This window comes from Hibiscus syriacus, unplaced genomic scaffold (assembly GCF_006381635.1).
Source record: "Hibiscus syriacus cultivar Baekdansim isolate YM2019G1 unplaced genomic scaffold, ASM638163v2 tig00017808_pilon, whole genome shotgun sequence".
Lineage (NCBI taxonomy): Eukaryota > Viridiplantae > Streptophyta > Magnoliopsida > Malvales > Malvaceae > Hibiscus > Hibiscus syriacus.
The window spans coordinates 1,196,229-1,268,317 of record NW_024062417.1 but is presented as its reverse complement, the minus strand read 5'-3'; the positions used below and the strand labels follow the sequence as shown (position 1 = coordinate 1,268,317).

At 34.9% G+C, this 72,089-nt stretch overlaps 1 long non-coding RNA gene and 1 pseudogene across 1 annotated transcript; both read right to left on the bottom strand.

The window, feature by feature from the left end:
* Positions 1-17,198: 17,198 nt before the first annotated feature.
* LOC120208930 lies at positions 17,199-36,173 on the bottom strand. The gene is made up of 3 exons (XR_005524363.1): positions 35,960-36,173; positions 29,467-29,468; positions 17,199-17,211 (listed from the first exon to the last, which is right to left on the bottom strand). It is a non-coding gene; the product is annotated as an uncharacterized LOC120208930 (long non-coding RNA).
* Positions 36,174-69,345: 33,172 nt separating this feature from the next.
* On the bottom strand, positions 69,346-71,717 carry LOC120208929 (annotated as a pseudogene).
* Between the last annotated feature and the right edge of the window lie 372 nt (positions 71,718-72,089).

Below are 72,089 nucleotides of genomic sequence, written 5' to 3'. Positions count from 1 at the left end.
ATTTTTTTTATTTTAGTCATTGGACTTTAGACTTCGTCACTTTTTCCATTTTGATCACTAACCAAATATTTGGGGTATTATAGTATCCACTGTGAATTTCTCAACCAACAGGCTTTAGACCCATCACCCTCATCGAATCTTGAAATAGTTTCCGGCTTAACCTTGTGGTTAGCATATCAACAAGGTTCCTTTCTAACTTCACATACTTTAAAGAGAGTACTACATTCTTTATTAAGTGTCTTACTAATTCATTTCTTATATAGATGTTTCTCTTCTTACCATTGTAAGCTTGATTATGTGCACACATATCGCAGCTTGTGAATCACACAATAAGGAAACTAGGGGAGTTGGTTTTCCAATAATGGAATTTATGCTAACAAATTCCTGAGCCATTCGACTTCTTTCCCAGTTAGGTCAAGAGCAATAAATTATAATTCCATTGTAGAACGAGTAATGCACATTTTCTTTGTAGATTTCCACAAGATCGCTACTCTACTTAGTGTGAAGATGTACCCACTCGTCGAGCTTACTTCTTCATCATTTGTAACCTAGTTAGCACCACAAAATCCCTCCATGACGGTAAGATATAAAAAAAACTCAAGTTTCTAATCCGTTGTACCTCTAAGATACTTTATTAAGCGTTTAAGTGTAATCCAATATTCATTACTAGGATTATGTGTATATCTACATAATCAACTAACAACATAGGTTATGTTTGGTCGAGTGTCGTTCATTAAGAACATAAGGCTACCAATTGTATTTGCATACTCTTTCTATGAAACACTAATTACTTTATTTGTATATCAAGTCTTTAACAACTTCAATTCTTATGCAATATCTATTAAAGTATAACTGGATCAATTTAGAATTACTTCCCTAAAACTAAAATCTCATTGCAGTAAATTCATCTTGCATATATCTAAAATCAGTAACAAAATTTACAGTAAAAACCGTAGTCTGATACCACTTGTTAGAATTTTAGGAGCAAAAAAAACCAAAGTGATATCAACATAAAATAACACATACACAAGATATAAGATTTAATGTAATTCAACCTTGCCTATCTCCATATGTGAGATGAATAATAATCCACTATAAACGTAGAGAAGATGAAGAGTACTAATACATGATACCACATGTATCTTAAAACTTGATATATCCCAAAACACTCTTCCAACATCCCTATAAATTATCTTTGCAACATAAACTTCAAAAGGTTGTAAAGATCCCAAAAAGGATTACATATCTCGAAAATAATCATGTCTCACATTATTCTACATGTTAAGACGTAATCTCTATTTATAGATCAAAATACTTGGTCACTAAGAATGATAAGAATTCTTGCCTAAAATAAATATTTATTTTATTAAATAAACCTAATTAGTAAGTAATATTTAACCACTAGGATTATAATAAAATCCAACTTAATTACCAATTATAATTGACATGATAATAAAATTATTCCCAACGTTTTCACAAATGATCATTTTACCCCTATCCTTTTTTTGAGCATTTTAGTCTCAACATTTTATTCTGGAGCAAAATATCCTAGGTGGATGGAAATCGTTAATTGACTAACGGTCAATGTTTTCTATTGATGTGGCAGGTACATGTGTAATGCCATGTATCAAAAATATTTTTGAACTGTTTTTATATATATTTTTATAAGTGTTTATGTAATTAATTTTAATTATAGTTTAATCTAAAAATATTTTTTTTACTGAAGTGGCATCACACAAGGACTTGCCATGTCTATATGAAATATTGACATTTAGTCAACTAACAATTTTCATCCAACCAACGAAAATTTTGCACCAAAATGAAACGGGTTGTAGGGAGGACCTACAATTGATTGTGGATCTAGGAAGGAAGCTAACGACCTACAAGTAAGTGAATGACTTCAAAGTAGAGTGGCTTGGATGATTGATGTAAGGTGATAAGGTGGGCTTGAAAATGATGAAATGAAGGGTTGTTTAGGGTGATAATGGTCGCGGGGATGGTTTATGAAATAATGGGGATATGATGATGATGATAGGATAATAGTATCTTGAAAAAAGCTCAAAGAAGAACATATACTAAGGAGTATAGACCCAACCTTTATATACTTCCTCAAGGGGTACTAAATAAGGACTTAGACCCACTAGATATAAGATCTAGAAACCAATAGTATCTATAGAAAAATAGAGGGGTTAACACTACAAGTATTGCTACCTAATAAGTCGATAAATTCACAAAAGGACTAAGGAAAAATAGAATACTCTCACACTTGTATATATGATCAAAGGATGATGTTTACCAATGACATAATTAATTAAAATACAAAGGAATGAAGAATGGTGTTGATTCGGCTAGGATGAGGGGTGGTGATTCTTGGTTAAATATTGATGAAGCCTTTTGAAGTTGGCGCTTAAATGAGAAGTCACATGCCTTGGCTGAATGGTTGCATTCCTTCATTTGAACTTGGCACCTAAGGTTATCATATGGTAAGCCCTTGTGTAGCCTTGCATAATCTCTCTCTTGTGTCATGTTCCTTTCACGCCTTAGGTACCATGCTAAGCTTGATGTATCATGTGCTCCACACCTAAAGAAGGTGTCATGCTTGAACATGGTGCTCACTTGATACTCAGGTGACTAGGTGAGTGTCAAGTAGGTAGCTAGGTGAGCGTGAGCTAGGATAACTCAAGCTTTCTAGCTAGTGACACTTCAAGCTACTCTCCATCTTCCTTTAGCTCTCATTCAACTCCTTTAGTTTGCTTTGAGCTAAGTTCTTATGTTCAAGATCGTTTCATCTAATTGTCCATGCTTTGAGCTAATTTTGAGCTACCATGATTATTGTTCAACTGCACTAAGAAGCCATATGATGTTTTACCACTCGAGGAAGTATCGATACCACGGAAAGGAGTACCAATACCCAAATAGGAGTATTGGTACAATCGTGATTGTTTAGGCTATAAGCCTAGTTGTGGTTAGAGAGATAAAACCAAAGGATTTGATGCAAGAAACCTTCTAATAAGCTTACAAGTAGAACACCTTAATGAATTGTATGATACCATAAGATATTAACGAGATAAGATTCTATAAGACTTATGCCTTGCTGGATACTTAGGAAACATTGAGGACACTTGAGCTACTTGTGTATGATATTGGTATAGTTGAGTTGAGGATTATTCGAATATATCTAATTAAGTGTTTTGCATTATAAATTCCAGTTGGGTGGGGTGTCGATGCTAAGTGACCCGACCATATCCTGAGTACTATAGAGGCATAGACTAGTCGAGTGAGTTTTTGATGCTATGTGATCTAGACTCGGTTCGAGGTTCAAGGGGATGCTAATGTTGTGTGACTCATGTCTCACCTAAGATTCTTTAGTAAGTAAAGAGGACTGTGAGTTTCGTGATACTAAGTGACCCCGAGCTACACCTTGATGCTTACACTTGTTGCTGTGATAATGTATGCACTGTTCATAAACATACTTGTAACATGCTTACTTGTTGGATGCATGTAGTATAGTAGGGCTATTTGTGTGGCATCGACCTTGTGAGCTAAACATATGAAATATGTTTCCACGCGTAACAAGTCCTTAGGTGCTAGTTTGAGGAGCACGTTGCTAGATTTAGGGTTTTTAGACTTATTCTTCTTGCATAGTACACCTCAAGTACTATAGTGGGCATTTATTGTCATAGATCCTAAATATTTAATATTTGAGTCGTAAATTCTATTTTTGTACTTACGTATTTCGAAGACTATTGTTGGGAGCTCCCCTATATTCTAAATCATTATATTGTAACTATATTATATTTTGGTTTTAAATTATGATTTGATGTTTAATTGGTCATGTGATTTAAAAAAATGGTTAGCCACTTAGGTGGTTACGTGTGACATTCTAATCATCCAGACTTTGGGACGGATCAAATTAGGGTGTAACACCTAGCACATTTAGCCATAGCATCCAAGTGCCATTTAAGAAAATGAATACCATAAAACTCATCCTTCAAAACCCAAATCACCTTCAATCTATCTAACTTAAGAATAACTCGACGAAAGCAACATCCCAAACATAAGATAAAGCGAAGAAAGTCCCCCACAGCTAAACATCAAGCACCGAGAAAATACCAATAAATTTAGCAAAGCCAAAGCACCAGTTGCCATTATTATTCAGAGCAACACCACCATACTTAGCAAAACAATTCTCCTCACACCTAGATCCATCTAAATTAATTTTAATACAATGATGCCTTGGAGGACAACAATGTCGAGTAACACAGCTGCCATCAATACCACGGGTGTGTTCAACCCCCTGCACCTCAGCGGCTCGAAGGGAAACGCCAACCAGATGGTTACTTCGATACCGAACAATATCCACCACTTGGATTATTAAAAGTAAAAGTATTCCTATCAAGCCACATATTCTACATAATTTAAGCGAACACAAAATCCCAACGTTCCACCTTACAACTAACTTGTTCCAAACCATTCAAATTGGTGATGATCAACGGATGTAAACCTATATTCAAGAACTCCCTAAAAAGGGTTGAATAATAGCAAACCATACCAGGGCAACCGACGGATTAAACTTGAAAATATGACCCATATCTTCCACATGTTTACCACAAACCTTACAACTACAATCCGAAGGGAAATGGCAGCGACTCCGTTTCCCATTAATCATTAGTTTTTTATGACAAACCAGCCAAAGAAAAGCTTTAACACGAGAAAGCCCTTAGAATTTATGCACGATAGACCACACCGAAATCAGGTTCGTACTCAAGTGATACATGCATTACAAGGCTCACATAAAAGGAAGAAGTAATAACTCTTCCAAATGATCCACTCGTCCAAGCCTTGGAAAAGAAGACCAGAACAGCAGCAAACTTGCGACGACTTTTTGAATAGGATCCCGATCTTATGTGGTCGACATGTCTCTGGATATATGACCATATGTCTCTAATCTTTCCAACGGTTCTTGAATTGCATCAATCCGATATCGGGAGTTCAAGATATGACCATTTAATATAGGATGATAAATTATCTTTTAGGATCAGATTTATTATTTTATTAGGAATTAAGGTTGGGTTAAAACAATATTTTTAGTTATTATTATTTTATTAGGAATTAGAGTTAAGACATGTTTAGTTTATTATTATTTTATTCTTTAGTTATTTAGGACCTTTAGAACTCAGCCCCTATATAAATGAGGCTTCATTCAACTTTGTAAACAAGATTTCTTTGATTAATAATACAACGAGAGTTCATTTTTGCAAGTGTTGATTGCCTTGTGCCTTCGAAGCTTCTTATCCTTGAGTTCTTTCAAGTTCTTGTGAGGGAGATTAATCTTCACACTCCAATTTGCCTTTTCATCGCGACTAGGAGGGTTGGTTAGAGCCATATTATCCTGTTTTCCTTTTCATTGAGACTAGGAGGGCTCGATAGGACACATATCCATCTATTTTCCATAAATCCATCCTCACCATCATCATCTTTACCGTTCACCTTCATAAGGGAGATCTTTTGACTTCTTGGTTATCATACTTTATTTTCAATTTCCTAATCTTTTGTTTATCTTGTTCTAATCTTGTTTCTGACCTTATTTTCAGCACTTAAAAGAAACTCTAAAAGACCCTAGCTACTGCCACCACATTCCCTTATTCATCCCCCTTTATTCTTCATCGAATCTAGAGCTTTCTAGGTTTGATTCTTCAACAAGAGCAGCGTTCATTAACCCTCCACCACTTCCCTATCAATTGGTATCGGAGTTGGGCCGACTCTTGGAAAAAAGGAAGCAATCTTGCTTGTTCTTGCATACAAAACCGTCAAGGTACCCCAACGGAGCTAGTTCACAAAAGATTCATCGTTTCAGGTTCTTTTTTTTAATTTTAATTTAGATTCAAATCCTTCTTGTTAGTTTGCTATTTTGTTTTAAAAAAAAACAAAAAAAGGCAAAAAACAAAAAAACAAAATAAAAGCCAAAATTTCAAAAAAATTGTAAACAAAGGTATTTAGGGATTATTTTCTCCGTATATCATATTCATCCTAAGAGTAATCTCCAGTTCAAAATTCACTCCAATCATAGTTCATTAGAACCTTCAAATACATCATTTAAGTTTTATCAGCAGATTCGGTCTAGAATCTTGTCGAATTTCTTGAAATTATAAAGCATGTATTTTGTGGTGAAAATTTCTAGATGGAAACTTCATACATTTAATATCATTCACACAAAAAATTAGAATTTTTGGATATCAAGAACACCTTCGAAAAAAGCGATCAAGCAAAACAGATTGTTTGAGGACTCACCGTTCAACAGAGTCTACTGGATACTATTGAAGATATTTGGTTATGAAATTTTACAGGCGGTGTCTTGACGCATTGAAAGACATTCAAGAAATTTTCCAAAATTTTTTGAACACCGGTAACCCCCTCAAAAACATTGCTCAAGTTGATCCAGCGTTTTCCAGGTTTATGGGTTGGTTCTTTTTTTCTTTGACTCTTAGTGCTTTAGGTTCTTTTGTTTTTTTCCTTTTTATTGTTCTTTTGCATTATCTAACACATTATAGTTCTTGTGTTAGTAGGACTAAAGAGTTTGCATACTTCTTCCTTCTTTGCATTCTCGTTCTCTTGGAGTCTAACCCTTGTTTGGCCTCTTAGAGCTTTTAGTTTTTTCTTATCGCCTTTTCTAGTAAGCAAACTCCGATACGAACTGTGGAAGACTATTTGGTAAAGTGAGTTTTAAAGAGTACAAGATCGGCTTACTTGCCTCTTGTTGTGTTACTTTCTTGGAGTGACTTGTGAGGTTTCTTGCTTTGTTGAATTTCTTTATTTTATTTTTATTTTACTTTAATATTTTCTTTCGAGTGTTATGATTTCAGGATGGGAGACAATAACAACAAGACACTTACGGCTATCTTAGCCGCACTTGCACGACTTATGACTCAAGTTGAAAGATTTGATGAACTTACCAATACTGTGAGAGGACGATAAGAACCACAACTAGATCTACCAAACCAGAATCCAAGACCAAACAATGCTGAACTTTTGCTACCCAGGCAAGAACAACCACGTTTCCAAGCACCCAAACTCTTTGCAAAACCAAAGTTCATGATCTCGTCTTTCAAAGGAGACAATGATTCGGACAGGTACATCGATTGGGAAGGAAAATTTGATCTCATGTTCTCATACCATGACTACCCCAAGTTAAACAAGTTCTCCTTATCACCACGCAATTCGAAGGATATGCTCGAACTTGGTGGATACAAACAAGGAAAAAGATCCAGAACTTCCAAATTCCAACGATCACTTCTTGGACCAACCTCAAACAAACCATGAGGAAGTGATTCCTATGACACATTATACACGAGAAGTTAAACTACGACTACACCGACTTCGACAAGGTAGAAGTTCAGTTGAAGACTACTACAAGGAGATGCAGTCCTTACTCAATAGGGCTAACATAACCGAAAAAGAAGAGGTCGCCGTGTCAAGATTCGTCTTCGACTTGAACTCAAACATCACTGATCTTCTTGACCTCCATGGGTACAAAAACCTTGAAGATACACTAAAGAAAGCAATGATAATTGAAGTTCAAATCCAAAGGAGATTCCAATTCAGAGAACATTACGAAGGTACTTCATCCTTTTACGAAGGTAATCCTTCAAAACCTTCCTCATCTTCTACTCCATCTTCTCTAAAAAGCCAAGAGATGACAAACCTGACAAGGAGAAAGAATGACTAACAAAGAATGACACACTTCCAACCCCTAAATATCAAATGATAATTTGTGAGGAGGTAGGGAAAGCAAAAAAAAGAAAAAGCTGAGAAAGAGGCAAAAGAAAAAGAGGTCACTAGTTACAAAAGCCAAAAAAATAATGACCCATGGGAGGTGAGTGAACCTAATTGTGAGAAGAAAAGAGTGACTCAAAATCTATGTGTGATCACAAAAGAATTGAGAGAGAACCTTCTTTACAAACAACCCTCTATCCTTGTTTGCTTTACGGAATCAATTGTTTCGATCTCTAACATTAACAAGGATTTGCCTAGTGTGTTTTCATCTTTGTTACAGGATTTTCAATAAATGTTAGGTGATCCACCTAACGAATTACCACCAAAAAGAGGAAAACAACACGAAACCAATCTAATTCAAGGTTCCATCATACCTCATCAAACATACAATCTCAAAGAAACCAAGGAGTTAGACTTGTTACAAAAAGGCTACATCCAGTAAAGCCTTAATCGTGATGCCATCTTAATGACGAAACATGATTTAAATAACTCCACAGGCTTTATAGTTCGTGCACAGGGAATCCATGTAAATGATGAGAAAGTAAAAGCAACATGAGACTGGCCCACACCATCTTCCATCGCCAAGAGTTGTCGAATAGTTCTAGGTGACCTTCTTGATGGGTTACCACCTGAAACACTTAATCACTATGTCATATCAATGAAAAGTCACAATTTACGAGAGTCTAAAGATCGAGGTAAGCAAAACATAGTAGACAATGCACTACCACAAAGGTATACTCTTAAGCATACTACTATTCTGAGAATTGAACATATCAAAGATGTATATCACGATAACTCGGAGATTTCTGATATTTCTACCCATACTTTTAAAAGTGCTTTTAATGAGCTTTATCTTGTATATGAGTTTCCTTGCCAACTAAACAGGTTCTACAATCCACAAATCCCCTGTCGAGAATTCTTAATTCATGAATCACACTTAGGAGATTTAAGGGATTACTTTAACAAACCATTTGACATGGTTTTTAAACACTCATTCTCGTCACGAACGAATAAAACCATGGATAAATTATCTAAAGCAATCATACAGAAAGCAAACAGTGGTCGGCGCCATGTTGAATTTCAACCTAAACATCAGATTACAAGACTTGTATGCAAAAGAGGATTTCAAGACTACAAGAAATCAGTTCCTACAAATAAGAAACCTTGACTAAAACGCATAAAGACACATCACATTGATCTTGGTAAATGTTTCACAAGTTTTCCTTTCAACTCAACTAATTCTCTTTCTCTTGGATTTTCAGATTCGAGGACGAATCCTTTTGAGGAGTCAGGGAATGATACATACACCGGAGTCCATAATACATGCTTCTTTGGAGTAATGTTTCTACTCGAACCTATTAGAAGAACAAAGACTCGAAGATTCAAAGCATATCTATTTGGTAAGCATAATGTGAATGAATTATTAAACGATTCTAATGTTGCCCCCTTTAATGTTTCAGATTCGAGGATGAATATTTTTGAAGAAAGGGAGGATTTTACATGCATCACAAGGCTCACATCAAAGGAAGAAGTAATAACTCTTCCAAATGATCCACTCGTCCAAGCCTTAGAAAAGAAGACCAGAACAGCAGCAGACTTGCGACGACTTTGTGAATGGGATCCTGATCTTATATGGTCGATATGTCTTTAGAGATATGATCGTCTATCTCTAATCTTTCCAACGGTTCTTGAATTGCATCAATCCGATATCGGGAACTCAAGATATGACCATTTTACTGAAGACGGTGTATGCAGGAAATCCTATACGGGATTAATACGTGATTTTGTAAATATTACGAATTTTCAATATTTATATTGATTATTTGTAATATAATTTAATATAGGATGATGGATTATCTTTTAGGATCAGATTTATTATTTTATTAGGAATTAAGGTTGGGTTAAGACAATATTTTTAGTTATTATTATTTTATTAGGAACTAAAGTTAAGACATGTTTAGTTTATTATTATTTTATTCTTTAGTTATTTGGGACCTTTAGAACTCAGCCCCTATATAAAGGAGGCTTCATTCAACTTTGTAAACAAGATTTCTTTGATTAATAATACAACGAGAGTTCGTTTTTGCAAGTGTTGATTGCCTTGTGCCTTCGAAGCTTCTTCTCCTTGAGTTCTTTCAAGTTCTTATGAGGGAGATTAATTTCACACTCCAATTTGTCTTTTCATCGCGACTAGGAGGGTTGGTTAGAGTCATATTATCGTGTTTGCCTTTTCATTGCGACTAGGAGGGCTCAATAGGACTCATATTCATCTATTTTCCACAAATCCATCCTCACCATCATCATCTTTACCGTTCACCTTCATAAGGGAGATCTTTTGATTTCTTGGTTATCATACTTTATTTTTAATTTCCTTATCTTTTGTTTATCTTGTTCTAATCTTATTTCTTACCTTATTTCCAGCACTTAAAAGAAACTCTAAAATACCCTAGTTGCTGCCACCACATTCCCTTATTCATCGCCTTTATTCTTCATCGAGTCTAGAGCTTTTTAGGTTTGATTCTTCAACAAGAACAACGTTCATTAACCCGCCACCGCTTCCCTATCATCAAGCCACCAACTTGTAACCTATAAGCTGACTTAATTGTGAAAGCTTTATCTCGGTTCCCACTCCAACCAATCAAATCTTTGGGGACTCGCGAATCTAGTCATTTAGTTGCGACAATCCTGAGCAATATATCTTGAGGAAGTAAATGCTATAAAACATTCTTGTGCCAGCCTCCATCATTATCATCCATAGTCAAGACAGAAATGGGAACAATCAGCGACATATAATCCTGGTGAACATAATCAATTAATGGACCAATATCATCAAGGCATACATCATGCCAAAAGTTAGTTTCATACCCACATTCTAGATAATACTTAGCCCCTTCCATAAGAGAGAACAATTCGAATTATGAATCATCAGTGGCACTTCATCCCCACATTTATACTTTGCTCGGATAAAACGAACCCAAAGGGAATCAGTACGCACAAGAATATGAAACGTAATTTTCATAAGGAAAACACCATTAAGAGTGTTAATATTTCAGAAACCCAAACCTCCCAACGGAATAGGTTTACACACCTATTCTTATTTAACCAGATGCACACCACCACGCTCCATACCCCAAACAAAATGACGAATCAATCGTTCAATTTCCCTACGGGTCTTGTTAGGTAGCACCGTCGTTTGTAACGTATAAGTAGGAATGACACCGAGCACTGTTTTAGCAATAAAGATTATGCCCACAAAGGAAAGACATTATGCTTTCAATGTGCTAAATTTCCATTCCACCATCTGAACTGAATAGTGATAGGAATTCTCAGTAATCCACCGATGGAGAAGTGGGACTCCGAGGTATTTACCAAGATTAGAAACTTCCTTAAAACCAAACCCATTGTTAATCAAAGCCCTTGTATCCTGTAGAACATTCATCGAATAGAAAATTATTATTTTAGAAACACTCACTTTGTGTCCAGAAGCGTTACAAAAATCACTCAATACCGACTAGATAATTTGTAATTGATCCATTGAGGCTTCAACAAACAAGATCATATCATCAGTCAAGAATAAATGCAATATCTTCGGACTACGTTTCAAAGTCCTAAAGGGCTTCCAGTTTCTCCCATCAATGGCTGCCCGAATAGCTTGAGAAAGTTGTTCCATACATAAAACGAATAGATATGGGGATAAAGGATTCTCTGTCTAATACCTCGAGTAGGCGTAAAGGATACTGTCATATAACGATTCCACAAAATACGATAGGATATTGCCAAAACACTTTGCATAATTAAGTTCCTCATCGAATCCGTAATACCAATATCAACAAGAGTATCCTGAATAAAATCTCATTTCAATCTATCGTAAGCTTTCTCAAGATCGATTTTCAAGGCCATCCACCTCTTTTTACCAGTCTTTCGGCACATGGAATGAATAATATCTTGAGTAATGAGGATATTATCCGTGATGGAACACCCTAGAATTAAGCTAATCTGATTATCTGACACCCACGAAAGCAAAAAAGGATTCAGGCGATTAACCAACAACTTAGAAATTGTCTTGTAGATAACAATACACAGACTGATTAGGGGAAACTAACACATCGACTCAGGCAAAGGCACATTAGGAATAAGAACAATTAGAGTCTGATTAATATGATCCGGGATTACTCTGGAAGTAAAAACATGTTTCACAAACTCACACACTGAGTCTTCCACAATCTGCCAATTCCATTAGAAAAAACTCGCATTCAGACCATCTACTCCTGGAGCCTTAGTATCTCTCATACTAAAGAAAGCCCGATTCATTACTAACCGCCAACGAAAGCTTGTTCCAAACATTTGCATCCAAATTCGAAAATCTCCCACTAATAGCAATAGATAACCGAGGTTCGCTTGAGTTGGTAAGCAGATCTTTAAAGAAATTAATCACTAGGGTGGATAACTCTTGAACATCAGTACACTAGCTTCCATCATTCATCTTGAGAGTAGTTATCCAATTAGCACATTAACTAGCAATCAAAGAGGTATATAAATACTTAGTATTACGATCTCCAAGCAAAACCCACTGTGAACAAGCCTTTTGACGCCAAAAAAGATTCTTCTTGCTCCAAAACTGACTCCAACTCAAGTTTAAGATGATTCGATAACTGGATCAGTGACTCAGACGACCGTGTGGCTAATGCATGATCAATTCTACGTAAAAGCGCCCATAATCGCCTCTTCTTCGTCCCTATATGACCAAAAACCTCCTTATTCCAGAGCTCCACCGAATCCCAAAACTTTCCAATGTTGTCCTCCCAAGAGTGATGAGCTTGCCACACTGATTCTAGAAACGATTGAAATTGTGGGTGGGTATTCCAATCCTCAATAAAGCAAAACGGACGAATATGAGGAGCACACTTTCCAATGTTGTCCTCCCAAGAGTGATGAGCTTGCCACACTGATTCTAGAAACGATTGAAATTGTGGGTGGGTATTCCAATCCTCAATAAAGCAAAACGGACGAATATGAGGAGCACACTGATCCTCCCTCAAGCCAATAAGCGGACAATGATCTGAACCCATCCTATCCAAGTGCAGAACATGAGAATCCATAAACGTAGCAGTCAATGTAGAATTAACAACACAAGGATCCAAACGTTTATACAGATTTCCTCTTGCCTAGGTGAACGGTGAACCACGAAAAACAAATCTGAAAGGCCTTGAGTAAACAAAAAGTTAGAGAAAAGCCTGCTTTCACAATTACAAACAAGGGCTCCCCTTTATCTCTCACTATCAGAAAGGACAACATTGAAATCTTCCCCAACTAACCAAGGAATGCCATCTCCAGGATTGAGTAAAGCCAATTGATTCCAGAGGTTCCTACGCCAAGGCTATTAGGACTAGCGTACACAATAATTAGCTAAAACTGGAATACCCTATCATTATCATGAAGCATAACATTTACGAACTGATTAGAAATTTGAAGAATATCAACTGTAACGTGGGTAGACCAAAAAAAAGCCAAATTCCACCGCTAAAACCACGTGCCTCAACCTGAAAAGAATGAGGAAAACCTAGTTTAAACACAACACCATCAACAATATGGCCACTGATTCTCGTTTCAAGCAACGCCAACATAGTTTGTCTATACTCACGAATAAAATAATTAAAATACGTACGAAAGGTTAGGCCAACAGCACCTTAACAATTCCAAAGCATAACCTTTATTAAGAAATGAAATTAAAAAGAAACGAACCTTAAAGTTCAGTCTCAACATCCCCACCCTTGGCGACACCAGTTGGAGCATCTGACGAATAATAATGCTCATCATCTGATGATTGAGACATGGGTGACCCATTCTGCAACCGATACTGCTCGCTACCTACTTCATCATGATCCAGAATATTAGAAATACGTTGAATCAATTTGGCGACTGTCATGTGGGATTTAACATGTACCCTATAAGACTTATGAGAGAATGAACCCCTTCATACTGATTTGCAATTGAGACCTTCCAGGTTTCACCATTCCTCGCTGACCTTCCCGACCATCTTTGGACATTCCAACCTCTCCTTGCTCCACTATGGTCACCACTTTATGCGAACCCGACTTGGCAGGAATAACATGCTAAACTATTTGGACATTCGAAGAATTTCCAAGAGAGACCGCCCGCAAAGTTACAAGTTTCTTCTTCTGGCTACCTTTTTTCCCCCAAGTTCGAAACCATGTAAGCATCATTTTTAAGGATCTCCCTTGGTGCTGAAATGGGTCTCTTTCTGAGAGGCGCAACCCTATCATCTTTCTTAACATTACCATCGCCCCCTCAAAAGAAGGAACATCATAACGAGAACTAGACCCATCTTTAACAGCAGGCTTATCGCCTGTCCAAGACACTCCCCCACATTATCACCCATTTGCCACAAGCATCCATGGTCCAAACAAGTTAGTCTCTGACAGATCTATAGAAACCACACTAGATGCTTCCACTTGTGGCGCAACCGCCTCCACTAGACTCTCATTGTCTACTTTATTCATCTCATAAGTATCCTTAGTATGCCCATAAACACCGCAAGCATAGCCAATATGTTGCAACCCTTCATATTCAATCTTCTGTAGCAAACCATCAATACGTTTGCACGAAAGTAACAATTTCGTAACGTCAACTATGATTGTCAAACGAGCAAACTTGGCCCTACCCCCAGCATCCGTATCGTAATCAATTTGGATCCTTTTACCAATAAAGCATGTTATATGCCAAAATAAAGCCTTCATATAATAACGGTATGGAAGACCCAATAATCAAACCCAAACAATCACCCGGGAAGGATGTTTCTCCAAAGTAGTGAAGCTCCTACTCCAAAGTTGAACTGTCAAATAGCTCCCATATATAGTCCACAGACCTTTTCATTAACACTTTTTTGTAGTCATTCACATCCGAAAAGCGAGCCAAAAAATAGTTATTATGAAGATCGATAATATGTAACTCCCCCACTGGCTTCCATAAAGCATGCACGTGATTTACTATAGCCTTGTATTCGATGGCCCGACCAATGAGTCTCTTGATGATCGCGTTATGCATGTTCGCATCTATCTGATCATGAACTCGGTCTGAGAATCGAATGTAAGGTATCACCCCGCAACGATCCATGATAATGTCCTCCGCGATAACCTTTACTTCATCATTTATAAAACTAGGTATCCGAGTACCGTCCCCATGCAATGAACCCGAACCAGTAACTTTACTTGCGTACGAAGCCTTCTCCTCTAAAGGTAATTGATGCACACCACAATCATCTTATTTTTAAAATTAAGATAAAAGTAAAATATATTTTTAATTAAAATAAAAATAAAATATACATTTTTAAATTAAAATAAAAATAAAATATCAATTTTTAAGTTAAGAGAATAATAAAATATGAAAAATAAATTATATTTAATAATTTAAGGTGAGAAAATAATGCGTTTAATAATTTTAGTTAAGAATATAACATATGTACAAAGTTAAAATAAAAATAAGATATATTTTTAAAAGTTAAGTTAGAAATAAATTATATTTTTTTAAATTAAGATAAGAATAAACTATATTTTTAAGTTAAAATAAAAATAAAATAAAATTTTAAGTTAAGATAAGAATAAAATATATTTAATAATTTAAGATAAAATTAAAATGCGTAAACTACACGGGTGACCACTAAACTATTACCCATTTTCATTTTGACCATCAGAGTCAATTAGACCATCTAACTATTTAAATGCTTCAATAAAACCAATGATGGTTAAATTTTAATGGAGGAAATGATATGGAATTTAAAAAATTGGCATAATTACTTATTTGGTCCCCAATATTTATATGTTCTATTAATTTAGTCATAATTTAATTTCAATTTAATATATTTAATCTCTCAATTAGATAGTGACATATGTCAACACATGATTCGGGGCTATTTTAGTTTATTTTATTTTCTACCCAATCAAATGGTGGCAGGTGTTACAACTTGAGTGTGTAGAAAACAAGTTAAAGAAGAGAAGAAGATGCTAAAGAGTTATAAAGTGATCTTAGAAAGGATTTAAACCCAACTTGAGAGAAGTAAAGTTAGCGCATTAGACCATTGGGCCAAGCACTCTACTTATTAATATTTTGAAACATTTTTTACTAAATCTAATTTAAAAATTATATGCATATAATTATGGTAAACTATACGGGTGACCATCTAACTATTGCTCATTTTCACTTTGATCACCGATGTTTCGATTTAATCAATCAGACCACTCAACTATTTAAATGCTTCAACCAAGCCATTGTTTGTTAACTTTTAACGGAGGAGGTGACATGCAAGTTAAAAAACTTGATATAATTGCATATTTGGTCCTCAATATTTATATATTTTATCAATTTTGACATAATTTAATTTAATTAAAATAAAATTTAATTTCCAATTAGATGGTGACACATGTCATTAACTAGTTGGAGGATATTTAATAATTATTTATTTATTTAATCTAATGATTTTTATTCAATAAGGCGATGATACATGTCACCACCCTATTAAAGAGAGAAAATAAAGGAATCGATGCACTTGGAAGGAATCAAACCTGCTATATCATTGGTATCAAACAACATTTAACCATTCTGCCTAGCCTCCAACTTAGAATTATATTACAACATGTTTTATATAACTTATTGTTGAATCAAGATTTTGATATAACAATAAATTACAAGATTTATTTTGGACTTAATTGAATTTATAAAAAAATTATAAAAAATAATTCAAAGTCCAAATTAACTTCAAAAATATATTTAAATGTTTTCCAACTTAGTCAAACCTTTCCAAAAACATACTCGATCATTTTCTCGCATTAAAGTCGAGTTTCCAAACATTTTTTGCTCAAAGGATTGATCCATTTGAAAAAGAAAGATTGATCCTTTGGATTCCAAAAACTTTTGGACCGATCCCTTGGATTCTAGAAACTTTTGGATCGATCATTTGTACAAAAGAATCAATCCCTCGATGAAAATGACCGATCTCTTTCTTGTACCAGTCAAATTATGAATGAACAAGATTGTTCCCTCGATGAAATGATCGATCCCTTTCTTGAAATGGTCAAATTATTTGAAAAAATCTATCTCTTTCACCAAAAGATCGATCCTTGTGCATTAAATGCTATTTTTAGTTGTAGGTAACAACTATAATGATCCCCAACGGCCAGAATTAATGGAGAATATATAAATTAAAGGTCATAACTTCCCAAGGTCAACAAGAATCATATTGAACCAACCTATCAACATCAAAGTATTATTTTGTGCTTAATTTGTCAAATTTTTTATTGTAAACACACTCGTGAGCTACATTATTTATTTTGCTCAAGTGTATATTGGGTGAGTGCTTATTTCAGTTGTTCATAAGAGTTAAAAATTGGTATCGTAGTAGGTCACAATCAATGGTTTAACAACCTTGTGAAGATCCTAGAAGTGTTCTTTTAATTCATGTCTCAATTGAGAAGATGACTTTGACTTTCGCTCATACTACCTCGAGGACTCTTACTCCATCTCGAAGCCTCCTTATTTTATTGGTGCCAACTACTCATATTGGAAGAATAGGATTAGTTTGTTCATTCAAGCTACCAATCTTGATGTTTAGGATGCAATCATCGATGGTTCTCCTAACCCTTCAAGAAACTAGTCGGAGTGGACCAATGAAGGTAAGAAGCTTGCCCAACTCAACGCTAAAGCCATGCATATTATCTTTTGTGCACTTGGCCTGGATGAATATAATAGAGTATCTTCATGCTATAATTCTAAGGAGATACGAGACAAGTTGGAACTAGCTAAGTCAAGAAGTCCAAGATTGACATTCTTACTCTTAACTACGAGAACTTCAAAATAAAGCCTAATGGAGACATAAAGACGATGTCTGATCGGTTCACTTCAATAATCAATGAGTTGAAGAACTTTGAGTAGGTCTATCCTAATGAATAAGTAGTGAGAAAGATGCTTGCCTCCTTGCCTACATCTTGGTAAGGAAAAGCAACTGCCATCGAAGAAGCCAATGATTTGGAGTTGTACACCCTCAATGAGCTCATCGATCATTACTCACTCATGAGGTGATACTCTAAAAGAAAAGGAAAGAAGAAGAGAAGATCAAGAAAAATAAGGAGGTAGGAATTGTATTCAAGTTCATCAGTAAGAGTAATCAAGGCTCAAGTGAAGAGATAGATGAAGATGAAGAGTTAGCCAAGCTCTTTAAGAGATTCAAGCGATTTATATCATCCAAAGAAAAAGAAATGAATCATGAATCAAAGAAGAAGAATGATCCTATCATATGCTATAATTGCCAAACACTAGGACATGTAAAGTATTATTGTCCCCAATTAAAGAATAAGGAATCAAGTAAGCCAAAGACGGCTTTTGTTGCTACTTAGAGTGATGAGGACATCATCAATGATGAAGAAGGTGAAGTAGTAAACCTTTGCCTTAAGGCCATCCAAGAAGATTCAAAGGTATCTTCTAACTTAAATGAATTAAATTCATATTCTTTTGATGAGTTACAAAATGATTATGATGAATTGATTTTGGAATTTTAGACCATGGATTCCAAATATAAAAAAAAATATAAATTTAAAAACAAAAATGATTCTCTTTTGAAAATTAAATTGGATTTTGAAAGAAAATATGAAATTTTGAAAAAGGATTTGAAGCATTCAAAATTGAAAAATGAAAATTTTGAAAAACAAAATTTTTAATTTAAAAATTAAGCTTAACAAAAAAAATATTTCTAATAATTCATCAAATTCAATAATTTCAGAATGTTCACATTGTCATTATCGTGGTTATAATTCTAATACTTGTCCTATATTGAAAAGAAAATTTTATAAAATAAGACAAGTATGGTTTCCTAAGGGAAATAGAGGTATTGAAACTAACAATCAAGGACCCAAAGCAATTGGGTACCAAAAATCAAGTAAGTGTCTCTTATAGATGTGTTGGAGCAATGAAGAACAATGTCAAGCTATTTGGAGGCTCTAAAACATACTAAGCAATGGAACTTGAAGAAAGGGAGGCCTAACAAATCAACCTTTATTCTAGTGGTAAAAAGTTTTTATTTTTCATGAAATTTTATGCTTTGTATGATTTAAAAATGTTTATATGCATAATTGTGTGTCCCCATATAATACTTAATTGTAATTAGTTAGGGGGAGTTATTATTGCATGAGTTGCAATTTTATGGCCTTATATGTTTATGATGATGATTTTGGCCTTAAATTTTGCAATATTTTAATGTTGTTGTGAAATCATGTTCTTCATGCTTTATATTGATCATATATGTTGATTTTGAGAATTGTATAATTAAATGTATCAAAAATTGAAAAATGCATGTTTAGGATCTTTAGAGCCATTGTATGTTTGTGTGACTTGATTTGTGCGAATTGTGGAATAAATTGACCAATAATAAAAATTTATATATTTTGATGATTCATGCACATTTAATATCCTCTAAGTCATTAAAACTAATTCTCTATCAATAATATGACTTAGGTTGCATTAAATTTGAGTCTTGTGTTATTCAATTTAGTCATCAAAATAAAAATACGATTTTCCAGGAAAATGATCGATCCATTTGAGAAAAGGATCCATCTCTTTGCAAAACAGACTGATCCATTTTTCAAAAGGATCGACCCCTTTATGTGAATGATCGATCCCTTCAAGCCAAATGGGTGGGAAAAGATTGTTTTAAGCTTGTTTATGCACATTTCAAGCCTTATTTGGATCCAAAATTACCCAAAACACTCCTAATCTCAAATTTCTTCAAAATCCTTCAACCCTAATCATTTTCAATTGGGTTTTATGTGAAAATCAATCCTCTTCAGTCCTTTCAATGAATCATTGCGTCAATTTGTAGGTATTATCACATTTGGGTATGAAGTTTTCAAAACCCTACTTTTCAATTTTTTTTAAATTCAAAAATTGGGTTGAATTACGTGGTAAAGAACAAATTTTAAATTGTTTATCACTTATTCTTTTGCATGGAGCATTACCCATAACCTAATTTTTTCAAAAATCTCAAATTTTATCCTACACCTAAAAAGTGTTCGATAAAAGTTCCCAACCAAAAATCACCTTCAAAACTATTTGGCCTTACACCATTTTCTATGAAAAATTTTAGTTTAAATTCTTCCTAAATCATTTTTGAGAATCTTTAAATATTCTTTTTGGTTTAAAAACACTTTCTCTTCAAAAAAAATCAAAAGGCCAAAAATAAAAACAATAAAAGGAACAATCCACAAGCAACACTCCAATTGATTCTTGGATTAACCAATGTTTTCAAAACTCCAAAGCTTGTGAGTGTTTTGAATCGTTCTTTGAGTATCGTCCTACTAAGAAAACTCGAAAATCAATTTAAATTTTTAGGAAAATTGGATTTTTCTTACGAACAAAACTTAAAAGATATGATACTTTTTAGGTTTATAAACCTTTATGGCCCTACTTGCCCTTTTTTTGGTTCAAGATCTTTACTTAAATGCTCATGTTTCATCCGCTTCTTGTTATGGCACCATCTATCTAACCATTGTCTTGTATCTTATGGGTTAGACCGTCACCATTATCGTTGACTTCATCGCCTAATCTTTTGACCTTTTTCTTACCGGGGATGACAATGAAAAAGGCCCATTTTCTTCCTATATGTGCCTTCTAAACATTAGAGCCACCATTTTCTCCCTTAACGATTGTTTGCTTCATCTTATTGTCTCTCATTGCATTTGTTCTCGTGGCACAAAATTTTCCACCGTCTGCGAGAGTGACTATTGGTGGATGTTTTGCATCCAACAAGGTCACAAGCTCCAACTCGCTAGCATGACCTTCAACGACATTGTGAGTATGATCAAGTCTAAAGCTCGACCACACCTAGTATATGGGATGTATCTTAATCACTTGTTTGAGCTTCTCGATGGCAAAACTTCACACGAGATTAGCATATTCCCTTTCGATGAGAGGATCATTAGTCTAGGAACGACGACAAGATCAGTTATATGGAGGACCTCGAGGGATCCATGTGTTAGGTTCATAGTCGCCATGGAGAGTATATGGATGATGATCCCGATGGAAAATATTATGTAGAGGAGGCTTATAAGAGAGTGACTCGTGTAGACCCGACACCTCCCGTGAATTTTTTTTCTCGAGGTTTTGAGGAGAGGATGCTTTATTCTTTTGATTATTTCTGAGCCCATGTCGACTCTCGATTTGATGTGATCGAGGTTCGTTAGGATGCTATTGAGGCTCGTATGATCGAGTAGGTTCGAGTGATCCAATGTAAGCTTGATGGATTTTCATTCCCTCATTCATCACCATCTTAGTTCATGCATGCATATCATATCATTTTCATTATTGGATTTTTAGACTTTGCTATATTTAGATATTTGACTTTGGGTGTTTGGTATTATGAACCTATGTTTATTTAATATTTGATGATTTTTGTGTTGGATATTTGAACTTATATGCATTTGATATTTTGGGATATTTATGCTTTTGGTACATTAATATACTTATCTTTGATTCTAGCTTGCTTTTAATTACTTTATCTCCTTGTTATATTGTAATAACATTGTGAATTATTTTTATATAACAAAAAAGGGGAAGAAGTAAGTGTAAAATTAAAAATAATTTTTCATATTAAAATTTCAAATTAAAATTGGAGCTAATTATTTTTATAAATTCATAAATCCTTTTATTATTTTTCAAAGAGTTTTGTCATATCAAAAAGGGGGAGATGTTGAACTAAGATTTTGATATAACGATAAATTGTAAAATTGATTTTGGACTTAATTGAATTTATCAAAAATCTATCAAAAATAATTCAAAGTCCAAATTAACTTGAAAAATATGTTTTAAATGTTTTCCAACTTAGTTAAACCTTTTCAAAAGCATACTCGATCATTTTCGCACTTTAAAGTCAAGTTTTCAAGCATTTCTGGCTCAAAGGATCAATCCCGTAGCAAAAGGATTAATTTCTTTGACCAAAGATTGATCCCCTTGAAAAAGGTTCGATCCCTTGGATTCTTGGAACTTTTGGATCGATCCCTTGTACCAAAATATCGATCCCTCGAGCAAAACAATCAACCCCTTGATGAAAATGATTGATCCCTTTATTGCAACGATCAAAATTATTTGAAAAAGAATCAGTCCCTCTCACAAAAGGATTGATCCTTGTGCATTAAATGTTATTTTCGGTTGTAGGTAACAACTATAATGATCCCAACAACTCCTAACGGCTAGAATTAATGGAGAATGTATAAATTGAAGGTCAAAACTTCCCAAGGTCAACAAGAATCATATTGAACTAACCTACTAACATCAAAGTATTGTTTTGTGCTTACTTTGTCAAATTCTTTGTTGTAAACACCCTTTTGAGCTTCATTGTTTATTTTTCTCAAGTGTGTATTGGGTGAGTGCTTAATTTGTGCAAACATATTTGCCTTCTGAGATTTTCTCTTTGTTTGCTCTATTTGTAAATCCTCTCGTGAAAAGAGTTTAAGCAAGACTTTAGGGTATAAACCTTATATGTCATTGTAAGATTACACCTTGTCCTCAAAGGTTAGCAAATCTAGTAGATTTGAGAAATCCTTAGCGTGGATGCTAAGGTAGTGGTCCTAGTGGATGTGGACTTTGGTTTAGAAAGTCGAACCACTCTAAATGGTTGTGCAAAAAAAATTATTTTTCGGTTGCTTCCATAAATTTCTTAAAAGGCTAATTCACCCCCTCTTGGCTTATTTCGGTTGTTCGTAAGAGCTAACACTTATCCTACTTAATGACATAAAAATGAAGTGAAAATGATAACAAAGGGATTTGAACGGAAGAATGTTAGAATGGATGAACCAACCATAACCATTAAGCCAAATCACATACTTAGAGAAAATATTTAGTATATTTTATATATTCACTTTTTTAATTTAATATTATATATATTTATTAATTATAATTTAATATTATATATTTATTAATTAGAAATAAATATTATTTCATATATATATAATAAATTATAATTTACTAAAATAATATAATTTAATAAAAGAAATAATTCTTAATTTTTAATATATAAATCATCAGTATAATCTAATAGAAAAAATAATTCTTAATAAATATATATAATATTAAATTATAATAATGGAATGGAATAATATAATTTAATAGAATAAATAATTCTTAATAAATATTAAATTATAATTAATAAATATATATAATCTTAAATTAACAAAAAAATGAATATACAAAACTTACTAAAAGTTTTATCAAAGTATGTGACCTGGCTTAATGGTTATGGTTGGTTCATCTATTTTTACATTCTTGGGTTTGAGTCCCTTTGTTATATCATTTCAATTCATTTTCTGTCGTTAATTGGGGTAAGATATAAAATGTTTTGTGGCCAGGTGGATCGATTCAAGTTTTACTTGGTAATTTGAATGTACTAGGTTCATCCCTTCCAGGTACAGACTTTCCTATTTATTTTCTCTCTTTAATAGGGTCACCTGTCACCACCTTATTGGATGAAAAATCATTAGATTAAATAAATAATTATGAAAATATTCTCCAACCAAATAATATCACGTGTCACCATTTAATTGGAAATTAAATTATGACCAAATTGATAAAATGCATAAATATTGAAGACCAAATAAGCAAATATATCCTAACAGTCACGTCACCTCATCTGTAGAAAATCAACAGAAAATGGCTCGATTGAAACATTTAAATAATTGACGGTCTGATTGATTAAATCAAAATATCGATGATCAAAGTGGAAAAGGGGAATAATTAGGTGGTGACCCATGTAGTTTACCCAAAAATTTATATTTTTAATGTTAAAATGTTAATTTAATTTAATATATGAATTGAAGTTATATAATTATTAAGAATTTAAGTTTAAACTAATATATATATATATATATATATATATATATATATATATATATATATATATATATATATATATATATATATATATATATATATATATATATATAGTCTACTTTCACTAGAAGGTGATACATGTCATCTTTTGATTAATAGAAATAAACCTTTAAATTAAAATAAATTTAATCCTTCAATCGAATGATGACATGTGTTATGATACTTAGTATTAGTAACACATGATATGATCTGATTTAAAGATTAAAATTTATTTTAATTATTAAAATTTGGACCAAATTGATAGAATATGTAAGTAAAAGTGATCAAATGTGTAATTATAAAAAGTTTTTAACTGTCATGTCATCTTTTCTATTAAATGTTAATGGCAAGTGGCTTGATTGAATACATTTAAATAGTTGAATGACCTGATTGACAAAATTTCAGAAATAATAAGGTGGTTAGTGATATAGTTTACTCTAATATCTAACAGAGAAGATGATGTGACAATTAATAAAAATGGTAAGATTACACATTAATTCTCAATACTTACAGATTCTATCAGTTTAGTCTCATTTTAATTTAATTCATTAAATCTAATCATCTAGTCATATGGTGATATGTGTCATGTACTCCCTTCGTCCGATAATTTGTCTTATATTGATTATGCACATAGTTTTAGAAGATATATTTGACCAAGGGAAATGATAAAATTGTCCTTAAAATGTGATTGCTATATTTGTTTTGATAGGTGTAAAAGAGTGAGACAAAAGGAGAAAAAAAGAAAATATAAGTATTGTTATTTGTTGTTTTTCTAATAGGACATTTTAAATTAGACATTTCGAAAAACAGAAGAAACATATTTAGAGAAACAGAAGGAATAATATTTCTCATCCAATCAAATGATAAAATTTATTTCATAAAATATTTTTCTTTCAACGTGATGACTTGTTATGAAGAAAAATATTATGAAAAAAAACAAGTTAGAATGAAATATAGGGGGAGAGGATCAAAACATTTGCATTGGGGGAATCTAAGCACACAAACCATTGAACCAAACCTTCATGTATAATTAAAATTTGGGTAAATTATATCATTGATCATTTAATTATTTAATCATTTTACTTTAATCATCAATCTTTCAATTTTGTTAATCAAATTATCTAACTATTTAATTGTTCTCAATCAAGTCATTAATCGTTAATCATTTTACTTTAATCATCAATCTTTCAATTTTGTTAATCAGATTATTAAACTATTTAATTGTTCTCAATCAAGTCATTAATTGTTAATTGTTGACGGAAATACTGAGTTGGAAGTTAAAAAATTGGCATAATTATACAATTAGTCCTTAATATCTATATATTCTATAAATTTTGTCTTAATTTAATAAATAATCATTCAATCAGGATTTAACATGTGTCAACATACCATACCATATGACATGTGTCGTTAGCTACATTAGCATCCGAGAAAAAACAATTTACAAAGAAAGTTAAATGAAAGTGTTTGGGTGGACTTGAACTTAGGCCACAAAGATGGATGACACAAACCCTAAGCAATAAGCAATTCTCACCATTTATATCAAATAATTTATATATATATATATATATATATATATATATATATTATACTTAATGCCACCTATTTTAAATTAAATTTAATATTTCTTTTTTACATTTATAATTTAATATTATATATATATATATATATATATATATATATATTTAACTTTTAATTTAATTAATAATTTTATATTTTATTAAATATAAAATGGATTGTTACACCCAAATTTCTAAGGTAAAATATATTTAATTTATTTAAAATATTTAATTTAATTAAGGGACCAAATTGGATAATTCTAACAAAATTTGGGCCAAGTTTGAATATCTTTGTAATTTTCCCATAACTCTCCTAACATTAAAAATAAAAAACTAGTGGATGAGGGGACTTAAACTTATAACCCTAGGGTCATGGGTGCTCATGCCCTAGCCACTATAATTCGGTTGGGTTAGAACCCATTTCCCTTAACCAAAACACCCCCCAATTCATGAAACAAGTTCCCAGAACCCCCCGATCAAGTTTTCTCGCCGCCGTCCTCCATCGACCAACCTTGCTTCTGCCGGTAGTGCAGGTCACCACCACCTCCAATCGAAGCACCAGGTCACCGCAACGAAACCCCAGCCAACCACCGACGCTAAACGATCATCATTTATCGTGGAAGGGCATTTAAAGCTCCATCAAAACCCCTCATCAGCCTCAGTTAAACATGTTTTTTGGCCGAATATGAAATTGTGGCACCTCACCACCACCACAGCCGAACTCTTCATCGTCGTGCACCCAAAACTTGATTGGGTTCGTCGTCCACCATCATTGTTCTCGTTATCTGTCGTGGGTAAGTTTCTAAACGCTTTTAATCAATTTTTGTGGTGGTTTTTGGTTGATTAGTGGCTTAAATGGTGTTGTAATGTTGATTGGAAGATCGTGGAGCAATCAGTTGATCACCCCGACCCCGTTACCGTAGCCACGTGCCACCACGTACGCGTTGGGCTCTCTTTCAGCCATGGAAGTCTTCTAGAAACGATCCATATGGACCAAACTGGCCCATCCCAGTCTAGACCGGGTTTGTTTGACCCAATCGTGTCAACCCAAATCAGTTTGACCCATTGACCTTGACCCGAACCGTTGACTTTGACCTTCCCGTTAACCTTGCCTTTGATCTACGACCTGCCCGTTGACTTTGACTTTATGAGTCTAAATTCGAAGTTAGTTTTGCCAAATTTGAACTCGGTAAGTTGTTTTTCGATATTTAATATTATGATTCAATACGAATATTCACCTTTAAGTTTTGTTTCTAATGTAATTGGTTTTGCCATGTATCCGAGACATTATGGAACGTGGAATTTAAGTTCGAGGATGATCAAATGGAGTTTAATTGGTTAACCGATGTGGCTCAAAAATTGATGTAATACATTACTACCTTAGGTATACTTTATGGAACATGTTGGTATTAGTTAATGCATGGATGAATATGTTTGGTTAAATGTCTGTAGTTAATATTTCTAAACTCGATCTGAATGCGATGTAAAGTAATTAAACTGAATAAGACTCAAATTACGAGTATAAGATACTAGAAACTGATAAGAAATAATTTCAGGTTCAGTGATTAACTGATAATGCAATCGACCTCAGAATATTTAAATTGTAATTATTCTCGTTAAAGGTTTTAATACCGAAATCACCTGGTTAAGAAATTACAAATTACCCCTATGAGGTAAAAATGGTCCGAACTGACCCTGATAGTGAAAGTACCATAAGAATTTGTATTTAATCCGATAAACTACTGATTCACCTGTTAAATTATTGATCTGTTTGAAAAGTCACTGACAATTATATCTTAACATCTGAGAAGGTACAAGACCTAAAATTAGTGATTTATCAACAAACACCTAAAGCATAAAAACATAAAAAAACTACTACTTATGTTTGAACTGTTTGGAGAAATTGAATTAAATAGAAAGACTAGACTGAAGGAAATGACATAAATACCCTTGAACCGTAAAATAACCAAAATACCCCTGAAGTGTAAAATAACCTAAAATACCTTCAAGCCCTGGAATGACTAAATACACTCAAGCTCTGAAATGAATAAATCAACCTCGATACCAAAATGACCTAAATACACTCATGACTTGGATTGAGCAAATGCCTTGGATAACTTCTAAAGATACCGGTGAAGCTTTAAATGCGGTAACACCCTTGAGGTTTATAAAGTATGACCTAAGTTGGTTGATCATCCCTAATATTGTTACAATATGAGAAGTAATTAAATACCGCTTAAACACCTGTTTGTATCCTCATGATCAACCTAAAGATGGTTTTGAAGGTGATCAGTTCAGTTCTACACTGCAGTCAATTTTAAGAAATAAACATTCGTGAAGTTTTCTCTACCTAAATACTTGATAAGTATTGCCTTTGCTGGGATTTATACAATGTGATTGGAATTGGAAATCTGTTAAGATGCTAGAAAAATGGAATTCTATAAATCGGTGCATAGCCTTATTAAACTGATTTATAAAATTTTTCAGGAATCAAATAACTAAAATGCCCTTATAATCCTGATTGAGAGAAGAACTTGAGGAATGTCTAAATCCTAAATAATTTTGATACAACAATTCCTAAATACCTTGTTGATATATCTTAATACCATGATCTTGATAAATCACTTCCTGAATGACTAATGAATATGCTAGCTATCAAGCCCCTTTTTATAAGGATTCATTTATAAAATTCAATCAGTTTGTAGAAATTTTGTGGCTCCCTACCTGATAAATACTAAGCACCTCCGGAAAATAACTAGATTCTCTAGTGTGTTCCTTATGTTCCATATAATTGTTATACATGTTTTAAAATGTAATTTTCTAAAAGTACGAATTTACTGATGTATTGATTTATTGTTTATGAACTATGGCTACATGATATGTATTCTTTGGTTACCTGTTTTCATTGGAAAATATAATCGTTCATGATTTATGGATCATGGAATCTACTGTTTACTATATAAACCATTATTGAGATACTGTATGAGTAGGATTTTGGAGTATGTAGGTTCAACTCTGATCAAGCTAGTAAAAACTCATGCAGGTTCAACACTGATCAAGCTAATAATTCTTTATGGACCTAAGGCAACCCTTGGGTGGGCTCCTGGGCCCAATGGTCTTAGTGGTAAGACCTTATGGACCCTAATGTACTCTCTTAGGGTGGCTCATTTGTTGTGTGGATTGGGTAAGTCCTTATGGGCCTGAGTGCACACCCCTCAGGTGGGCACCTACGTTTTGGCTAGGGTAAGACCTTATGGACCCAATGTCCTCCCTTAGGTTGGCACCTATGCCCAATGGGCCTAGTGTAAGTCCTTATGGATGCAGTTCTGGGAACTACATATTGATGTTCGGTTAAGGGTATTATTGTGGTTTTAAATTTTGTTTTAAACTACTAATGTTTTTAAAGTATTTGTGCACATTTCTCTGTTTTGTTGGAACACACTAGAGTCCCTAATTCAATCTTCTGAATCTATCTCTCTCTAAATACTTCCTTCAGACCATAAATTCCAGTTTGTGACTGAATACTTAGTTAATGGAATCTAAATTTACCGCTAGAATCTAATGATGATTGTCCTACTAAGGAATTTATGCTTTACCTTATACCCGATAGTCTATTGCATTCATCTGGTAGTTATGTATTACCGAGCTTCCCAAATCTCACTATTTACTCACCATTTCAGGTTAAAAGAATCGATCCAGTGCATCTATCAACTTCAGTTTTGGGAGTTTTTTCGGCTTTGCTTGCAGAGTATGATACAATGTGTAATCAGGGGGCATGTAGGTCACATTTGATTTTTTTATATATAAATACTGAGTCTGAAACTTGTATGATTCTAATTCTGTTTGTAATATATGAATTGTTTTCTGAACTTGTATTTTATATATAAATTGTTTTATGATTTTACACGTTTTAACAAAAAAAATTATTTTTTCATGGATTTTGATTGTGGGTCGCTATGGTGACCCTAATGTGCTCGGATCAGATCATATCACTCACATCATTATGAGGGTGTTAAATAGATAGAAAATATAAATAATTGAATTTATATTTTCTGTATATTTTATTTTTCTTGTATAAATTAGTATTTCAAATTTATTTATATATTAATAAAAATATTTAAATGTATGAATAAAAGTATATTTATATAAAAGTATTTTTATATTTAAATGTACAAATAAAAATACATTTATATATTTAAATATATGAAACATCTATATTTTTTGTAAATTTTATTTTTAATAACAAATAATATTATTAATTATATTAAAAAGACTCTATTTAAGATTATATATAATCATTAAATTACACATGTGATAATAGAAATATTAAATTTCGTTTAAAAATATACAAATTTTAAATTTATTTTTTTAATCTTAAATCAACTAATATTTAAAAATATATAAAATATATCCAACTATTATCCAAATATAAAATTTTCTTCAATTGTTAAGTACTTTTAAATTTTTTATTTGGCTGATGTTCGAATCTCATCATTTTCATTTTTCTTTCCTTTTTCTTTTTTCTGAAATTAATTATAGTATCAATATATATTATTGTGTTCCGTCCCTGTGACCCATGTTTGAATTTTCTTAAACTCTTAACTTTATATTTGTAAATTATTTTTCCTACAATCGTGTGGTGATATGTTTCATTGTTGGATTGGATAAAAATTTATTTAATTAAATAAATTAAAATTTATAAAAAAAAAGCTTTCAAATAAGGTAGTAACATGTGCCTCTAATATGTTTCATGATCATGTGTAATGTGTTGACACATGTTTGATCATGACTGAATGATTAATTTATTAAATTAAATTTAAATTAGGATCAAATTGATAGAATATAAAAATATTAAGGATTAGATGTATAATTATGCTAATTTTTTAACTATCATGTCAGTATAATTGTTAATTGGTAATGACTTGACTGAGAACAATTAAATATTTAGGTAGTCTGATTGACAAAATTAAAAGATCGATGATTAAAATAAAAGGACTAAATAGTTAAGTGGTTAATGATATAATTTACTTTGAAATTTTGAAAGCATTGAATGATACTAAGTCTCAGTCTGAGGATGTTAATGGAAAAATAATTGAGGTCACACATAGGATTGAGAATTTCTCCAACATTAAATATCATAAGTTCAACTTTGAAAATTTTATTATTTATGAATGATGGCAGCAAATGAGGTATTTTGATCTAAAAATACCCTAAAAATAAAAAATATATATTTATTTGATATCTTTTCCCCAATATTTACCGGAGTAGCACCCTTTCTAACAATAAGAGGGATAGGCGTGTTTCACGAAATGCACCATGTTGATGTGGAGGGAAGTCACGTTGTATGGGCACGCCTTCCATGGGGTTTTGCTCTATTGACGCCATGGAAGAAGACTCATTTCAGGGGACACCTTTGAATTAAACCATTGATTTAGGGTTTTTGGGTTAAAGTGGTTTAGGGTTAAGGTTTTTTAATGTTAAAATGGTTAGTTTTTTTAGAGTAAAATGGTCTAAAAATGGTTTTGGGTTTTTTTTGTTTAAATGAATTAGGATTATATTAGAACTAAAATCTTGATCGTAAGAAATAAACCCTAAGTATATATAAATATGTGTCAGGTGAAAGTTATTTTAGTCAGTTGAAATAAAAAATATAAAAAAATTAAGTCTTTCACTTCCAAAGTTTGAGTTTTTTGCTAACATATAAACCATTCTTGCAACGGTTTATTATGATTGCAAATCTTTAAGCATATCTTTTAAAGCAATATTCAACTTGACGAGTTGAAGTTGATAATAGAAAGAAAGGTTCAACTCGGAAGCAATAGAAGAATATATGTATTATATTATAAATTGCCACTATCATGCACAAGGTTTCATCTAAGTGATGATATCGATCTTGCTGGTATGATTGAGACATACTATTATCATTCTATATCCGATTTGTTTGTAGAGTTTGCAGATCTCGACCTTGTTCATATGGTTGAGGATATTGCTTCTAGCTTGAGTATCCCACCAACTAAGAAAAATGATGAAGAAACAGAGGTAGATGATGGAGACCCGAAACCATGGTTCCAATTTATATGTGAATGACAACAAGAAAAAACATTGATAATTGAAGAACTTAATATTACTTATGGTGAGTCTACTGATTATGAGTATTAAAACATAATAAAGAATAGTGGTATGTGTATGTCCTTAATGTAATGTGTTAAGTTTGTTGTTTTTATGTACTTAATATAATATTTATAGTTTGTTGTTTTTATGTCCTAAATGTAATGTTTATGGTTAAATTTATTACAATCTCAACTTTAATTTAAGTAGTCCTACTAAGAATAAAACCTATTACAATATTACTTTCATGATTCTAGAAACAATAAAAGCAACATTTAGACATGTCATCACATGAGCAAAATGTTTCTGGAATCCTTTCAATGTACGAAACTAACATAATTTGAGAGATAGAAGAGATAGTGATGTTTCTATAATGCAAAAGCTCTTTTTTGCTTCATCATTAGATGTATTAGGTGAAGAGTGTATAACACTTGATATTCTTCTTTCAACTGTCCTTTTATGTGAAGCAATGGTATACCTAATACATAAGTTGCTTCAATGACACCCATTGTAGAGGCTCGCTTTAAAATATTACAACCAACTTCAACATTGGACAACCAACCGTATTTTTTGAAATATAAGCCTTTTGTAAGAGCATTCATTCAGAACAATCCAAAGATCTCAAAGCATAACTATAAAGTCGAACATTTGTAAATATAAATCTATAATTTGAAGCTAAGCAAAATTCTCAGCAAGTTAAATGAAGGTTCAGAAAATCCTCAATAGAATTAGCAGCAACGCAATGTAAAATCTCAACTATTATATTATTTCAGAGATAAGATAATGATTATTTAACTGCCATTGAACTACGTGGGAGTTGTTTTTCGTAGATTAGAATGAAAAGGATAGATATGAAGTTGAAAATTATTGAGGACCACTTGATAACCTTCATATATATAGTTAGTTCCTCGAAAAGGAACATGATATATCTACATACAATTGAAGTACTTCTCAAGAAGGAAAGACTTGTTTTATGAAAAGGAACACGATATATCTACCATATAAATCTAACAAAAAAGAAAGGCTCGTTCCACAAGAAGCGTTTTTTACTTTTCTAGAGAATTTCTACCATGTCATGTGTCTTATCCCATCAAACATAAGGCATGATTGACATGAATAGTGCCCCAACTAAGAACATCATATTTTCATATAATTGATTGAAGTATGTAGATAAATCTAACAAAAAAGAAAGGCTCGTTGCACAAGAAAAACTTTTGCCATTTTTAGAAAATCTCTTCCATGTCATAATGTTTTATCCCACCAAACATAAATGAGATTAACGTGAGTAGTGCCTCAAATGGGAACATTATATCTACATATAATTGACTGAAATATGCAAATAAATCTGGCTAAAAGGAAAGGCTCCTTCCACAATAAGCGTTTTTTCTTTTTCAGAGAATCTCTGTCATATCATAGTGTCTTATCCCATCAAACATAATGCATGATTGACATAAATAGTGCCCTGACTAGGAACATCATATTTGCATCTATTCATTTTAATACTCCAAAACTCATACTCTCAAACTACCAAACTTTTATTCTCTGAAACTCTTAAAATCTAACATTCTCAAACTTTTAAACTCTCAAAATGGGTCACATTTTTGTTGTTGTTTATTATGATGACAAAATTTGACAATCTGAAAAGGGAGTTGTTTTTGAATCAGATCATTATATCCCCTTAACCTTCAAGAGAAACATCAATCTTGAGGAGTTAATCACAAAAAGTTCCTTAAAAGTTCATGTTGGAAGTACCAGAAGACTATCTTTACTTCAATACAGATTTCCTACTGAACTTATTCCATTGACATATACAAGATTTGATCTCCTTGAAGATGATGATGTTTCCATGATGGTTGAAGATCAGATGGAAAATTCACAAGTTATTATAGAAATATATGCCACATTTGTTAAGGTTTGTGAAGTTCGTGTTATATTATTATGCTCTCATTATGGGTTAGTTGATCAAGTTGACAGCCCAGCTCAAATAATTTATAATGATTTCACATCATTAATGGAAAATCTACCTCGTGGTGGCATGCCATCAAGTTCAATGGGGATGCATTTATCAACAACTTCTTACGATCTCTATTGAGACTCCATGAACAATCTATATCGTAATATCCCGTCTAATTCATCTTACAACATGCTACCCATTTGGTTTAAAGTAATGGAAAGACTGAATCCTAAGAAAATAGTTGAGTTCAAAACGCGCCATGTATATGAAAATGATAAAGTGCTTCGAGATCGATGTCACTCTACCGCGTTCTTTGGACTTACCCACAGTGCATTAATGTGGTGAAATATTGTAAACTCGAGGTCCAAATTGATGTAACATTCTTGTATGGAAAATACAAGCAAGTTTTATTATTGGCAGTTGTCCAAGAGAGTAATTGTAACATTCTTCTTGTGGTTTTTGCCCTTGTTGAAGGATAAGATACATAGTTAGGCTTTTTTCCTGAAAAATCTACGGTTACATGTTATCACCAGGGAATACATTTGCATAATTTTAGACTATAATCTAGGATCAAAGTAACAATGGACTCTTTGGGTCTAATGTGGAAATCCCCATATGTCCAACATCGTCTCTGTATCCAACATACTACTGCAAACTATCATGGAAAATATAAGAAGAATGATGAATGTCAATTAATTATACGCTTGAGTATGTTACTTTTTTTTCAAAATTGTTTCTCAATCATTTTCATTTTATTTATGTCTAGATCACACTAACTAGTACATATGGCTTAGGTTACAAACTCTTACCTCAAAGGCTTGAGTTTATGCTTCAAGAGTTGTAAGGAAAAAAAGAGGAATGATACAATTACATCAGAGCCATCAACAAAGAAATAAGGACAAGTGCATATGATGGTGGATATTGATATGGACATATGACAACCAACTTAACTGAGACTATCAAATCAACCTTAAAGGGGGAGCATCATTTACCAGTAACTGCTTTAGTTAAAAGCACATATTTTTGTTTGGGCAAGCTTTTTCAAGCTCGGGGGACAAACTCTTACTTGGATGAAAAACAACCATGTTTATCACCCAAGATTAGTAACATATCTACAGAAAAATGTTGCAGCAACAAATGGAATGTTGTTAACAAATTTTCTCGCACCCAAAAATTATTTCGTATCACAGAAATGCAACGACCTATTCTAGGGATTGAATCTAACTCTTTGAGAGTTAATCTACAAAAAATGTGGTATTACTATAGAATTTTTTAAGCACTGAAGTATTTATGCTCCCATGTCATAACAACTTACTCACATTCCCATTTGGACTATAAAAATTAGTCTTAAATATACAAAAGGTGATCAACCTTTATCCTTTTTTCCAGTTTAGTGCCTAACGTTTATTTCTTTCACTTTGGTGCCTAGCGTTTCATTTCGTAACTCAAAATGAGTCTAGCCATGACGGACTATTAAGTTTGGTCGTTAACCCATTAAAAATGTCATCTGTCATATTTTTAGGGTAAAATGTATAAATAGTCCCCAAACTTTTGGGGCGCTTGCATTTTGGTCACCCCGTTAACTTCTCCTCCTCCTCCTCCTCCTCCTCCTCCTCCTCCTCCTCCTCCTCATCATCATCATCATCATCATCATCATCATCATCATCATCATCATCATCATCATCATCATCATCATCATCATCATCATCATCATCATCATCATCATTATTTTAACCCCTTCTATTTTAAGCCCCATGGCTATTTCAACTAGTAGATACATTCTGCCATATAAAGGGAAGTTTGACAATTTGTATATTGAAAACATTGAAGAACGACATTCCAACTCTCTCTATTTCTCAAGAGAAATGGGTGAATTTGGATTTCTTCGTTGATTTTCATTTAGGTAAATTGATTTCCGTTCAATTTCATGAACTCATTCTTCTCTCTTTGTTTACTTTAGTGTTTTAATGCAATTGAATTCGAATCATCGGTCTTGGAAGTTCAACAATTCCCATTTTCCAATTGTGGGTCTTTTCTTTGTTCTTGTTCTTTCTCAGATTCCTTTTGGTTTTCCCCAGAAAAGGGAAATAAATATTGGGTTTTTCATAAACTTACCAGATTCAAGCTTGGGTTTTTCTTTATTTTGGGTAAAGAAAAGAATCTGGGTTACTGAATTAACCATGGGAATATTATATTTACTTCAATGTAGAGCAATTCATTACCCTTATTTGAGCAATTCATTACTCTTGTTTGCACATTTTGAAACTCCAGTGCTATAAGCTTTCCATTAATATAATCCATTTTAAGTTTCAAAAATGCGGAATCTAAACTCTAAACGTGACTTTGTCATAACAAATCATGCATACAAGTGTTTTTGTAGAAATATTGCAAAACATAAGCACATATTAAGCTAATGTATATAAGTTGTTTAATTGCTTTCTAATAAAGTAATTTGGTGGATCTGTCTTTATATGATTTACGATTAAAACTACTCCATAAGACATCAATTCCATTAAAAATTATTACAAAAATTTATATAATTCAATAATGGAAATGTTATTAACACTAATTAAAGAGAAGAAAAACATGAGAAATGGTTAGTATCATGTCCTATATATAGGTTGAAATCTCTCAGCAATACATTTTTCCACTTTTTAAATCTCATTTTATTTTATTAATCTTTGATTAATTACATCAAACAATGAGGATGTTTCGACAGAATCTGTTGGCACAACTCCAATGGGAAACTGAAGACGCCAAAGCATGATTTTCGAGCACTCTTCTGCTGAGATACCCTTCAACTTTGTCTCACCTTCTACCACTATTGGTTTCACAAATTTGAGTGAATTCTGAACCCAAAACAAATAAAAAAAATTGTTTAAGTTAGATGGAACTAACCCTTTACCTAGTATCTGTCAAAAGTATGCAATTTTCCGCTGATTTTTTTTATAAATATAAAGGGTAGTTAATCTAACCTCTACTGAAACTGACAGTTTGGAACATATGAATAGTTAGGTGATAATTTTGTAAATTTTAATAGTTAATGAACTTAACAAAGTAACATCCTATAGTTGGAGGTGTCATAACCGTCCTTCTGGTGGGCCCAAAATCGAATTTCGACTTAAATTTAATGTGTTAGAGCCGCCACCGATCATTTAAAATTAGATTGACCAGATACCTTAACTTACCGTTTACTTGATCTGCGTTTTACCATAAATTAATCGGATTTGGGAGTCGATTACAGTCAAGGAAGGATTAACACCCTTGTAATTCACTTTCGGTACCAATTTAATTTATCGGTTGTCTTAATTGTGAAAATTAAAAATTAAAATTTAAAATATTCGATCTGAATTACTTACCTTTGGTGAACTCTGGAATAACTTCAAAAAAAGGAAATTAAAGTTAAACAATAGCGACAAGATTAAATTTTAAAAAATACAAAATAAAAATTAAAAATAATAAAATAAAAGTAAAAGTAAAAAACCTAAAATAAAAGAACATAAAATATTTACAACGATTAGATACAAATAAATTGATATTTACGGGTCAAATTGACACTAAAAGTGAGCTGCAAGGAAAAGTATAAGGTTAGGGAACCAAATAGCAAAAAATAGAGAAGTATTAATTGGGATTAAGTTGAAATAATTCAAAATTCCAAGGCCAATTTGCAACAGGTTACCAAAACGAATTACACTTCAAACTACCAGGGACTGTGGAAATAATTTAAATATTTGATATTTGCACTTTAGTCCTCCATATATATAACCCCTGAAACCCAAAATTATTTCATTTTTCACTCATCCTCAAAAACCAACTCTCAAATCCTCTCTCCAATGCTCTCCCCTCTCTCCTCAACCGGCCCAATGACCGGTGAACAACTGGTGACCTATCGCCGCTCTGGCCACTACCACTGATGGCTAGAAAAATGCCAACTAGCATAAAATATTCCCATCGACGTCTCGAGCCCTGAATTGAGGTCCGATTTTTCCAAAAAGCATCCCATCGGCGGAGATCTAAATCCAAAGATTCGATTTTTACCTTTAGTCCGATGTCTTTTCGAGTTCCCAGCGGCTTTACTTTCCAAACGAGATCCCCAATGCGCTCACGGTGTCCTTTGTGGAAATAAAGTTTTTAAACTTTACTTTTTTTGCTTCTAATTTCGAATATTTTGTGCTTGGTTTCCGGATACTTGTTGTTTACTATTTTTTGGTATTCTTCTTTGATGACTTTTTGTGGTTTTTGTTTTGTTGTTTTTTCTTTTTCCTCCATTCCCTATTGATGACTCTCAACATGGTATTTATACAGCCCCCCGACGGGGTTATTCCTGATCATCTTGGGGATCATTTTTCGTTACCTGATTCGTGTGAGTTGTTGCGATCCCCTTTTTGACAGGATTTTGTGTATCTTGGGATGTATTCATGTTGTTACTAGAAAATAGGGGCGTTCCCTTTAGATTTTACCCTGGATCTATCACGATTTGGCCAGTTCCACGCCGACGTGTGATCCTTACGCGCCATTCAAACCACCTCCTGTGAGGCGCTTGCACTAAATGTTGGAAACCCTAGCCCCTACTGGGTCAGGCAGATGGGCTTGGGTTATTGGGCTGGATCAGGTCTTCCATTCCTAACCGGGCCTGCTTTGCTGGGTTAGGCTGGCATGGCTCGGTTGGGCTTCCTTGCTGGACTGGATTTGGACTCTTTGTACCTGAAAAATGAAAAAATATAAAAATAAAAATAATAATAATAATAAGCTTAATATATATATATATATATATTAAAAAAACTATATAATATATTATATTTTCAAAATCATATAATATGTTTTCAATATATATATATATATTACATTTTACTTTTTATTTTAAAAAAACTATATAATATATTATATTTTCAAAAAAATATATATTATATGTTTTTTTTAAAATTATATAATATGTTTTCAAAAACTATACTATATGTTTTTAGAAATTATACTATATATTTTCAAAAACCATATATTATTTTTTGACAAAACTATATATTATATATTATCATATATTCTATTTACTATAAATATACAAAAATCATAACGTCTTGGACAAAAATGAGTGTCCACAGCTGCCTCTCTTTGCCCATTTATTGTTTAATAAGAAATAGGGCAAAGATAGAAGGAAACAAATTTTTGTTCGGTAGGAATGTATTTTAGGAACGAATTTTCTCCTGTGAATCTAATATCTAAAATTCGACTTAATGTTCTAGTCGACTTTCTTATCGAATATCCTCCTTCGCGGAGTTGAAATTCGACTCGAAAACTCTGATAGGAAAATGCTCCATATTGTTGAGCTGAATTACGGATGACTCTTTCGTAGTGAAGTTGAGTCAATCTTGAATGACTTTGAACATGATATCCTTCGCCATGAAGTTGAAATCTTGGTTGATTTGAGTATGATATTCTTCATCATGAAGTTGAAATCCTACTCGAAATCTGAACTGGAAAATAGCTCCTCGTTGTTGGGTTAAGCTATGTAGTAGATGACTCCTTTGCCATGAATTTGAGTCAATATATTGTGCAAGATATCCTTCATCATGAAGTTGAATTCTTAGGTGACTCATTCGTCGTGAAGTTTAGTCAATCTATTGGGCATGATATAATTCATCGTGAAGTTGAAATCGTTGGTGACTCATTCATCGTAAAGTTGAGTCTAGATTGAATGTTTTTTCAAAGCCAGATATCCTTCGTTGTGAAGTTGAAATCCAACTTGGATAACCTGTATCATTCTTAATCTTGAGTGTTCTTCGAGTTCAATATCATTCGTTGCAAATTTGAAATTGAAACTGACAAAAATATGCAAAATTATGCATGTGTGCAATGCTATGGATGTAGTGTTCTTATGTATGCCTAAAATGCGTATGTGTAATATGTTCTTTTAGGATTTTTAGAGAGAAATCTCAATCTCTTGATGTTAGTCTTGATTTTTATGACGTTTCTTGATTCTTGCTGATTCTGGTTTCCTGATTCTTGGTTCTTGATTATCTAGCCCTTAATGGATTTTGATCTGATATCCTCTCTAGGACTTTTGTTTCAGAAAGAAGTCAATTTTCTTCTTTTAATTTTGATTCTTGATGTCTTTTGATCTTTAGTCAATGTCTTTCCTTTTTCTTGGTAGGTTGTGAACTAATACCCATGTCATTCTTTCGAGTATTGTGCAAGAACCCCTATCAGCTTCCAAACACCTGTACTTTTTAGGAAATCTTTGTGCAGTAATATGCAATGATCTTTTTCAAAGTGAATAAATTGCTTTTATTTAAATTCAATGCAAGATGCTAAGAAGTTGACTTTCCTTAGAAATATAGGCATATTTATTTATATGGAGAAATAAAATACATGGAAAACATTACGAAAAGCGAAAAATATTTGAAAATACAAATAAGTGCCCTAGATTTTGATAATGTTGACGCCTTTAAACTGGCACGCCGTTAGATGACTTTGAGTGTAGTCTTTCTCTAATGGACTTCAAAGATTGTGACAATGTTTGGAAGAGTGCGAAGTTCCTCCCAAATTATTAAGTCTCCGAAGACTTGGATTTCGTGATGCTTTATTTCCTTGATCAGGGACCCTTCCATGCGCGAACCTCATATCCAAGCCGCCCTTTTGGGTTTTTAGCTTGGATCATCCCTTGGTTTCCAGACACCCTTTGTGGGTTTTCATCTTGGATCCACCTTTTATTTTTTATTTTATGTTTTTCTTTTTTTCAATTTAGAGCGTCCTTTCGGGTTTTCACTCTAAACGTTTTTTTACTTCAACTTAGGGTGCCCTTTTGGGTTTTCACCCTAAGTAAAATATTTCTTGACTGTGTCAAAGTTAACAGGATTGGGAAGTTTTGGCCCGTCTATTTCAGTCAAGATTAGTGATCCTCCGAAGAAGACCTTTTTCACGGCATAAGGTCACTCCCAATTCGATATCCATTTTCCTCTGTAATTTTTTTTTTGGATTGGTCAAATCTTTTTTAGCACTAGATCTCCTTCATGGAATACTCTTGGGTGCACCTTCTTGTTATGTGCTCGAATTATTCCCTTTTGGTAGATTCTGTAATGATAAATGGATTTCAACCTCTTATCCTCTATTAAGTTTAGTTGATCATATCGAGTTTGCACTCATTATGCATCATCTAACTTAACTTCTGAAAAAACACAGAGTGACGGGATTTCTACCTCAGTGGGTAACACATCCTCCATCCTATATGCTAATAAAAATGGTGTTTCCCCAATCGCATACTGCACTGAAGTTCGATAAGAAAACAAGGCAAAAATAACTTCTTTTGCTAGTCTTTGTACGTCTTAGTAATTTTACCACTATTTTCTTGATATTTTTGTTTGCTGCCTCTACTGCTCTATTCATCTTTGGTTGATAAGCAGTTGAGTTGTGATGCTTTATGTTGAATTGTTCACATGCAGCATCCATCATATTATTGTTTAAATTGGTTGTATTATCGGTAATGATCATTTATGGTAAACCATACCGACATATGATCTCTTTTTTCAAGAATTTTAAAAAGTGGACTGAGTGACACTAGCACACGATGCATCCTCCACCCATTTTGTAAAGTAATCAATTTCCACAAGGATAAACCGATGACCATTTGAAGCTTTTGGATGTATTTGTCTGATAACATCTATGCCCCATATAGAAAAAGGCTATAGAGTCGCCACCAATTGAAGAAGACTAGGCGGGACATTTATTTCATGTCCGTAGATTTGGTATTTGTGACATTGTCGGGCATAATTTATGCAGACACTCTCTAATGCGGACAAAAAGTATATGCATCTCATAAATTATCTTTCCATTATATTCCCATTTGCATGAGTTTCACATACTCCATCATGTACTTCCTCCAAGATCATCTTTGCCTCTTCTGCATCCACACATCTTAACAAGACTTGATTATGACTTTTCTTGTACAATACTTCCCCATCAAAGACATATATTGATGCCATTCTTCTTATTGTTCTCTTGTCAGTTTCAGTGGCTTCATTTGGATAGCTTTTATTTTTGATGTATTGCAGAATGTCATGGTACCATGGGTTTTTATCTTTTACTTATTCAATTTGATAACAATGAGTTGGGTACTCATATGAATGCATGTCGATTAGCATCATGGATGACTCCCCACCAACCTTGAATGATGCTGCCAAGGTAGCTAAGGCATCTGCCATCTGGTTCTCCTCTCTGGCACGTAACGGAAAGTGACTTTGTCAAACTCCTTAAGTAGATCCAATATAAGCTTTCTATATTCCATCAGTTTGATATCTTTTGTTTCTCATTCTCCTCGGAGCTGATAGATCACTAAGGCAGAATCCCCATGCACCCTTAAAGTTTTTATGTATTGTCTAATAGCTGCTCCAATCCCCAAAACACAGGCTTCATACTCCACCATGTTGTTAGTGTAGTCAAAGTTCAATCTGTTAATGAACGGGTAATGGTTTCCTTTGGATGAAATCAAAATAGCTCCAACACCATGCCCTAACGTATTAAATGCACCATCAAAGCACATTTTCCAAGAATCATATGCAGAAGTACTTGCTTCTTCTAAAGATATTGCCACCAAGTCTTCATCTGGGAAATCAAATTCCAATGGCTCATAGTTTTTCAGAAGTTCTGCATGGTAAGAAGTCAGATATGGAACTGCCTTGATAGATTTTTGACTCGTGTACTCAATGTCGAATTCAGATAGTAACATCTACCATCGGGATAAACTTTTGGAGAGAGTAGGTACACCCATCATGAATTTTAGTGGATCTAACTTTGAAATTAATCTAGTGGTATGGTATAGCATGTATTGCCTGAGTCTTCGTGTAGCCCATACTAGAGTGCAACAAACTTTTTCAATGGATGGATATTTGGCCTCACAATTAGTGAACTTCTTGCTAAGATAGTAAATGGCCCTTTCCTTTCTTCCAATCTCATCATGTTGACCCAAGACACATCCCATCGAGTTCTCAAATATGGAAAAATATAGAAAAAAGGCTTGTCTGGGATGGGAGACATTAGAATAGGAGTGCGACACAAATGCTCTTTTATTTTCTCAAAAGTGATATGGAAATCAATATTCCATGTCCCAGAGTTATTCTTTCGAAGGAGATGGAAAATTAGATCACATTTATCCGTTAATTGAGATATGAACCGAGCAATGTAGTTTAATCTACCTAGAAAACCTTGAACTTCTTTTTGTGTTCGTGGAAGAGGTAAATTTTGGATAGCCTTGACTTTATTCGGATCAACTTCAATGCCTCTATGGCTAACAATGAAACCCATAAACTTTCCAGATGTTACTCCAAATGTGCATTTGTTTGGGTTCAACATTAATTGAAACCTTCTCAATCTTTGGAAGAGTTTCCTCAGGTTCTCGATATGTTTATCTTCAGTTTGTGCTTTGACAATCATTTTGTCAACATAAACTTCAATCTCATTATGCATCATATCCCGAAACAAGGTCACCATAGCTCTTTGGTATGTTACCCCAACATTCTTTAATTTGAAGGGCATTACCTTGTAACAAAATGTCTCACACATTGTGAAAAATGTAGTCCTCTCTATGTCATCTGGGTGCATCTTAATCTGGTTGTATCCTGAGAAACCATCCATGAATGAGAAGAAATAATTTACTGTTGTGTTATCCACTAGAGTATCTATGTTTGGCAACGGGAAGTTTTCTTTAGGGATTGCTTTGTTGAGATCTCGATAGTCAACGCACATGCGTACTTTCCCATCCTTCTTTAGAACTGGCATGATACCACTCTGGATACTTAGCTACTTGAAGGAAACCCACATCAAATTGGTTCTTAACTTCTTTTATCTTAAGGAGCATTTCTGGTCTCATTCTCCTTAGTTTTTACTGTATAGGTTTGCATTATTGCATGATTGGAAGTTTGTGAACCACCATATTTGTGCCAAGTCCAGGAATGTTTTGATATGACCAAGCAAACACGTCCTTGTACTCCTGAAGTAAGTCTATCAAGCTTTGCCTTGCTTCAGACGAGAGTATTGTACCAATTTTGACCTCATTCTTTTCTTCTTCAGTGCCCAAATTTAAATTTTCAATTTTCTCTTATGGGGAAATATTTGTTTGTCTTTCCACCATTCTTAATAGCTCGGAAGATAAGTTGCACTCTTCTTCATTGTCGCATTCATCAATTTCCCCTAGACACTTGAACTTCTCAAAATTGATCTTCGGGTCAGAATCATCATTATCCACATCATTAACATCCAAATACCTGAAAGGAAAAAAGGGGAAAATATATATATGCGAGAGGAAAATATCTCACATAGAATGGAGAAACAAATGTATTATATGGATAGAAATAAGAAGTTAAAGAAAGAAATGTTTGCAGAAAGGAAGTTTGCATCTTTTACTGAAATGTAAATAGAAATAATTCATTAACCCTTACAAAAGATCACTTATTGCCCCTGTTATAAGTGATCGCTTGTAAATGTATATGCTAAGGCAAACAATTATGTGCAAGTATACACAATCGAATCAAGTAATATAGGGTAAGTGAGTTATCGTCTCCTCATAGATTGGTTGAAAGTTTCTAAGTTTCACCACAATCGGAACTAGTTGTCACATGCTACTTCCTACTATCTTGTCAAACTAGAAGACTATTATTAATAAAATAAGGAAACACTATAAAGGATGATTGCAGAAAAGTTTGGTCGAGACAAAATAAATTCATAGACTATAGAAATAAAATAAAACAAAGGCACACGTTGATTTAAATATAATTCAAACAACCTCGCATATTCAGACTTATCACAGAGCACTTATGTTAATCATTTATATTGAAAAATAATTATCCTAAGTCCAGAATGAATTGTTATGACATGCTTAAACTGCCCGACAGGATTATTAAGTTTTTTTAGACGGTTTCTATGGCAATACTCCTCAGTGTTAACTACAACCCTTGGTTTTTTAGAATGTTGTTGTAGCAATACCTCTCAGCGTTAACTATATTCGTTGTCTATCCTACTCTAGTGTCTATCCCTTTTAGTCGATTGAAACCCACTCCTTATCTCTAAGGTAGACAAGTTAGAACATCACCATCCTGGATCCATTCCATTGTTCACGTAGATCTATCTTAATTCTCTCGAATCTAAGAATCAATATCTAGACAAAAGGCAATCTCTCGACGCTTTTACATTGTTAATACATGTTTTACCAAAACCCCAGGCATTCTCTCGAGGCTCTTATGGTGTTAAGGTAAAATATTCAAACAATGAACAAAACAGTCATGAGCAAAATCATAATTCATCATTCATAAAGAAGAAAATAATTGTTCAGGCAAAACAAAGATTAACACCAAGTAAGACAGTCATGGTGTTATCAAACCGTCATCTAAGTATCATCGTTTTAATACAACCCCAAAATATATAAAGAAATAAATAACAAAGGAAGAATGAATCCCAAAACCGGGGGGCTTTGTCGTGATATTTCTGTTCAACACCGTGTCTGCCCTGGCGATCAGCCTCTCTCGAGACTTGACCGCCGCTCTGCTACAGTCTGGTTATGGAGGACACCAAGGAAGGTCGGTTGGTAAACAGTGGGGAAGAACTGCAGTTGCTCGCTCACACTTTCAGTAAAGCTCTTCTCACTTCCTCCTCTCTTTGGCGGCTATGGCTGGATATTTATAGAGGGGAATCTCCTAGGGTTTCACATAAGTGGATATTCTTTAAATACACGTTATTGTCTTGTCCAGACTAAAAAGGAAAGGCGGTTGGCGACTTTCAGAATTTTGAGGGCTTGCTTGCACGTGAAGGAAGTCGTACAACTGGCTTGTGACATAGGCAATTTCAGCATATCCGCTTCAGACTTTCCAGATAAACCTTGCCTTGGCGAGATAAATATTCTCCTCATGTTCTTTAACTTCTCTATTCCATTGGCCCTTACAAATTACGTTGTCACGACTAAAATGTTCTTCCTTAGTAAATTTCCTGCACATACACAATACACACAAACCCTTTCTCTTCAGCAGCATTAGTTAAACTAAATAAATCTTACCGAAGCAAAACTTATCCACCACAAGCAAATATAAGCTAAATGCAACTAAAATGTTGTGCATACTTTGTTTAGACGAGCACTAACTTAAGTGAAAAGACTAGAAATTGAGTTTTTTTACGGAGTTATCACACCCCCAAACTTAAGCTATTGCTTGTCCTCAAGCAATGAACAATAGGTAGAAAAAAATTATAATAGTCATGGCAAAGAAGTGTTAAGAAAATCATATGGTTTGAGATTTCAGCCCTCAGTAGAAATTTGGCCTCAACATGTTCGATGGTCATATCATTCAAGTCCCTTACCTAGTCAGGATTCAATGCTATTGTGTGTGCGTGATTGTAATCAGGCTAAGCATTAAAGTAATTACAAAACTTAAAGTAAGTGCTTCTGGTTTGTTAAGGCATCAAATTTTTTGTCAGGCTTAGTTTTTACTCCTAGTTATTTATCAACTTTTTTTTGGGAGTCAGCTCATCACACCTACCTTCCCACTCTAGATGAAAGGGAACATACCTTCCACCTTCAAGCTAGTTGGGTAGAATCATCCTGTGACTACTTTCATTCACTCATATGCCTCGGCAACTCTTAATTTCTTATGGAGTTTTCTGATTATGCCTTTGCATAGAGAAATGTCCCTTTTGTTCTTCAAGTTTTAAATACTAAGGAGTTCAACCATAACCTTAAAACTTTTTAATGTCTCGGAAAGCAGAAGTTCTTTTCTACAAATTTTCCTGATTACCTTAAGCAGAGACAACCTACAATCGTGTTTATAAATTTTAAAGAATCAAGCCTAGGGTTGGTTCTCTTCTTTAGACAGTCTTAACAATAATTTTGGCCTAGACAATCAAATTATGCATTCATCATTGGGCATCCCTAATCCATTCCAAACAATAAACTTAACATGCTTATGTCATGACAACCAAAATTTTCAGCCAAATATCATTAATTGCTTTTTAACAAAGTATGGTATAATACCTCCCCCAAACTTGAGGGATGCATTATCCTCAATGCATGATAAATTAAACTACATGAATCTATATGCAAATGCTAAAAAAATTAAAATGTGATCTTACTGTGGTGGTGTGGCTTGACTGGACACCCTCATTCGACGTCATTTAGGAGGAGGGGGACTCTCTGATCCTGAATCTACTGCTGCTATCATCGAGGGTGATGGCTGAAGGAGAAGACCTGTCGTTCGCTTGATGCATCTCTTGGTGTTGGGGGCTCATACTAGAGTTGGTTGTTCTTCAGTAGGAGTGTGCTGTGCAGGGATTGGAGATTGACATTGAGCTTTTTCAAGGACTGGCGTTGCTTGACGGATGGGGGAGTGTGCAGGAGCTTTCTCGGGTTACGTCAGGGCTGGAGTGAATTCTTCATCGATGAAGAAGTTAGGTGAAATCTCTTGAGTGCTTTCAGAGGTTGAGAAGGAGGAGGAGCTGAGGAATTTGTCTGTGTCACCATGGTCTTCATCTGGTATAGGCGAGACATAGGTGGCCAGTGGTGGAACGTCTGTGGGTACATCTGGGGGAACATTCGATGTCGAGGCTTGGAATGTATTACCGTCAGTAGTGTTATTCAGAATGACGTTGGGGAAAGGTGGCATATTATCGGTTGTAATCGTGAGCAACTCCTTGAAAAAGGTGTTGAGTTGTATGTCTCGTGCCTTGACGTACCTAAAGAAGATCTCCATGTGATTCTCAAGGCTCTCGATCTTCTCATATGTTTCTCGTGTGTATGTGACCACTACTGCCATTATGGTCGTGGCAACATATTTTGCTCCTTTCTCCAGACCTTTATGCAGGGCGTTGTCATCAAAACTCATCAATTTTGGTGCTTTCTTTTTGGTGATTCCCTCCTTGAATTTGATGAAATTCTCAAAGGGATCTTTGGGGACCTTCTTTTTCGTACACAGAGTAGTTATCAAGTTAAGAAATAAGAGATTACCCCGGTTTCTTTTGGCACACTCATGGATTTGCTCGAATATGAGTTCTCCAACATTAATTTTTCTCCTATATATTATCGAGTGTAAAAGCATCAGCCTTTTCATGAGCACGGTTGTGTTATGAGATGTTGGCATAAGTTTTCCCTTGAGAAAATGATTCCACAACTTTACAAGCGGCTTAAAGGCTCAGCGATCAACTCTCTTCCTTGTTGCCGCATTCCCCTCGAACTTAGCCCACCCGAAATAAAGATCTTCGAGTAGTCCGTTGTAAGTTCTTTGGTCTGCCTCAACCACAAATCTCTTATACTACTCCTCCATTTTCCCCAACTTGAAATATCTGTTGAGTGCTGAAGGGGAAAATCGAAGGAGCTTCTCTCGAACATATACCGTGTGGTTTGAAGGTCTTCGAGATGAGCGTAGAACTCTCTGACCATCGTTGGTGCTACGAATTTGGGGTGGCGAGCAAATTTCTCCCAGTTGTGCTTTCGAATCACGTCCATGACCTCCGGTCCGAATGGCTCTTTGTTCTCTGACAGGAAAACAAACCCGTCTTCCAAATACACTTGCCATTTTTGGAGGTTTTTGAAGCGTGCCTCAGCTTCGGCTGTCTGGAAACGCTCAATGCTTGGTGTTGGGGTTGGGTTTTTCTTCGATATGGCCATGATACCTGTTTGGTACAATGAGTATAGCGGCGGCGATAGGGGAAATTTTTGTGGAAGGAAAATTTTTGTTCTTGAAGTAGAGAGAGTGAAACACTATGATGAAGATTGAGTTAAGGGTGGTTTTTTCTGGAAAGTTAATGGGTGGTTTCTTTAGGGCAATTCGATCAAAACAAGAGGGGAAAATATTTTGCATTGATTGTTTGATATTTTATTGGACGTAAAGTAGGAGAAAAGATACTTTCCCTCTTTAATTCTGTCGCCCAAATTTTTCTTGCCCTAGGGTTTTTCTTCATTTTATGCGTGAACTTTCTCCCCATGCTGCCACGTGTACTTTGCATGCATACAATAAATAAAAAAAATGAAATAAAGCAAAATGGATAATGTGTGTATAAAATAACTTAATTTATTTATGTACGGAATTCAGATTTTCATTGCCTAGGCAACGAATTTTTTTGTTCAAGTAAGCAAGGCAAACTCTTAGGCATCATGTGTCGTTGATGCCGATTTGTCCCGCATGACTGGTGCTCCTTTGTATTCCTTTAGTCTCTTTTTGTTCACCTTGAAAATGGATCTATCGTCTCGGTTCTTAATTTCTATTGCTCCATTGTTATGAACTTGATGTACGATGAACAGTCCTAACCATCGTGACTTTAGCTTGCCTGGGAATAACTTGAGTCGATAATTGTAGAGCAGTACTTGTTGTCCAGAATAACATTGCCTAGGAAATATTTTTCTATCATGCCATCGTTTTGTTTTCTCATTGTATAGGCGGGCATTTTAGTATACGTGTGCTCTGAGTTCATCCATTTCGTTCAGCTCCAAGAATATTCTTTCTCCAGCAAGTTGAGCATCCATGTTTAACTTCTTGATGGCACAGTAGGCTTTATGTTCAAGTTCCACTGGCAAATGGCATTCTTTACCGTAGAAAAGTTTGAACGGGGACATTCCTAATGGTATCTTGAATGCTGTGCGATACGCCTATAGTGCTTCATCTAGCTTTGGTGACCAATCCTTTCGACTTGGGTTGACCACCTTCTCAAAGATTTATTTGATTTCTCGGTTAGACACTTCGATTTGTCCATTAGTCTGAGGGTGATACGCCATATCGATTTTATGTCGCACTCCATATTGTTTTAATGCCTTGGCAATTAATTTGTTATCAAAATGTGTGCCTTCATCACTAATGATAGCTCGTGGTGTTCCAAAACGTGTGAATATGTTATTGTGCAAAACTTTTAGCACCGTCTTGGAATCATTTTTAGGTGTTGCAATGGCTTCAACCCACTTGGATACATAATCCACTGCCAAGAGGATGTATATATCTCCAAAAGATGTGGGAAAGGGTCCCATGAAGTTTATTCCCCATAAATCGAAAAGTTCAACCTCTAGATTGTTTTTCCATGGCATCTCATGCCGTTTAGATATGTTCCCTGTTCGTTGGCATCTATCAGATGACTTGTAGAATTCATGTGCATCTTTGAACAAGGTTGGCCAATAGAATTAGGATTGAAGGACTTTCGCCACTGTTCTCATGCAACCAAAGTGTCCTCCATATTGGTGACGAGTGACATTGAAGTAAAATTTATTTGTACACTTCTTCTGGGATGCATCTTTGGATTATTTGGTCTCCACATTGCTTGAATAGGAACAATTCATCCCAGTAATAGTGTCACACATTATGTCGTAACTTTTTTCAGCCTTGGCTAGATAAATCAGGAGGAACAATAGCACTAACAAGAAAGTTAACTATGTCAGCATACCACGGCACAACCGTGACAAATAAAATTTTCTCATCAGAGAAATCCTCTTGAATTTCTGTTATCTCATGAGAATCATTTTTGTTATCTAGTCTAGACAAATGATCTGCTACTTGATTTTATGTACCTTTCTATCCTTGATTTCTGAATCGAACTCTCGTAGTAATAATATCCATAGGATTATCCTAAGCTTTGAATCTTTTTTATTGATCAAATATTTAATTGCAGAATGATATGTATGTACAATTACTTTAGTGCCTATGAGATATGACCTACACTTATCGAATGCAAATATTACTGGTAAAAGCTCTTTTTCAGTGGTGGTATAGTTTACTTGTGCATCATTAAGAGTATGGCTCGCATAGTAGATAACATGAAAGATTTTAATTTTCTGTTTCCCGAGCACTGCTCCAACTGCGTAATCACTAGCATCGCACATGAGTTTAAAAGGTTCGTTCCAGTCAGGTGGAACAACAATTGGTGTTGCTGAAAGTTTTTTCTTCAACTCTGTAAAAACATTCAAATAATCATTTGTAAACACAAACGGTTGATTTTGTTGAAGTAAAAGACATAAGGGTTTTGAGATTTGAGAAAAAACTTTTATGAACCGCATGTAGAAGCCTGCATATCCAAAACAACTACGTACACCTCTCACGTTAGTGGGTGGGGGAAGGTTTGCAATTACTTACACCTTGGCTTTATCGACTTCAATGCCTTGACATGAAATTTTGTGACCCAACACTATTCCCTCGGTTACCATAAAATGGAATTTCTCATAATTTAGTACTAGGTTAGCTTCTTCACATCATTTCAGTACTTTGGATAAATTGCCGGGACATCGGTTGAAATCGTCACCTGAGACGGAAAAATCATCCATAAATATTTCCATGCACTCTTCCACCATATATGAAAAGATGGCCATCATGCATCTTTGAAAGGTAGTTGGAGCGTTACATAGCCCAAACGACATTCATCTAAATGCATAGGTACCATATGGGCATACGAAAGTAGTCTTCTTTTGATCTTCCGGTGCTATGGCTACTTGATTATATCCTGAGTATCCATCAAGGAAGCAATAAAATGCTTTTTCCCACTAACCTATCTAGCATTTGGTCGATAAAAGGTAGGGGAAATGGTCTTTCTTTATGGCTTTATTAAACTTCCTGTAATCCATACATATGCGCCAGCCCATGACTATTCTAGTAGTGAGGAGCTTGTCATGTTCACTCTTAACCACAGTCACACCACCCTTCTTTGGCACACACTGCACCTGGGTGAACTATCAGATATAGGATAAATCACTCCCGCATCCAGCCATTTTATAATTTCCTTCATGACTACCTTATTCATGATTGAGTTGAGCCTTCTTTGTGTTTCCACCGAAGTACTATGGTTATCTTCTAAATTGATCTTGTGCATGCGTATGGTAGGGTTAATTCCCTTCAAGTCTGCCATTGTCCATCTGAGAGCCTTTTTGTGCTGTGACAAAACATTCAACAAACTATTCTCCTGTTCGGAGGTTAAATTGGCAGAGATTATCACTAGTAAAGTTTCATTACTTCCTAGGTATTCATACTTCAAATGTGTTGGCAAGTTTTAAGTTCTAATTTGGGTGCATGTTGTAAATATGATTCTGGAAAATTAACTTCACCAAAATCTATGGGTTCAAATTTCGTACCTGATCTATTATGAATGAGACTCGATTGTTCCTTTGACTTTCCTTCGTATCCTGTATTGGTATCATTTTCAGGGAACCCATTGTGTGCTTTATTCAGTCTGTTGTTGTTAGTGCCATAGTTTTTAGAATTGTCTTCTGAAAATAGTTCGCTTGGGCCACGATTTTCTTGCTTGTGCATCATGGTTATAGGGTCGTGGCACAAAGCATTGTATTCATCTAGCTTTAGAGGTTCATCGTGACCAAGAATTATCTTTTCTTCCTCTTCTATTGAGTCCACTTCTCTAATGCATTGGCATTCTTCTGAGTCGTCCACATATTTCATGGAGTTGAATACATTGATTGTGACGCTTTGCTCTACTACCCACATTGTGAACTCTCCTCTTTCGTAATCTATTAGGATTCTTCCAGTGGCGAAAAAGGGTCATCCCAAGATGATAGGTGTGTTTTCATCGGCTTCATAGTCCAAGATGAGAAAATCAACTGGAAATACAAATTTGTCTACCTTTACTATGATGTCATCTATTATGCCTCAGGTGGCATATAAAACCGATCGGCCAGCTGTAGGATAATTATGGTTGGACAAGCGTGATATCGCTCTAGTTTCATAAATATGGACTTTGGTATCAAGTTTACACTTGATCCTAAATCAACGAGAGCTCTTCTTACAAAGTTATTCCAATTGAACATGTAATTATAAAACTGCCAATGTCTTTTTGTTTTGGTGAGAGTTTGCTTAATGCAGAGCAGATTTCTGTTGTTGTGGCCATATTTTCTACCTTCCTCTTCTTTGTGATGATGTCTTTTAGAAACTTGGCATAGGAGACCATTTGCTCGATAGCTTCAAGTAAGGGCACGTTGATATACAGCTGATCTAGAACATCAACAAATTTCTTGAATTGATGTCATCGTTATGTTTCTTTAATCATTGCAAGAACGATGGTGGAGGTCTCACATTATCTGCAGTTGGTGGAGAGAAATCTCTTGCATTGGCCATAAATTTCTCGTTATCTGGATGATGTTTTTCTGAGCCTTCATCCTTTTCCTTTTCTTCGGGCGATTCATCATGTTCCTCATTTTCAGCTCGATCCTCTGGTTGTGTTATGCCATGGCGAGAATTATTCATCTGCTATCCCCCAAACTTGTCCTTTTGATTAACATGTGTTCCACTCCTTAGTGTAAGCACACTTTATTGCTCCTTTCCATGATGTTTAGTGATTTCAGTATCACTAGGGACATTTCCTTGCGGGCGAGAATGTAATATCGTACCAATTTGACCCACTTGATTCTCCAATGCTCTTAGAGATGAACTATGGCTTTACAGAAGTGTAGTTTGGCTTTGTAACAAATTTCTTTGGTTTTTGATTGTTGCAGAATGCTCATGCATCAAGGTTTTTGTTGAAGCCATGAAATCTTTTGTCGAGGCCATAAATTCCCGCAATGAAACTTCCAAGGAGTTAGTATTGGAATTAGTGTTAGAGGAAGAAGCTATACCTTTAGTGTTTTTCTAGGGTAGTTGATGAGGTTGATTCTGAAAAATACTGATGGTCTGAGTTACTTTGATGTGGCATGTTGTAATTTGTTGCTTGATTGTTATTGTTTCCTTGATTACCCCATGAAAAATTTGGATATTGTCTCCAACCAGGATTGTACGTGTTTGAATAGAGGATATTGATGCTTCGATTCTAATTGCCCACAAAATTGGTGGAATCATGGTTTTCTGGAAATTCACTCTTATGATGGTTATCGTGACAAAATATGCATGTGTTATTGGTTGCCTTGACTTCTCTTACCTTATTAGGATGTTGCAAATTTTTCAGCATATTATTTATGGCAGCAGCTACTGAATCATTAGCCTCTAATTCATATGCTCCAGATGCTTTTCTGCCAGTTCCCAATCTTGTATTTGGGAATTTATAGTCATTATTTGCTATCCTGTCGAGGATATCAAAGGCTTCCTCGGGTGATTTGTCAAGTAAGGTGCCATTTGCTGAGGTATCCAACATTATTCAAGTAGGTGCATTAACTCTATTGTAAAACATCACTATTTGAGTCCAGTCATGAAATCCATGGTTGACACGCTTGCGAAGTAGACTTTTATACCTATCCTAACATTCATTCTTTGATTAATCATCTTCTTCATGAAAACTTGCAATATCATTGCGAAGCTGTGTATTCATATTGGGAGGATTGTATTGAAGTAGGAAACTCTTGCATAAATCTGTCCATGATTCCATTGATCCTGAAGGAACTCCAATGAGCCAAGCTATCGGGAAAAATTTTAGTTTAAGCACATCTTCATGCACTTGTTGTCTGAATGAATTGCATACTCCAAAGAAGGCACGAATATGTTGTCTAGCATCCTCATTAGGTGAACTACCAAATTGACCGATAGAATTTAGCATATTAAACATCACCGGTTTAAGCTCAAAATGAGTTGCTTGTATTTTAGGTGCCACGATGCCTGGATTGAGGTCATCAAGAATTTGATTCAAATGATCTCGTCTTGGTCTTGGTCTTGCAACTTGAAGATTAATTGCGACATCAGAATATTCTTGATCCCCCATGTTGTTGCCTTGTAGTTATAGTTGGTTTATATATATTCTCTGGTTCGTTGGTCATGTCGTCTCTATCTGAATGACTATTCAACTTCAGGGATGAATGGTTCCAATGGTTTACAAGCAGGTCTCAGGGTCATGCAATAATAAAAACCTACAAAAGCAAATAATAAAATAAGTTAGACTAATTAAATATAAGGTGATAAAAAAACTTGTTATGGTAAAAAAAATAAAATTTCGTCAGTTGTCAATCCCCGACAATGACGCCAAAAACTTGATCGATTGTAAATGTATATGCTAAGGTAAGCAATTATGTGCAAGTATACACAATCGAATCATGTAACATAGGGTAAGTGAGTTATCGTCTCCTCAGGGATTGGTCGAAAGTTTCTAAGTTTCACCACAATCGAAACTAGTTGTCACATGCTACTTCCTGCTATCTTGTCAAACTAGAAGACTATTATTAATAAAATAAGGAAACACTATAAAGGATGATTGCATAAAAGTTTGATTGAGACAAAATAAATTTGTAGACTATCGAAACAAAACAAAACAAAGGCACACGTTGATTTAAATATAATTCAAACAACCTCGCATACTCAGACTTATCACAGAGCACTTATGCTAATCTTTTGTATTGACAAGCAATTATCCTAAGTCCAGAATGAATTGTTATGACATACTTAAACTGCTCGACAGGATTACTAAGTGTTCTTAGACGGTTTCTATGATAATACTCCTCAACATTAACTACAACCCTTGGTTTGTCAGACTGTTGTTGTAGCAATACATTTCAGCGTTAACTATAGTCGTTGTCTATCATACTCTAGCGTCTATTCGTTTTAGTCGATTAAAACCCGCACCTTATCTCTAAGGTAGACAAGTTAGAACATCACCATCCTAGATCCATTCCATTGTTCATGTAGATCTATCTTAATTCTCTCAAATCAAAGAATCAATATCTAGAAAAAGGCAATCTCTCGATGCTCTTACATTGCCAAGACATGTTTTACCAAAACCCTAGGCATTCTCTCGAGGCTCTTACGGTGCCAAGGTAAAATATTCAAACAATGAACAAAACAATCATGAGCAGAATCATAATTCATCATTCATAAAGCAGAAAATAATTGTTCAGGCAAAACAATGATTAACACCAAGTAAAACAGTCATGGTTCTATCAAAACGTCATACAAGTATAATCGTTTTAATACAACCCCAAATATGTAAATAAATAAAGAACAAAGGAAGAACGACTCCCAAAATCGGGGGCTCTGTCGTGAAAATTTTGATCAACACCGCACTTGCCTTGGCGATCAGCCTCTCTCTAGACCTGACCGCTGCTCTGCTACATTCTAGTTATGGAGGACACCAAGGAATATCGGCTGGTAAACGGTGGGGAAGCACTGCAGTTGCTCGCTCACACTTTCAGTAAAACTCTTCTCACTTCCTCCTCTCTTTGGCGGCTATGGCTGGATATTTATAGAGGGAAATCTCCTAGGGTTTCGCATAAGTGGAGATTCCTTAAATACTCATTATTGTCTTATCCAGACTAAAAAGGAAAGGCGGCTGGCAGCTGTCAGAATTTTGAAGGCTTGCTTGCACGTGAAGAAAATCGTACAGCTGGCTTGTGACATATACGATTTCGTCATATCCGCTTCAGACTTTCCAGATAAACCTTGCCTTGGCGAGATAAATCTGCTCCTCACATTCTTTAACTTCTCTGTTCCATTGGCCCTTACAAATTACGTTGTCGCGACTAAAATGTTCTTCCTTAGTAAATTTCCTGCACATACACAATCCACACAAACCTTTTCTCTTCAGCATCATCACTTAAACAAAATAAATCTTGTCGAAGCAAAACTTATCCACCGTAAGCAAATATAACCTAAATGCAACTAAAATGTTGTGCATATTTTGTTTAGACAAGCAATAACTTAAGTGAAAAAACTAGAAATTGAGTCTTTTTACGGATTATCAATAGGAAAATAGGGAAAGTTTGAGTATTACTCTGAAAGAGATTTGAAAACAACGGGTAGTTCTTTAGCAGTCCAGTTGTTAAGTAAGAACCCCAGAGGTAATGGGTAGATTCTATATCTATCAATATCCTTAATGTCATCAGTTGTTATGGTATTGTTGCTCAAATCTTTTAGAGATTTTTCCAGATCAGGTAAGGCCATCCTTGCTTCTTCCTCAAAAACATAGCCACCAAACATGAATGTGTTGTGAAGGGGAGGAAAAGACATTGGTTCCCACTGAACTTCTTCTCTAGCAATTATTGTCTTCCTTATTTCTTGGCACCTCTGAATCTCTTTCATTTTTTTTTGATGATTGGGATGATATTGAAGCCCAAACAAGACAAATAGGGTTGATTCTTCCTTGTAGAGAACTCTCAAATCTTTTTCCTATATTTGCATCTCTCCCCGAAGTTTGCTTGATTTCCATCTTGGTGCATTCTGAGAGTCTAGGTCTAGGAATCTTACCACCTTCGGCTAAAAAATGTTGCATTGACAAACACCAACGATCGGAATGAACACTCCAAAGCCTCCTCATTCACATCTATGTAAGGGGCATCAGTGGTCACGCTTGCCACTATGTATTCTTCAACATTGATGATTACAAGAGCCACGTCAATAACAAACTTGACTTTTTGGTGAAGTGTTAATGTACTGCCCCAACTTGATGAATCCATGGCCTTCCTAAAAGGCAGTTGTATAAAGGTATAATGTCCATCACTAGGAACTTTATGTTATACGTGGCAGGCCCAATGGTCAATGGTACTTCAATTTTGTCATGCACCTCTCTTTTTCTCCCGTCAAATGCTCGAACCACACTCTGGCACATTCTCATGTGGGAAGTATCCATCAATAGCCTTTAAAGAGTGACCAAAGGCATTACATTAAGGACGGAACCATTGTCAATTAGTAAACTTCGCAAAGCATGCCCCTTGCAATTAGTGGTGATATATAATGCTTTAGCCCGCCCCTTCCTCCGGTTGGAATCTCATCATCAGAAAATAAGATGAGATTATCAACTTGGATGTTGTTAACTAGTTGGTCCATCATATTAAATGGTATGTTATTTGGCACAAATGTATGATTCAAGACCTTCAGTAGTGTTTTCCTTTGTGCTTATGAACTTAGCAACATTGCCAACATTGATATACGTGCTGACAAACTATGCAATTGTTCCATAATGATGTATTCACTGTGTTTTATAAACTTTAAGAATTCCACAGCTTATTCCTCTTTTATTAGCTTGTTCACTACCGGTCCGTCCCCTGTGAATGGTTCTAGTGTTCTCTGGGGTAAGCTAGATTTTTTGGAGTAACACTTCCCAATTGAATGCCCACTTCATTAATATCTTTCTTTAAAGAGCTCACTTGGAATTCATATTTCCAAGGCACTTGTTTGTTGTCTTTGTAAGGAAAAGGTCTTGGTGCCACTATCACCACTTTTTTGGTGCCTTATCCGCTATCTTTACTTTAGGGGTGATTACCAAGGGTTGGCCTACTCCATATCCCCTGTCAGATAATTCTCCAGTAGCGCAAACATCGACTTCTGGAGTGTCTTTATTTTCCTTGTATAATTCTAACTCTTTCTTATCCATCATTAGCTGGATCAAAGCTTTAAATGTCAAACACTCTTGCGCATCGTGTCCTTCTCCATTGTGATAACAATAATGGTTACCATCTTCATATTCTGATATGTTAGAATGTGGTGCAAGAAATCATGCATTTACCATTTGCCTTCATACCCAAACCAGAGAAGACTTCACTTCAGAAACACTTGTTTTGATTCTCTTGCACCTCTCCTTGATGATTGCATTAACCCTATTTTCTTGGTGGTTAGGAAAAAGGTCGACACTAGGTAATTTTGAATTATTGAAATAAATCCAGTTCCTGTTGCGCATTCGTTGAACTATTCTCTTGAAGGTGAGGCAACTTTCAATAGTGTGTCCCGTGACACAACCATGATATTCACAATGTGCGTTTTCATCATACCACTTGGGGTATGGGGGTTTTAGTGGTTCTACTGGGTATGGTGACACCACATATGTGTCAAAAAGCTACTGGTAAAGTTCCTTGTGTGTCATGGGAATCGGGTCGAAATGCTCATTTTCCCTAATTGGTTCTCTCGTATCTTGTTTAGAAGTACCTGATGGTACAACTGCAGTTGGTTTTGAGTTAGAGATAGTAACACTTTTTTTGTGTTAAAAGTGTTGATGTTGTTGATCTCTCATTCTCTCTTCTTCATGGGAGGTATTCTGCTTAACTCACCTCCATCTATCTTTCCTTGTCTTATGGTTGTTTCAACAATTTCTCTGACCGTAACTAGATCAGAAAAGTTCCCTGATGTGATTGCAACCAAACGCCCAAAGAAGGGAGCCTTCAAAGTGTATATGAAGAGATTCCTTGTTTCTTTCTCATCTAGAGGTGGATGAACTTGTGCAGCTAAATCTCCCCACAACTGTGCATACTTTGTAAAACTCTCGTTATGCTTATTCTCCATACTTTGTAGCATGACACGATCTGGTCTCATTTCATTTACATGCTTGTATTACTCTAAGAATGACTTAGAAATATCTTTCCATGTCCTAATGTGTGAACGGTTTAGCTGATTGTACCACCGGATGGCTGAACCTGCTAGGCTCTCCCGGAAGCAGTGAATCAAGAACTGGTCATTCCCAACATATCCTATCATTTTTCGACAGAACAGGTAATGTGAGCTGAGGGGCAACTATTCCCATTGAACTTTTCAAAATCCAGGACTTTAAACTTAGGAGAAAGAATCAAATATGGGAACAAACTTAGTTCCAGAGCGTTAACTCCATAATAATTATCCTCTCCTCTAACTGACTTCATTTGATCTTCCAACTGCTTGATCTTTTCCTCCATTTTATTTGTTTTTTCCTCCTCATCAAAATCCAAAATACGATAATTATCCGGGTTATTTTGAGGGTTGGTTACAGAGGCTTGTGCTTTTGAAGAAGATGAAGCTTGTTCTTTTTACAGCATATGAGTCCCCTTGAAGTCCTGATAAGATTCCAGTGAGATAACCAACTGTGGAGTAGGCAGTACAATCGCCCATTCAGATGCTCTTGCCCCTGGGGCACTCATTTAATTTAGGCCAGGCAACTTTGCAACGATCTGATCAACCAGTGACTCATGGTTCCTCAAGCTCTTTTTTTAATTTCAGCATATTTTCCTCAAGCTGAGAGATCTTAGCTTCCATATTCTTCTTCTTTGAACGGGTATTGTGAGGATGAGGTGTGTCTAGTGCTTGATGAGATGTGTCCAGTGCTTGATGAGGTATGTCCAGTGTTTGTTCCTTTTTTAGATTAGACATTTTTTGTTAGTTAATTTGAATGTAAAAAAATAAAAAAAAATGCATGAAGCAAGAAATTTTTGAGGCATTGATCCAAAACGTGTCTGTTATTATAAATAGTCTTTATTGGGACAAAGGTGTTACTTACCAAAAACAATTCAAAGGTATATTCTAGCTAGATTCTCTAGACTCCGAACTGGTTCTAATATGTTGACAAGTCTTCTTGCTTCTTCTGTCACTGGTTGAATACCTTGTCGCCCCGGCTTCTCTTGCCAAACCATGCAAGTAGCGTGTCGCTTTTTGTACCTTCTCTAAGAAGTCTTGAATGATTGTATCTCTAGCCTTTACCCTTTGCTGAGTCTGTTCCCAACAAAAATGCCTTTGAAGTCCTTCATCAAAAAGAACTATTTGGAGCTCATTTGCTTGTTTCTTGAACTTATCCATGATGACCTCCAATTCAGCTATAGTTTTTCCATCCTGTTCCTACTACTTTTGAAGGGATCTTTCCAAATCAGTTACCTTGGTCTTTAACCACTTGTTTTGGTGTTGACATTTTGATAACTATCTTTGGGAAGTCTTTACCCTATCATCTTGTCCTTCAATTTTCGTTTTTAGGCTGCCGACTTCATCTTTCCAATACTCGGGAGATCTTTTAAGGCTTGTATTTTCCTGGACCTACTATTAATATCATTTCCTCAAATCTTCTATTTCCAAATAGACTTTCTCCTGTTCTTTTTCTAATATGTCTACTCGATCCTTTTGAGTATCGCATCTACCTTCCATTGGAATTGTTCATCTTCTAGCTCCCTCAGCCTTTGTTTAAGTTCATCTTTTTCAACTTCAAATTCCTTATTTGCTATCTCCAACTCAGAGGGAACAAGTTCAAGATGCTCTTCAAGGGTCTGAGTATCTTCATGATCTGCCATGGGAACACTGTCATTCTTCCTTAGCTTTCTTCATTCCATATAATATGGAGTAAGCATGACTTTAACAGCCACAAAATCTATACGGAATATCTTTTTCCAGGACTTGGCTATATATTTCACCTTCTTCTTGTAATTATCTTCATGATAAGCGAATTCGGATCTAGATATCTCATTTGTAACTGAGACAAACTGACGTGCCTCATACTGCCGAAGTGCTAAGAGTGGGGAATAGCCAATTCTTCCCCATAACCCAAGTAATATTACTACACCTGAATCTCTGCATCGATAAAGAATGTCACAATGAGTCAGCCAAGGGGCTCTCCATATGATGTCTTTGTCTTGGAGGTGCGTGAATACTTTTACCTATTTCTCCTTTGGAATTCCTTCTCGTCATTTTCGTGTAAGGAATTCTTCCAAAGGAGAATATATTGTACTGAATCGGTGGTAAGAGATCCCATCGGTTTTCTAGAAATGACTGTGAATCAAAACCTGCAGTAGCTGTGTGTAACCCATAAAACGTCCTCCATCGGACCTTTTACAATTGTTTAATGAGCGAAAGGTTTCAGCTAGGATTACTAGTGCAAGGTTCACTCACTTAGACAGTTGTTCAAACAATTCCACTATAGCTGGCTCGATGTATCCCAGAGTTTTTAGGAAAATAACCAAGCCATAGATACCCAGCTCAAAAAGATCGATCACCTTCCATTCATTAGAATGATTATTCATTAATTGCTTGATGTAAATCCAAGCAATTCCTTCACCTTTGCCTTTGTGTTGAATTCGGATAACGACCCACTTCTTATCAATCCCTGAAACCTTTACCAGCCTATTTTTGAAAGGCTAAATCTTAATATATTTGATGAAGACCCGATCCATTTTGATTCCTTCACAGTGTAACGGGGTGGTGTACTCCTCAATTGTGGGTCTCATGTCTTCTAGGTTGAAGGTAAAACATCCATATCCCAGATTTCAAAACTGCACAAGAGCTCAAATTAAAGGTCCGTCTACCTTGATGTAGAGAAGGTGTGCGATATCACCGTACCGTTAGCAAAACTTATGTTTTCTTTCAACTTTCCAGTTATCCCAAATATTCTGCAACTCTTGGGTATCATTCTGTTTGAGGCTGATGGAAGCGTAACTAGCCAAATCGACACATGGTTGTCTTGCAGACTGTCCCCTTTTTCCTTCTATGTTCTTTCTGACCATAGTCGTACTTCTGCATTCTTTACTTCTTGCATTATAACTCATTTGTCCATTAATCTTAACTATTCGGGTTTAAATGAACACTTTTGTAGATCAACACCTCTTTAAATGATGCAAATTATAAAAGATAGAAATAAAACAAAAAAAGGAAATAATTTAGTAAAATTGAAATAAAAATCAAAATAATAATGAAAACAAATTCCTACCCCACATGCTTTTATTCCTACCCGGACATGATCTCTATCCCGCATGCTATTTTCTCAAACAAATCCTAACCGCATAAATTTCTAATTCGCATGCTTTGAACAAAAAATAAAGCAGCAAATAAATCAAGTATCCTAGGTTTTAAAATGAAGTTTTTGGGGTGGGCTCTAATTCCTTGAAGCATTCTGGTTTGGGTTCTAAAAAAGGTATCCGAATTCTCCTTGCTGGTGCCCCCTTGGGCCTACCAGATCCTCAATCCTAAGTCCATTACAAAACTCATGTGGACCAAGTTAAACATGAGAGGATACATTCCCTTATGTCTGTACGGAAAATAAATTAACACAAAGACATAAGGTATATGAATCCTAAAGGTTACTTGCTAGGCCTATAAGGAGAATAAATTCTCACGAAGGCGTCACTTTCACCTCAACTTAAAAATAAGGTTTGGAGATCAGGAATAGAGCCTGAGATTGAATGAATTTTTCAAAAAGATGAAAACATCAAAAAACGTCAGTACAACTATTTATTTGAAAAATAAAAATCAAAGGTAAATAACAAGGATCAAACGAATAAATTATAATTTAAAATTACAACTTTTTTCTTAAAAAGACAACCGAAAATTAATTTTGGCCTAACTCACTTACCGCTCCCCAAGAGAGTCGCCAAACTGTCATAACTGTCCTTCGGGTGGGCCCAGAATCGGGTTTCGACTTAAATTTAATGTGTTAGAGCCGCAACCGATCATTTGAAATTAGGTTAACTGGATACCTTAACTTATCATTTACTTGATATGTGTTTTACCATAAATTAATCAGATTCGAGAGTCGATTACAGTCAAGCAAGGATTAACACCATTGTACTGCTCTTTCGGTACCAATTTAATTTATTGGTTGTCTTAATTGCAAAAATTTAAAAATTTAAATTTAAAATATTCTATCTGAATTACTCACCTTTGGCGAATTTTGGAATAATTTCATAAAAGAAGGAAATTAAAGTTAAACAACAACAATAAGATTAAATAAAAAAAATACAAAATAAAAAATAAAAGTAAAAACATTAAATAAAAAAATAAATATTTACAAGGATTAGATTGAAATAAATTGAGATTTACGGGTAAAAATGGCACTAAAAGTGAGCTGCAAGGAAAAATATAAGGTTAGGGAACCAAATTGCAAAAAAATAGAAAAAACTATGAATTGTGATTAAATTGAAATAATTCAAAATTCCAAGGCCAATTTGTAACAGGTGATCAAATCTAATTACACTTCAAACTACCAGGGATTGTGGAAATAATTTAAATATTTGATATTTGCAGTTTAGTCCTCCATACATATAACCCCTAAAACCCAAAATTATTTCATTTTTCACTCATCCTCAAAAACCAACTCTCAAATCCTCTCTCCAATGCTCTCCCCTCTCTCCTCAACCGGCCCAATGGCCGGTGAACAATCGATGACCGGCCGCCGCTCTAGCCACTGCCACTAGTGACCGAAAAAAGGCCAACTAACCTAAAATATTCCCCTTAACGTCCTGAGCCCCGAACTGAGGTTTGATTTTCCCAAAAAGCTCCTTACCGACTGAGTTCTAAAACGAAAGATTCAATTTTTACCTTTAGTCTGATTTCTTTTCGAGTTCCCGATGGCTTTCCTTTCCCGATGAGATCCCCAATGAACACTCAGTGTCATTTGTTGAAATAAAGTTTTTAAACTTTACTTTTCTTGCTTCCAATTTCGAATATTTTGTGCTTGGTTTTCAAATACTTGTTTTGCATTGTTTTTGGTTTTCTTTTTCGATGGTTTTTCGTGTTTTTGTTTTGTTGTTTTTTTCTTTTTTTCCTATATCCCCTGTTGATGACTCTCGGCATGGTATTTATACAGCCCTCCGACATGGTTGTTTCCGATTATCTCGGGGTCACTTTCTGTTCCTTGATTCGTGCGAGTTATTGCAATCTCCTTTTTGACGGGATTTTCTGTTCGTTAGGATGTATTTGTGTTGTTGTTGGAAAATTGTTCCCTTTCAATTTTGCCCCGAATCTGCTGCGATTCGGCTGGTTCCACGCCGGCGCATAGTCTTCACACGCCATTCGAGCCCTCTCCCGTGCGATACCTGCACTAAATGTTGGAAACCCTAGCCCCTGTTGGGTCATGTAGATGGGCTTGGGTTATTGGGCTAGATCAACTTCTCCCTTCCTAACCGAGCTTGCTTTGCTGGGTCAGACTGGCATGGCTCGATTGGGCTCCCTTACTGGACTGGATTTGGACTCTTTGGATATGAAAATGAAAAAAATAATAATAATAAGCTTAATATATATATATATATATATATATATATATATATATATTAAAAAACTATACAATATATTATATTTTCAAAATCATATAATATGTTTTCAAATATATATATTTCAAAAACTATATATATTATATGTTTTCATAATTATATAATAATATGTTTTTAAAAACTATACTATATGTTTTTAAAAATATATATATTATATGTTTTTTTAAAACTATATAATATGTTTTCAAAAACTATAATATATGTTTTTAGAAACCATACTATATATTTTCAAAACCCATATATTATTTTTTGACAAAACTATATATTATATATTATCATATATTCTATATACTATAAATATAAAAATAATGATAAAGTCTTGGACGAAAATAAGTGTCTACAAGATGATTATTTTATAATTTTTAATGATATAAGGATTTAACAAAGCAACGTCCTATGATAGGGACTATTTGTATGCTTTATAATTATAAATATAAATGGCAGTTAGTCTAATCTCTACCGAACCATTTACTTCATGGAACTTATCACCAAATTGTTAGGTAGTCGGCTAAATAGGGTTTTTATAATGTATATAACAAAGGGTATTCTTTGTTTTCAATATGTAAAGCCTTATTCAGAGAATATTTGCTTGTCTGGGAAGTGCCTTTGCCCGATGTGGGACGACCCCATCTCTCAGGGTCCCAAAGGATTGAACTGTTGAATGCAAAGCTAGATATATCGATCAGAGGTTTAGTCTCCGATTCGGTGTCTGCATCTGTCTGGTTATTCTTCTTCCTTAGATGCCATCCTATAACTTGTGATGAATCACATAGAGGTCCTTCCATCACAACATTTCTCTTGTTTGCTGATAGCACCACCATTGGCCAAGTTTCAAACAACCTGCACATTGCCAAATTTGTGTAGATATTACATATGGGATATAATGTGTATATATTAAATATTAGATATAATGATAAAATTACCGCAATATTTACACAAATTATCACTTTAGTCCCTATTCTTTTTTGGAATATTTTCCTTTAACATTTCAATTTTTGGTCAAAATATCTCATGTTGGAAGGAAACAATTAATTGGCTATCGATTAACACATATGACTGACGTGACATTTTTACATATACATAATTATTGTCGTGACATGCTTCACGTCATTGAAAATGATGACATGACATGTATCACATTATCAAAAATGATGATGTGACATATTTCATGTCATATATAATGATGACGTAACACATATCATGTCAATAATTAAGCATATATAAAAATAAAATATTAATCATTAGTCAATTAATAGTTTTCTTTCAATATGGGGTGTTTTAATCAAAAATTGAAATGTAAAAAAAATGGATTAAAGTAATCATTTGTGTAAATATTGAGGGTGATTTTATCGTTTTGCCTAAATATTCATCGCAGGAGTTGGCTGAGACATCTTTTTCCTAAAAGAAATATTGTATGAGAACATACTGGATCTGTCTGAGTTCTTGGAAGAAATGGAGATCGTAAACATTCGAAAGTCCGGCGAAATGAACTATCCCACTCAGCTTGTGGTGCTCAATGTGCTTCAATGCAACGTTCCGTTGATGATTTAGCTCTGCTTCGTGGTCTGTGAAAGAGACACCAAATGCCTATACATGATGCCTGTCTTCCTAAGTATCCCCGATACCTCGTTCGACTCTGATTGCCCTTGCACGACGAATTACAACAACGGTTGAGGAACCAGGCGTATAGTATTCGCTAGCCTCCTCAAGAACACACCTTGAAACCGATCTTTCGTGCTGGATGGTGTAAAGACAATTAACAGTCTCCTGGATAGAAGCTTGACTTCATGAACAACATCGTTGTCCACTTGTTTCGAACTGTCTAGCTCGTTAGATTTTTCCGGAAATGGAATTTTGGCTCTCAAACTTGGGTTAACGTTACTGCTATGTACCACTGCTGTTACTGATTGGTTCACAGGCTGAGGCGAAATTTGTGATTGATTATTGGTAGCAACAAGATGGCTAGAAAAAAGCGAATCCTTACCGGTTGGAGCAAAGCCAGTGAAGATTCCCACTTCTCTATGCTCAAAAAGACTGCTGAAAAAATCAATCACATGTCTGACCAAGGTCTCTTTATCTGAACAATTATTATTGATGAGGCCAGAAATTATGTTCTCCTTCTTATCTTAGTGGTGATATGGATTTTTGAAGCCAAAGAATTTCTTCCTGGTTAAGGATTTCTTTTATACTCTTCATTTAATTTTTTTTCAAAAGTCTGCAATCTATCAGATCTTGAGAATGTTATTAAAGGTTGTCTCTTTCCAAGCTTTAATCTTTCTCGTCATGAATTCAATTGCTTCAACGATCGAATCTTTCTTACTGTTCCAAGCTGTGCTAAAAATCTCTTTGAAATCTGGGTGAGTTAGCCAAAAGTCTTCAAAAAGAAAAGGTCTTCTTTCTTTATCAATATTAACAGCGAGATCCGTGTCTATCATAATGGGGTGATGGTCCGAATAGTGTCTTGGGAGGACAGTAACCTAGAATTTGGGAAACTCTCTATCATCTCATTGTTATACAGCAACTATGTAAACGTTCTTGGAGACCACCCAACCATGGAAGCTTCTCACCCAAGTAAATTTGTTTGCTGTCCACCCTGAATCAATAAGGTTGCATCTATCCCGATGCACTCTAAACTTAATAATACGATCGAGACAATCAGCATTACTTCCTTCCCTTCCTCCAAAGAAGATATATCATTGAAATCTCCAACAACACTCCACGATTTATTTTCATTTCCCGAGAGACTTTCCAGATCCATCCAAAACTCATATTTTGTTTGTTTGTGTGCGGTTGCACGTAAGCGAAAGTGATTAACCAAGAATTTTCACCCTCTTTTAACTCACAGTGAATAGATTGATCAGTATTATAAGTGATTTTGACATTCACCTCGCTCGAGTTCCATAAAAGTAAGATACCACCCCATCTCCCCCGAGTCAGAACTTCAAAGTGATTCCCGTACGTAATTTGTTTCGAATCAACTCACTAGAACCAAAAGTCATCTTTATTTCCAAAAGGCTGATAATACCAGGTTTTTCCTCTGATAATTTCCTTTCAATTTCTAATAAAAATATTATTCCTCACTCCCCTGCAATTCCAAGAAATCTTCATATTAACAACATTAAATTGATAGTTCCCCTAAACATTCGAGTGCTTCACTTTGTTGTATCGTTTGATTTGTGTTTTCAACTATCATAGTATCAATCATATGATGCTTATAGCAGCCAACCTTTCTTGTGTTCTCCTGTATTGTTTCCATAAAAGTTACCTCGCTTATTTTCGTTGTTTCGCTGCTAATGCCTTGGTTCTCGATGTCCAAGCTACAGATCTTGTCGTCATTCTTTTACTAAGCTCGTTTTTGTCCGTACTCCTTGAAGAATTTTGCTTTGCTGATATTGTCTTGTCTGCCTTGTTTTTGGGTAATCACAGTTTTCTTATTCCTTAATGTCTTCATCCCTGTGCTACTTGTCGGTTGAGTAACTTGAGTGTGATCTTTTTCTAAAGGAGAGTTGACTTGAGTTTTTCCTTCTTCTCTCATATGTTGATCCTTACAGTTATCATCAACGTCTTTATCCTCATTTATCTTCTCCTCTCTCAAGGCTTCAAATCTATTTCCTCCTTGATTTTCGTTGGATGAAATTTTCTGAATTTTATTGATATTACGCATCCCTTTCAGTTTATGTTGAACCAGCACCCAAGGTCCAAATTGACCCTCTTAATTTGCGGTTTGGTCGAGGTCGGCTTCCTTTTGTTGTTCCTATTCTTGATTCTCTTGAACCTCTGTAGTCGTTTGTGTTTCTTGTGTCCCCTCTTTCTGGATATTTTCAAGCTGTCTAGTCGGGCATTGGTCGACTTTATGTCCTACCATACCACATTTGAAGCATATCATATGTAACCCTTCGTACTCTATGTTAAATTAATCTTTCCTACTCTGACTTTTGATAACAAGGGTTTACTGAAATCAACTTCCACGCATATTCTTGCAAAACGCCCTCTTGTCGCCCAAACCGTGCGATAGTCAACTTTTAAAGGTGTACCTACCAGTTTTTCAACGTTCACCAAATCACCAGGATACCTTCATCAAAGTATTCAATGGGAAGACCCGAAATGTGTATCCAGACTGCTGTTGATGAAACACTGGCTCCGTCTGCGAAGAAATTTGATTTCCATTTCTGAATTGTTAGGTAGTGATCCATGATATTCTAAGGTCCTCCTGTTAGCACTTTGACCCTATCGTTCATACTCCGAAATTTTACCGCCCAAGGTCAATACAGTCAAAATCACTTTCAATATTTCACATCGTTGTTATCCTGCTGATTAAGGTTTTGTACGCAATGGTTTTTCCTAGTAACTTGATTATTAGTGCTTTCTTCCACGATTTTCTGATTATTTCTTTTATATCTTTGAAAATCTTTATTGTAAGTATATCGTTGCTTTCTGGTTCATCTTCCTCCCCCGATTCATACTCGTCTTCCTCCAGTCTAGTTGAGCTTTGGAATATGCCAATAAAGATGAGAGAATTTGCTACAGTTTCGCTCCGGGACGTAGGTCATGTACTCGCCTCAACTGGTTCTTCACCTTCTGATGGTCGAAATCTTTCGTTACTCTTACTTATTTTTTTCTTTTGTTTCTCCCGACTAGATCATCATCGTGATCGGCGAGTTGTCTTCATCCATGGGTAAACCAGAACTAACTGCACGACGGCTAACAAGAATAATTGCAACAGTTGCAAGAAGAGGTTTCTTGGAGTTTTTGTTACTTGAAAACGATTCTATCTCAGATTTCATTTTTTTTTTTTTGTTATAGGAGTTTTTTCTATCAACTTCATTACGGTGGAGGTTAAAATGATTAAAAGAGAATGATTACATAACTCACATATTAAATGTTTGTAATGAAATTTTTAATAATTATATTTAATTATTTAATAATTAATTGTTTATATCTATTTTAAGAAAGTAGATATTAAACATATTTTAACTATTTTTATTTCTAGATTCAAGTTTTTATTTATATTAGCTAAACATGTTTTTAAATTTTAAAAATAAAAATAAAAATAAAAACAAAAAATATTTTCTAAAACCAAATATACCTTAGAGTTTATTATAGACTTTTAAAACACATGATCAAAATCCTAAACATTTTTAAAGTTTAATACTTTCTTGGAAAACCATACAATCATTTTCATAATGAAACCTTGGTTGGGAATCTCACAAAGCTATCAAGCAAACACTTGAATGGAAATTTGAGTTAATTCATTTTTTAACCTTGATTAAGAATCTCACAAAGCTATCAACTAAAGACTGAGCTTCAGTTTGTACACAAAATGAAGCTTTAGTTGCCTTCCAATAATTTATTGTAATATGCAAACAATAAAAAGAAGAGCAAAATATCACACTATAATTGTTTAAAAAAGCAACAAAACCACAACTGATAAACTTAACAATACGCAAGCAAACCACAACAGTTAACGAAAGTTTGAACCATAACAACAAAAACTTAAAGCATATTAAAGTTGTCCAAAAAGCATAACATCCACATAAATAGTAAATCCTAAAATAAAAACTACGACAAAAATGATACCATTCTCAAATCCAACACCTCATTTCTTCTTGGCGGCAGACTTGGTGACCTTGGCACCGGTTGGGTCCTTCTTCTCAACACTCTTGATGACACCGACAGCCACAGTCTGACGCATGTCCCTAACTGCAAAGCGTCCAAGCGGTGGGTACTCAGAGAAAGTTTCCACAACCATGGGCTTGGTCGGAACCATCTTCACCATCCCCGCATCTCCGTTCTTCAAGAACTTAGGCTCCTTCTCAAGCTCCTTACCAGATCGTCGGTCAATCTTGGTCAACAGTTCAGCAAATTTGACGGCTATGTGGGAGGTATGGCAATCAAGGACTGGAGCATATCCGTTTCCAATCTGACCAGGATGGTTCATTATGATGACCTGAGAGGTGAAGTTGGCAGCTTCCTTAGCAGGATCGTCCTTTGAGTTTGAAGCAACATAACCACGTTTGAGATCCTTGACTGCAACGTTCTTAACATTGAACCCAACATTGTCACCGGGGAGAGCCTCCGGGAGGGATTCATGGTGCATCTCAACAGACTTAACTTCAGTGGTCAGACCAGTGGGACCAAAAGTCACAACCATACCGGGCTTAAGGACACCAGTCTCAACACGACCAACAGGAACAGTTCCAATACCACCAATCTTGTAGACATCCTGAAGTGGGAGACGGAGTGGTTTGTCCGAAGGCCTCTTGGGCTCATTGATCTGGTCAAGAGCCTCAAGGAGGGTGGGACCCTTGTACCAGTCAAGGTTGGTAGACCTCTCGATCATGTTGTCACCCCCAAAACCAGAGATCGGGACAAATGGGATCTTCTCAGGATTGTAGCCAACCTTCTTAAGATAAGAAGAGACTTCCTTAACAATTTCATCGTACCTTGCCTTGGAGTATTTTGGAGTTGTTGCATCCATCTACACCAAACAAGAATAAAAAAAATCAGTTCAGCTCAGTCACGAAAATAAGTTACATCCATTGACGAACAAGTTCATGATCTCACCTTGTTGCAGCAGCAAATCAATCTGCTTGACACCAAGGGTAAATGCAAGCAAAGCATGCTCACGGGTCTGACCATCCTTGGAGATACCGGCTTCAAAACCACCAGTGGTTGAGTCAATGATGAGAACGGCACAGTCAGCCTGTGAGGTACCAGTAATCATGTTCTTGATAAAGTCACGATGTCCAGGGGCATCAATAACAGTGCAGTAGTATTTGGTGGTCTCAAACTTCCACAAGGCAATATCAATGGTAATACCACGTTCACGCTCGGCCTTAAGCTTGTCAAGCACCCAGGCATACTTGAATGATCTTTTGTTCATCTCAGCAGCCTCCTTCTCGAACCTCTCAATCACACGCTTGTCAATACCACCAAGCTTGTAGATCAGGTGACCAGTGGTGGTGGATTTCCCGGAGTCGACATGGCCAATGACCACAATGTTGATGTGAATCTTTTCTTTACCCATTTTAAAACTGCAGACAGAATGAAAATCAACAACATATTCATGAAACAAATCAAAACTTGAATATATTTTAACTTCATTAACCACAATACGAATTAAACATAAAAAAACGCAATAAGAAAAACAAAGCTTACAATTATAGTAAAGTGATTCACAAGGAATAATAACAATTGATAAAGAGTGGATCTTAACTACAGTTACTGGAACTTAACCTTTCCTTTCCGATTCAAAATAATTCAGCCTAAGAGAGGATGATCGTAGACCATTTTGGTTGTATTTGCTACGATAGATAGATGGTCAAATGAACTATTTTCTCAGAAAATATATTTTGGAGTTTTAAAATCACGGAACTCCAAACAAAAACAGATCCACAAAATATAGACACATGGGGATTGAAACAAAAGAAAAATAAAATCAGATCCGATACTACACAAAAGAAAAGAATCATGAGAACAAAACGGATCAAATCAGAATCATTACATGAACAAATCAGGTAGAGGAAACCAAAATAACTTAATAAAGAAAAGCATACTAAAATCAGATAAAGAAATGAACTGAATAATCAGCTAGTAACCATTACGATGATGAGATTTTCTTCCAAAACAAAGAACATAATAAGAATAAAATGATGACTAAAAAAAGGAATGGTACCTGTAAACTAAAGAATGATGTCTTTGAGATTCGCTTGACCTAAAGCTCCCCTCGTTGCAGCAGAAGAGAGCTTCAAGAGGAAGAACACAGCTGCCTCCTTAAGCTTAAGTAGCCACGCTCTCAGCACATTTTTTGATAGGGTTTCATTCCTGACTGTCGGATTAAAGACAATCCAAGGGCCATTATCCGACATCTCACCATCAGCCATTTGAGGGGATTTCTATATTTTCTCCACGATCTGACTGTAATACCCTGACCACTTCTGCAAAATAACACGAGACCTCCTTAAACTATTAACTACCAGTTTTACCCTCCATTATTTATCCATTTTACGTGTTTCTATTTCAAATTGGTTACATTCATCTTTCTAAAACCTTAAAATTTCTCAAAACGATCGATCCGTCTTCCCCCCTCCCCCCCGCCCCCCCAAATGCTAAATTCGAACTTATAATTTCTTAGACTAAACAGATTCGAAATCGA